This window comes from Coccinella septempunctata, chromosome 2 (assembly GCF_907165205.1).
Source record: "Coccinella septempunctata chromosome 2, icCocSept1.1, whole genome shotgun sequence".
Classification (NCBI taxonomy): Eukaryota; Metazoa; Arthropoda; class Insecta; order Coleoptera; family Coccinellidae; genus Coccinella; species Coccinella septempunctata.
The window spans coordinates 12,273,358-12,345,446 of record NC_058190.1 but is presented as its reverse complement, the minus strand read 5'-3'; the positions used below and the strand labels follow the sequence as shown (position 1 = coordinate 12,345,446).

General features: G+C 37.5%; 6 protein-coding genes across 6 annotated transcripts; 3 read left to right on the top strand and 3 right to left on the bottom strand.

The window, feature by feature from the left end:
* The first annotated feature begins 1,665 nt into the window (after positions 1–1,665).
* On the top strand, positions 1,666–4,244 carry LOC123307644. The gene is made up of 2 exons (XM_044890035.1): positions 1,666–2,045; positions 2,095–4,244. The coding sequence occupies exons 1-2, from the start codon at positions 1,682–1,684 to the stop codon at positions 3,861–3,863; spliced, it is 2,133 nt and encodes a 710-aa protein (XP_044745970.1). The 5' UTR covers positions 1,666–1,681; the 3' UTR covers positions 3,864–4,244.
* An 18,144-nt stretch (positions 4,245–22,388) lies between these two features.
* LOC123306989 lies at positions 22,389–25,541 on the bottom strand. Its single transcript, XM_044889190.1, has one exon. It carries the CDS (start codon positions 25,539–25,541, stop codon positions 22,389–22,391), a length of 3,153 nt encoding a protein of 1,050 aa, XP_044745125.1.
* A 7,329-nt stretch (positions 25,542–32,870) lies between these two features.
* On the top strand, positions 32,871–34,043 carry LOC123306988. Its single transcript, XM_044889189.1, has one exon. It carries the CDS (start codon positions 32,871–32,873, stop codon positions 34,041–34,043), a length of 1,173 nt encoding a protein of 390 aa, XP_044745124.1.
* Positions 34,044–48,985: 14,942 nt separating this feature from the next.
* On the top strand, positions 48,986–55,590 carry LOC123308210 (transmembrane reductase CYB561D2-like). Its single transcript, XM_044890786.1, has 3 exons — positions 48,986–49,262; positions 54,308–54,503; positions 54,654–55,590. Exons 1-3 carry the CDS (start codon positions 49,092–49,094, stop codon positions 54,956–54,958), a joined length of 672 nt encoding a protein of 223 aa, XP_044746721.1. The 5' UTR covers positions 48,986–49,091; the 3' UTR covers positions 54,959–55,590.
* An 8,944-nt stretch (positions 55,591–64,534) lies between these two features.
* LOC123306987 lies at positions 64,535–64,996 on the bottom strand. Its single transcript, XM_044889188.1, has one exon. It carries the CDS (start codon positions 64,994–64,996, stop codon positions 64,535–64,537), a length of 462 nt encoding a protein of 153 aa, XP_044745123.1.
* A 5,901-nt stretch (positions 64,997–70,897) lies between these two features.
* LOC123306984 lies at positions 70,898–71,751 on the bottom strand. The gene is made up of 2 exons (XM_044889185.1): positions 71,276–71,751; positions 70,898–71,094 (listed from the first exon to the last, which is right to left on the bottom strand). The coding sequence occupies exons 1-2, from the start codon at positions 71,749–71,751 to the stop codon at positions 71,064–71,066; spliced, it is 507 nt and encodes a 168-aa protein (XP_044745120.1). The 3' UTR covers positions 70,898–71,063.
* Positions 71,752–72,089: the final 338 nt, after the last annotated feature.

Here is a 72,089-nt window from a genome sequence, read left to right as displayed (position 1 = left end):
GCTTTACAGAGAAAAATAAGGACGATGCTGACTAAACACAATAAACATCACCCCAAAAGCTCAATAGAACGGACAGAGCTGCCACGACATCTTGAGGGTAGAGGAATTGTTGATTTGTCCAACCGTATGTCCCAGGAAATTGAAGGACTTCGAAAATATTTCTTGAGCAAGGCAGCTTCGTCAGAACTCCATCGAGTAGTTTGTGTTGCTGATAGTTCTACACCATTAAAGCTACAACAGGATCACTTGGAAACCGTCGAACACTCTGCAGAAAGTAAAATGCAGAAACTGATTGGCAAACCTTTGCATGGGAGGCACCAGAACGAGGTCAACCATGATTACGTCGACATATCTGCGTCGAACTACTGGTTGACTTCCGGAAGGTTGTTTCCTGAGACAGAGGGCTTCATGCTCGCCATCCAGGATCAGGTGATTCCAACAAGAAATTACATGAAGTACATCGCCAAGGATGCCTCAGTGGCGGACGATAGCTGTCGTTATGGCTGTGCGACACATGAAACTATCCAGCACATCACCGGCGGATGTCAGAAGTTGGCGGGCACGGAGTACAAAAATAGACATGATGCTGTTGCCAAGATTCTTCACCAAGAATTGGCACTAAAACACCAACTTCTAGCTTCGAAAAAGGTTCCTTATTACAATTACCATCCAGATGCTGTATTGGAAAATGAACATCACAAGCTCTACTGGGATCGCACGGTTCTCACAGACCGGAAAATAACCCACAATAAGGTAAATGTCCCGATTGCTGACACTGTCCCAATATCGGACAGAATTAATTCAAGTGAGCATAATAACGAATCAGTTCAAGGAAACGACAGAGTCTATGCATTAAAGACATCTACAGTCATAATCTGAAATCATCCACCAAAATCTTCAGTGGTACCAACTTTCCTATACTTCATGCGTCCATTGGAAAAGGCGGTTTGCGAGTGACAGTGATTTCAGTGTTTTATCTTATAGTGAATGAGGATTTGCAGACACTTTCCAGGTACGTTTCTTGTCATAATATATTTTATAATCGCATGTTCTAATGTTGCAATAAGTTTTTCGGTATCTGTATGGTATTTTCCGTTGAAAAACTAACGTTTGTATGTTATAACCTAGAATTTATAGAGGTGTCCGAATTAGGGACACTAAAAATTTTCAATATCTAATTCGGACATAGAGGGGTCCGAATTAGGTTTACATTGAAATTTTCTTATGTATATATATTCTACAATATTGACTAGTTCAAACACAGCAATCTCTTTGTTTGAAGAGTTTACTGCGAAACAGACATGGTAACCTAATTCGGACATGGGTGTCCGAATAAGGATATGATGTGTCACAATTAGGTTCACCTTCTCTAATACAGGCTTCTCCAACTTGAATGTTTCAGAATGCCCTCAAAAAAGAATAAAAACTACTCACTGGATACGCTCAAGTTGGCTTTGGAAGCTATAAGAAATGGAATGCCGGTTAAGAGAGCCAGCAGAGAATTCAATATTCCTAAAACAACGTTGCATTCAAAATTTCATGGAAAATATGCCATCAATTGTTCTGCTGGAGCCCCAACAATTTTGACCGCAGAAGAAGAGGGCACATTGGTCAAGTGGATTATTAGTGTAAGTCGAGTCGGTTTTCTGTAGACAGAAGTCAATTATTGGATAGTGTACGAATGTTGCTACTCAAGAAGAAAAGAGAGAATCCGTTCAAAGACAATCGTCCTGGAAGGCATTGGTATGAAGGTTTTCTTCGCCGACATCCGGAAATCACAAGAAGAATGACGCAAAACCTCGTTCATTCTAGAGCCACATTAACTGAAGTTCAAATCAGAAACTGGTTCAAGGAACTGGAACAATATTTCCATGATAATAATCTGACCGAAATTCTTTATGATCCACGAAGAATTTATAATGCTGATGAAAGTGCGTTCTTCCTTTGTCCAAAGGGAAAAAAAGTACTGGCAATGAAGGGCTGCAGAACAGTTTACAACCATACTGCCAATGATGAGAAAGAATGCATAACAACACTCATCACAGGTATAAGACCCTAATTGCTATTTATTATACTTATTTTATTATTTTACAGGAAACGCAGCTGGAGATTTGCCTCCTCCAATGGTCATGTTTGCCTATGAACGCATTCCTCAGAGCATAGTAGCACTAATGCCTGATAAATGGGGCTTAGGGAAATCTGAATCAGGCTGGATGACCGGCGAGAGTTTTTTTGAATACGTCTCCAATATATTCCATCCCTGGCTCATAAGGAACAATATACCATTACCAGTTATATTTTATGTGGATGGGCATAAATCACATTTGACGATGCATCTAAGTAATTTCTGCTCTGACAATGGAATAATTCTCATAAGCTTATTTCCAAATGCAACACATATGCTTCAGCCAATGGACGTAGGTGTTTTTCATCCATTGAAAAATGGCTGGAAAAATGCAGTCGCAAGATTCAGAGTGGAGAACAACAAGCAAAAAATCAGGAAAGAAAACTTCGCACCACTACTGGCGACTACCATTAAAGAAGTTCTCAATGTTAGGATATTACAGAATGCATTCCGAACATGTGGTTTGTTTCCATTCAATGCGAATGCTATAAATTATTCTAAATTGGTTTCTGCTGATGTAAGTCAACCTGAGCTAGCTGACAATGATAACTACCCTAGTAAAACCAACGAGATTATCGGCTTTACTGAACAACATCTGAAATTCATCGAAAGCTTCATAGAAAAACAAAAACTAGTGGAATTTGAAACTTGTCTATCCAAACAGGAAGAATGGACAGGCAACATTAAGGATGATAATCTCTACATTTTGTGGAAGAAACTGAAAAACACCGTTAATGGGAATTCTATAAATACTCACCAGGAAGAGCAAGAAATAGGTAACTTACCTGACAATACCCTTGTTTTAGAAGGAGATTGGATTGAAGAGATATTGAATGCTAGTAATCAAATTGAAGAAGTGGAAATGGAAATTGCCGAAACTTCCGTTACATCAGGAATTGACGAAAATGGATCAGTTTCACCAACAGAATATAATGCAGCAGTTAGCAATGCTGAAGGTCAAGAAAAAGCCAAGAGAGAGCAAGAGAGAGGAACCAGTATGCATGTTAACTCTTCCAATTTCGAAAGTGTGAATGAGTGCTCCGAAGAGCTGCCTATTACGAACCAGGCAGGAATGGCAGAACCTAGAAAACATGCAGATCCTGATCAAGGAATGGAAAAATCTCCAGAACAAATTGAAAAAACGTCTACCAGTAGCTTACCATTTCAGGTACCATCTCCGTTTAAATCTATTCTATTTTGGCCCGAAAATAAAAGAACTGAAAATAAGAAAACGACCATAGTAAAAGTTCCAAGTGTTGCGACTTCGGAACAATGGAAAGCCTATTATAAAAAGAAGCAAGAAGCTAAAGAAAAAAAGGAAGAAGAGAAAGAAAATCGTAAACGACAAAGACTAGAGAAGTTGAAGAATAAGCAAACGAAGACGAATAAAAGTTACTTAAATAAATATCACGATGGCAAAACCGAAGAAATAGCAACCAGTTCATCAGAAACTACAAATAATACTAAATCAAATAAAGATAGAAATTTCAAGGTTGGAGATTACGTGGTTGTGGATTATCTGGATATAAAATTTCCTGGGGTGATTGAGGAACTTCAAAAAGGAAAAGCATTTGTGAGCGTGATGACACAGAGTGGAAATAATTGGAAGTGGCCATTAAAAAAAGATATTTTGTGGTACGATTTTGATGAAATTTATGAAAAAATTGAGGAACCGGTTCTATGTAACAAACGTGGAATTTTCACTGTTGGAGAAATGAAAAAGTTCCAAAGTGTCTGAATTCAACGAATTATTCGTTTTTTTTTTCAATTTACGCTCATTGAAATATATTTTTCTCAAATTTATCTTAAATTATTGCTTTGTTCAGAATAAGGTGATGAAATTCAGCATTAGGGACCATGTCCAAATTATGGTCCCATGTGTGTCCGAATTAACTACTGAATATGGTTTACCCTGTCTGAATTAGATTCACAAACAGACAGGAATAATAAATATTTTCTATTAAATGTGTGTATTTTTATTACTTCCCAATATTGAGAATAATGTATGAAAAACATACGTGCATGTGTATATGAGGGATTTCGTAGTGAAATGTTTAGGATATAATTTCTGCACAATTTGTTAATCAAGATTTGTCTTAACCTGTCCGAATTTGGGACATTTACCTTAGACCAGACCTCATATTGCTCAATAAGGATGAGGACAGAGCACTATTCATCGATGTGGCGATTCCAAATAATAACAATCTTCTGGATAGGCACACTGAAAAAATTTCAAAGTACAGAGATCTCGAGGAACAAACCAGGAGACAGTGGAAGCTGAAAGATATCAAGACCATCCCTATTGTCATATCATCTACAGGCTTGATACCGAAGAAACTGCTAGAGAACTTGAGGAAGCTTCAGTTGGACGAAAATATCTATAAGGTCATGCAGAAGGCGGTACTGCTGGGAACGACGAGAACTGTACGCAAGTACATGGGAAATTCAGAGGAACATCGTCTGCTCCGACAGGAAGTGCGGGTGGAGCAGGAATCCAACCTACAGCAGGGAGGCGAGGAGCGACCCGGACCCGACCACCACCACGAGCCCGAAAACCTGGAAAGGGCTCCAACAGAGCTTAATCCTTCTGATATCTGAGATATCTGGGATAAGTGAATTTTTCTCTGGAGAGGAGTGTGAAAGCCGCAAGGCTAAAGTCATAATAATAATAATAAACTCTTCGCATCTACCAAAAAACAAATGCAACAGATGCTGAAAATGGTGGAAGGATTTTCGGAAGACATCAAAATGAAGTTTGGATTAGAAAAATGTCGACTGCTGAACATAACGAGAGGGAAAATAGAAGATGGTACGTTCAAACTCAAGGAAGGTGCAGAAATTGAAGCATTAAAGGAAGGAGACACATACAAGTATCTAGGCATAACACAGGCAAGAAAAATCAATCAGACCCAGATGAAGAAAGAATTAACGGAGGAGTTCACCCGAAGATTGAGAAGGATAATGAGAACTGGTCTTAACAGCAAAAATCTCATAAAAGCGATTAACACCTACGCTGGCTCGGCGCTGAGCTATTCATTTGGTATCATCTCTTGGACGACCACCGATTTAGCAGCCTTACAGAGAAAAATAAGGACGATGCTGACTAAACACAATAAACATCACCCCAAAAGCTCAATAGAAAGGACAGAGCTGCCACGACATCTTGGGGGTAGAGGAATTGTTGATTTGTCCAACCGTATGTCCCAGGAAATTGAAGGACTTCGAAAATATTTCCTGAGCAAGGCTGCTTCGTCAGAACTCCATCGAGTAGTTTGTGTTGCTGATAGTTCTACACCGTTAAAGCTACAACAGGATCACTTGGAAACCGTCGAACACTCTGCAGAAAGTAAAATGCAAAAACTGATTGGCAAACCTTTGCATGGAAGGCACCAGAACGAGGTCAACCATGATTACGTCGACATATCTGCGTCGAACTACTGGTTGACTTCCGGAAGGTTGTTTCCTGAGACAGAGGGCTTCATGCTCGCCATCCAGGATCAGGTGATTCCAACAAGAAATTACATGAAGTACATCGCCAAGGATGCCTCAGTGGCGGACGATAGCTGTCGTTATGGCTGTGCGACACATGAAACTATCCAGCACATCACCGGGGGATGTCAGAAGTTCGCGGGCACGGAGTACAAAAATAGACATGATGCTGTTGCCAAGATTCTTCACCAAGAATTGGCACTAAAACACCAACTTCTAACTTCGAAAAAGGTTCCTTATTACAACTACCATCCGGATGCTGTGCTGGAAAACGAACATCACAAGCTCTACTGGGATCGCACGGTTCTCACAGACCGAAAAATAACCCACAATAGACCAGACCTCATATTGCTCAATAAGGATGAGGACAGAGCACTATTTATCGACGTGGCAATTCCAAATAATAACAATCTTCTAGATAGGCACACTGAAAAAATTTCAAAATACAGAGATCTCGAGGAACAGACCAGAAGACAGTGGAAGCTGAAAGATATCAAGACCATCCCTATTGTCATTTCATCTACAGGCCTGATACCGAAGAAATTACTAGAGAACTTGAGGAAACTTCAGTTGGACGAAAATATCTATAGAGTCATGCAGAAGGCGGTACTGCTCGGAACGTCGAGAACTGTACGCAAGTACATGGGGAATGCAGAGGAACACCGTCTGCTCCGACAGGAAGTGCGGGTGGAGCAGGAATCCAACCTACAGCAGGGAGGCGAGGAGCGACCTGGACCCGACCACCACCACGAGCCCGAAAACCTGGAAAGGGCTCCAACAGAGCTTAATCCTTTTGATATCTGAGATATCTGGGATAAGTGAATTTTCCTCTGGAGAGGAGTGTGAAAGCCGCAAGGCTAAAGTCATATTATTATATAATTATATAAGCAACAACATCAACCAACGAGTCCAATTCAATTTCCGACTCGAACCGCTGAAGGTGCTGCGCAGGATATTCAGCCAGTGCTCACCCAAGCGGGGTTAGTTAGAAAGCGCATGAAGTGGACAACGTCTATGAATGAAACTATTGTGCGTATATATAACTCCATCACGGGACTAGGACAGAACACGAACAACTATAGGAAAAGGCTCCATGAGGAATTCTGCAACGCCTACCCAAATCTCAATGTCACTGAACAACGAGTGGCAGACCAGTACCGCGTAATTCTGAGAAATAAACTAATACCAACGGCCCGAATCGACGCAATTAAACGGGAATTTCAGCGTCCGCTAGCAATAGAGAATAACACCAACACCTCTGATGAAATTCACATGCCTGGGCAACAACACCTAGAAGACATTGATACTGAAAGTCCATCTTGCAACCCAAGTGAGCCTGAATTCCAGGACGATAGGGAAGAGCTCCACCGACAAGTTCACTCTGACATGAGGAGATACTTCGCCGAACTGGAAGGGACAGACCCTCTTCATCGAATAACACCTCCCCGACTCAATACATCCAAGAAGCTGTCACTTATAATCGACATCTTGAATAAGGACGTTTTACCTGAATACCTACAGAACGGAAGTTCATTGGAATATCTGCATCTAGTTTTTTACTGTGCAGCGCTGACGACAGCTAAAACCATAGGGGCAAAAATTCGCGGAACGAACAACAATGGTCCAAAATTACACAAATTTCACGCGCCAGCATGGCAGAAACGTCTTCAACACAAAACAGAAAGGCTAAGAAGAGACATTGGACGACTGACGGAGTACTTGAACGGGAATCGAGGAAGAAAGATTGTGAAAGCTGCCAAAGAGATCATGGATAGAAACAGGACACACACAGAACGAGAGACGGAGAATGGTAGAGCTCACCATTGCCTCGACACTCTGAAGCAAAAATTAAGTCTGTATGCAGAACGCCTGAGGAGATATAAAAGCAATTATAGCCGGAAAAGAGACAATAATTCATTCGAAAAGTCGGAAGAATCTTTCTACCGGTCACTCACATCGTCGGATGGAGAAAATGGAAAGTTACCACCAAAGGAAGCCATTGAACAATTCTGGACCGAACAATTTTCAACGAAACCTCACTTCAATGGAGATACCGGATGGATTGAAGATGAAAAATCTGAAGCTATAAAATATGAGCCGATGCAGCATGACATGATCACAATTGAAGAAGTAAAATCAGCTATCAGAGGACTGCACAACTGGAAATCACCTGGGCCTGATGGATTACAGAACTTCTGGATCAAGAAACTTTGGATCATGCATGACAAATTGACCTCCGCAATAAATGATGTCATTGAAAATCCTGAAAGAATGCCAGTATTCCTCACACATGGCACAACATACTTGTTACCTAAAGACCAAAGGAATACAGAAGACCCATCCAAGTACCGACCAATCACATGTCTTCCAACGATGTACGAATTAATCACATCGTGCATTTCGAACCGAATTTACAACCATTGCGAAAGGAATAACATCATCGCCATGCAACAGAAAGGATGCACCAAAGACAGCCGAGGGTGCAAAGAACAACTAATAATAGATTCAGTTATCTGCAATCAAGCGTTCTCCAAGCGAAGGAATCTTTACGCTGCGTACATAGACTACAAAAAAGCATTCGATTCTACACCTCACGAATGGCTCTTGACGATCTTGAAGATTTACAAGGTGGATCCCAATATTGTTAAGTTCCTGAAAAACGCCATGTCAACCTGGCGTACTAGTCTTCAAATGAAAGCAGCAGATTGCTCCATTACAACAGGACCTATTCCAATAAGACGCGGAATTTTCCAAGGAGACTCGCTGAGCCCTCTGTGGTTCTGCATGGCCCTGAATCCCTTGTCTCATAGATTGAATTCTACGGACTACGGATTTTCCATCAAGAACGGCAGTAGAACTATGATGAAACTGAATCATCTCCTTTACATGGACGACTTGAAACTCTTCGCATCTACCAAAAAACAAATGCAACTGATGCTGAAAATGGTGGAAGGATTTTCGGAAGACATCAAAATGAAGTTTGGATTAGAAAAATGTCGACTGCTGAACATAACGAGAGGGAAAATAGAAGATGGTACGTTCAAACTCAAGGAAGGTGCAGAAATTGAAGCATTAAAGGAAGGAGACACATACAAGTATCTAGGCATAAAACAGGCAAGAAAAATCAATCAGACCCAGATGAAGAAAGAATTAACGGAGGAGTTCACCCGAAGATTGAGGAGGATAATGAGAACTGGTCTTAACAGCAAGAATCTGATAAAAGCGATTAACACCTACGCTTGCTCGGCGCTGAGCTATTCATTTGGTATTATCTCTTGGACGACCACCGATTTAGCAGCTTTACAGAGAAAAATAAGGACGATGCTGACTAAACACAATAAACATCACCCCAAAAGCTCAATAGAACGGACAGAGCTGCCACGACATCTTGAGGGTAGAGGAATTGTTGATTTGTCCAACCGTATGTCCCAGGAAATTGAAGGACTTCGAAAATATTTCTTGAGCAAGGCAGCTTCGTCAGAACTCCATCGAGTAGTTTGTGTTGCTGATAGTTCTACACCATTAAAGCTACAACAGGATCACTTGGAAACCGTCGAACACTCTGCAGAAAGTAAAATGCAGAAACTGATTGGCAAACCTTTGCATGGGAGGCACCAGAACGAGGTCAACCATGATTACGTCGACATATCTGCGTCGAACTACTGGTTGACTTCCGGAAGGTTGTTTCCTGAGACAGAGGGCTTCATGCTCGCCATCCAGGATCAGGTGATTCCAACAAGAAATTACATGAAGTACATCGCCAAGGATGCCTCAGTGGCGGACGATAGCTGTCGTTATGGCTGTGCGACACATGAAACTATCCAGCACATCACCGGCGGATGTCAGAAGTTGGCGGGCACGGAGTACAAAAATAGACATGATGCTGTTGCCAAGATTCTTCACCAAGAATTGGCACTAAAACACCAACTTCTAGCTTCGAAAAAGGTTCCTTATTACAATTACCATCCAGATGCTGTATTGGAAAATGAACATCACAAGCTCTACTGGGATCGCACGGTTCTCACAGACCGGAAAATAACCCACAATAGACCAGACCTCATATTGCTCAATAAGGATGAGGACAGAGCACTATTCATCGATGTGGCGATTCCAAATAATAACAATCTTCTGGATAGGCACACTGAAAAAATTTCAAAGTACAGAGATCTCGAGGAACAAACCAGGAGACAGTGGAAGCTGAAAGATATCAAGACCATCCCTATTGTCATATCATCTACAGGCTTGATACCGAAGAAACTGCTAGAGAACTTGAGGAAGCTTCAGTTGGACGAAAATATCTATAAGGTCATGCAGAAGGCGGTACTGCTGGGAACGGCGAGAACTGTACGCAAGTACATGGGAAATTCAGAGGAACACCGTCTGCTCCGACAGGAAGTGCGGGTGGAGCAGGAATCCAACCTACAGCAGGGAGGCGAGGAGCGACCCGGACCCGACCACCACCACGAGCCCGAAAACCTGGAAAGGGCTCCAACAGAGCTTAATCCTTCTGATATCTGAGATATCTGGGATAAGTGAATTTTTCTCTGGAGAGGAGTGTGAAAGCCGCAAGGCTAAAGTCATAATAATAATAATAAACTCTTCGCATCTACCAAAAAACAAATGCAACAGATGCTGAAAATGGTGGAAGGATTTTCGGAAGACATCAAAATGAAGTTTGGATTAGAAAAATGTCGACTGCTGAACATAACGAGAGGGAAAATAGAAGATGGTACGTTCAAACTCAAGGAAGGTGCAGAAATTGAAGCATTAAAGGAAGGAGACACATACAAGTATCTAGGCATAAAACAGGCAAGAAAAATCAATCAGACCCAGATGAAGAAAGAATTAACGGAGGAGTTCACCCGAAGATTGAGAAGGATAATGAGAACTGGTCTTAACAGCAAAAATCTCATAAAAGCGATTAACACCTACGCTGGCTCGGCGCTGAGCTATTCATTTGGTATCATCTCTTGGACGACCACCGATTTAGCAGCCTTACAGAGAAAAATAAGGACGATGCTGACTAAACACAATAAACATCACCCCAAAAGCTCAATAGAAAGGACAGAGCTGCCACGACATCTTGGGGGTAGAGGAATTGTTGATTTGTCCAACCGTATGTCCCAGGAAATTGAAGGACTTCGAAAATATTTCCTGAGCAAGGCTGCTTCGTCAGAACTCCATCGAGTAGTTTGTGTTGCTGATAGTTCTACACCGTTAAAGCTACAACAGGATCACTTGGAAACCGTCGAACACTCTGCAGAAAGTAAAATGCAAAAACTGATTGGCAAACCTTTGCATGGAAGGCACCAGAACGAGGTCAACCATGATTACGTCGACATATCTGCGTCGAACTACTGGTTGACTTCCGGAAGGTTGTTTCCTGAGACAGAGGGCTTCATGCTCGCCATCCAGGATCAGGTGATTCCAACAAGAAATTACATGAAGTACATCGCCAAGGATGCCTCAGTGGCGGACGATAGCTGTCGTTATGGCTGTGCGACACATGAAACTATCCAGCACATCACCGGGGGATGTCAGAAGTTCGCGGGCACGGAGTACAAAAATAGACATGATGCTGTTGCCAAGATTCTTCACCAAGAATTGGCACTAAAACACCAACTTCTAACTTCGAAAAAGGTTCCTTATTACAACTACCATCCGGATGCTGTGCTGGAAAACGAACATCACAAGCTCTACTGGGATCGCACGGTTCTCACAGACCGAAAAATAACCCACAATAGACCAGACCTCATATTGCTCAATAAGGATGAGGACAGAGCACTATTTATCGACGTGGCAATTCCAAATAATAACAATCTTCTAGATAGGCACACTGAAAAAATTTCAAAATACAGAGATCTCGAGGAACAGACCAGAAGACAGTGGAAGCTGAAAGATATCAAGACCATCCCTATTGTCATTTCATCTACAGGCCTGATACCGAAGAAATTACTAGAGAACTTGAGGAAACTTCAGTTGGACGAAAATATCTATAGAGTCATGCAGAAGGCGGTACTGCTCGGAACGTCGAGAACTGTACGCAAGTACATGGGGAATGCAGAGGAACACCGTCTGCTCCGACAGGAAGTGCGGGTGGAGCAGGAATCCAACCTACAGCAGGGAGGCGAGGAGCGACCTGGACCCGACCACCACCACGAGCCCGAAAACCTGGAAAGGGCTCCAACAGAGCTTAATCCTTTTGATATCTGAGATATCTGGGATAAGTGAATTTTCCTCTGGAGAGGAGTGTGAAAGCCGCAAGGCTAAAGTCATATTATTATATAATTATATAAGCAACAACATCAACCAACGAGTCCAATTCAATTTCCGACTCGAACCGCTGAAGGTGCTGCGCAGGATATTCAGCCAGTGCTCACCCAAGCGGGGTTAGTTAGAAAGCGCATGAAGTGGACAACGTCTATGAATGAAACTATTGTGCGTATATATAACTCCATCACGGGACTAGGACAGAACACGAACAACTATAGGAAAAGGCTCCATGAGGAATTCTGCAACGCCTACCCAAATCTCAATGTCACTGAACAACGAGTGGCAGACCAGTACCGCGTAATTCTGAGAAATAAACTAATACCAACGGCCCGAATCGACGCAATTAAACGGGAATTTCAGCGTCCGCTAGCAATAGAGAATAACACCAACACCTCTGATGAAATTCACATGCCTGGGCAACAACACCTAGAAGACATTGATACTGAAAGTCCATCTTGCAACCCAAGTGAGCCTGAATTCCAGGACGATAGGGAAGAGCTCCACCGACAAGTTCACTCTGACATGAGGAGATACTTCGCCGAACTGGAAGGGACAGACCCTCTTCATCGAATAACACCTCCCCGACTCAATACATCCAAGAAGCTGTCACTTATAATCGACATCTTGAATAAGGACGTTTTACCTGAATACCTACAGAACGGAAGTTCATTGGAATATCTGCATCTAGTTTTTTACTGTGCAGCGCTGACGACAGCTAAAACCATAGGGGCAAAAATTCGCGGAACGAACAACAATGGTCCAAAATTACACAAATTTCACGCGCCAGCATGGCAGAAACGTCTTCAACACAAAACAGAAAGGCTAAGAAGAGACATTGGACGACTGACGGAGTACTTGAACGGGAATCGAGGAAGAAAGATTGTGAAAGCTGCCAAAGAGATCATGGATAGAAACAGGACACACACAGAACGAGAGACGGAGAATGCTTCAGCTCACCATTGCCTCGACACTCTGAAGCAAAAATTAAGCCTATATGCAGAACGCCTGAGGAGATATAAAAGCAATTATAGCCGGAAAAGAGACAATAATTCATTCGAAAAGTCGGAAGAAACTTTCTACCGGTCACTCACATCGTCGGATGGAGAAAATGGAAAGTTACCACCAAAAGAAACCATTGAACAATTCTGGACCGAACAATTATCAACGAAACCTCAGTTCAATGGAGTTACCGGATGGATTGATGATGAAAAATCTGAAGCTATAAAATATGAGCCGATGCAGCATGACATGATCACAATTGAAGAAGTAAAATCAGCTATCAGAGGACTACACAACTGGAAAACACCTGGGCCTGATGGATTACAGAACTTCTGGATCAAGAAACTTTGGATCATGCATGACAAATTGACCTCCGCAATAAATGATGTCATTCAAAATCCTGAGAGAATGCCAGTATTCCTTACACATGGCACAACATACCTGTTACCTAAAGACCAAAGGAATACAGAAGACCCATCCAAGTACCGACCAATCACATGTCTTCCAACGATATACAAATTAATCACATCGTGCATTTCAAACCGAATTTACAGCCATTGCGAAAGGAATAACATCATCGCCATGCAACAGAAAGGATGCACCAAAGACAGCCGAGGGTGCAAAGAACAACTAATAATAGATTCAGTTATCTGCAATCAAGCGTTCTCCAAGCGGAGGAATCTTTACGCTGCGTACATAGACTACAAAAAAGCATTCGATTCTATACCTCACGAATGGCTCTTGACGATCTTGAAGATTTACAAGGTGGATCCCAATATTGTTGAGTTCCTGAAAAACGCCATGTCAACCTGGCGTACTAGTCTTCAAATGAAAGCAGCAGATTGCTCTATTACAACAGGACCCATTCCAATAAGACGCGGAATTTTCCAAGGAGACTCGCTGAGCCCTCTGTGGTTCTGCATGGCCCTGAATCCCTTGTCTCATAGATTGAATTCTACGGACTACGGATTTCCCATCAAGAGCGGCAGTAGAACTATGATGAAACTGAATCATCTCCTTTACATGGACGATTTGAAACTCTTCGCATCTACCAAAAAACAAATGCAACAGATGCTGAAAATGGTGGAAGGATTCTCGGAAGACATCAAAATGAAGTTTGGACTAGAAAAATGTCGACTGCTGAACATAACGAGAGGGAAAATAGAAGATGGTACGTTCAAACTCAAGGAAGGTGCAGAAATTGAAGCATTAAAGGAAGGAGACACATACAAGTATCTGGGCATAAAACAGGCAAGAAAAATCAAACAGACTCAGATGAAGAAAGAATTAACGGAGGAGTTCACCCGAAGATTGAGGAGGGTAATGAGAACTGGTCTTAACGGCAAGAATCTGATAAAAGCGATTAACACCTACGCTTGCTCGGCACTGAGCTATTCATTTGGTATTATCTCTTGGACGACCACCGATTCAGCAGCCTTACAGAGAAAAATAAGGACGATGCTGACTAAACACAATAAACATCACCCCAAAAGCTCAATAGAACGGACAGAGCTGCCACGACATCTTGGGGGTAGAGGAATTGTTGATTTGTCCAACCGTATGTTCCAGGAAATTGAAGGACTTCGAAAATATTTCTTGAGCAAGGCAGCTTCGTCAGAACTCCATCGAGTAGTTTGTGTTGCTGATACTTCTACACCATTAAAGCTACAACAGGATCACTTGGAAACCGTCGAACACTCTGCAGAAAGTAAAATGCAGAAACTGATTGGCAAACCTTTGCATGGGAGGCACCAGAATGAGGTCAACCATGATTACGTCGATATATCTGCGTCGAACTACTGGTTGACTTCTGGAAGGTTGTTTCCTGAGACAGAGGGCTTCATGCTCGCCATCCAGGATCAGGTGATTCCAACAAGAAATTACATGAAATACATCGCCAAGGATGCCTCAGTGGCGGACGATAGCTGTCGTTATGGCTGTGCGACACATGAAACTATCCAGCACATCACCGGGGGATGTCAGAAGTTCGCGGGCACGGAGTACAAAAATAGACATGATGCTGTTGCCAAGATTCTTCATCAAGAATTGGCATTAAAACACCAACTTCTAACTTCGAAAAAGGTTCCGTATTACAATTACCATCCAGATGCTGTGCTGGAAAACGAACATCACAAGCTCTACTGGGATCGCACTGTTCTCACAGACCGGAAAATAACCCACAATAGACCAGACCTCATATTGCTCAATAAGGATGAGGACACAGCACTATTCATCGACGTGGCAATTCCAAATAATAACAATCTTCTAGATAGACACACTGAAAAAATTTCAAAATACAGAGATCTCGAGGAACAAACCAGAAAACAGTGGAAGCTGAAAGATATAAAGACCATCCCTATTGTCATTTCATCTACAGGCCTGATACCGAAGAGGCTACTAGAGAACTTGAGAAAACTTCAGTTGGACGAAAATATCTATAGAGTCATGCAGAGGGCGGTACTGCTCGGAACGGCGAGAACTGTACGCAAGTACATGGGGAATGCAGAGGAACACCGTCTGCTCCGACAGGAAGTGCGGGTGGAGCAGGAATCCAACCTACAGCAGGGAGGCGAGGAGCGACCCGGACCCGACCACCACCACGAGCCCGAAAACCTGGAAAGAGCTCCAACAGAGCTTAATCCTTTTGATATCTGAGATATCTGGGATAAGAGAATTTTCCTCTGGAGAGGAGTGTGAAAGCCGCAAGGCTAAAGTCATAATAATAATAATAATCTTTATTTCCAATGAAATCAGTAACAGCAAAGCAATACAGATATCAAATGAAATAACGTCAAAATAAATTTATTTTACAATTTATATCTGAAAAATTCATCTAGGTTATAAGGTTCCACCCTCATCAACAACTGTTTCACCTTAGCTTTAAATTGTCTGACATTATCTATGATTTTAATGTTATCAGGTAGATGATTGAAAACTCTAATACAATTGTAAGCTGGGTGCTTCTCACTTAATGTTAACCTATGAAAAGGGTAATTAATATTTAAAGTTCTTGTATTATGCTGATGATTGGTACAATCTTTCATGAACTTCTCTTTGTTTTTATGTAGGAACATCAGACACTCAAACAGATAGAGACCGCATACTGTAAATATATGGTTCTGCCTGAATAGATTTCTGCAGGATTCTTTATATTTCATGTTGAAAATTACCCTGAGAATTCTTTTCTGAATAATAAACATTTCTTCTAAATTTTGTGGGGTGCCCCAAAAAATTATTCCGTATCTTATTGCTGATTCGAAGTTTGCATGGTATAATGTTCTAATTGATTTCATGTTCAAGTATTTTTTTGTTATCCTAATAGCAAAGCTTATTCTATTTACTTTTTGACTGAGATATTCAATATGCTTCCTGAAATTTAGAAAAGAGTCAAGAAAAATCCCTAAAAATTTTGTATCATCTGTTATGCTAATGGTGTCATCATTTAATTTAATTTCCTTTGGCTTTATTTTATTACATCTGGCTGTACTAAATGTGATTAGCTTAGTTTTTTCAGTGTTCAAAACCAATTGATTTGAATCAAACCAGTTTTTAGCCCTAACGAAAAAATCAGAACCTGCCTCAATTAACTCCTTTTCTTCTTCAGCTCCTGTTAGTAAGTTTGTGTCATCTACGAAGTTGACCAACCATTCATATTCATCTTTCACAATATCCTCTAAGTCGTTCAGGTACACCAGAAATAACAGAGGTCCCAATACACTTCCTTGTACAATTCCTACTTTGTTTGTTAAAACTGATGATGTTATCGTTTTACCTCCCTTGGTTATTTTCACTTTATGTTTCCTATCGCATAAGTATGATCCTATCCAACTGAGAGTTTGATCCCTTATTCCATTATTTTGTAGTTTCTTCAATAATTGTTCCTGATTTATTGAGTCATATGCTTTAGAAAGGTCCAAAAAGATTGCTAAAGCTAGCTTGTTTTTCTCAATTAAATCTACTATTGCCTTTGTGAAATCGAATATCGCTGTTAGAACTGATCTACCTCTTAAATAGCCATGTTGTGTTTTTGAAAAGAAATTACATTCATTAAGGAAGGTAATGAGTCTCATGCTCATTGCAAGCTCAAAAATCTTTGAGAAACTTGGCAAAATACTGATCGGCCTATAATTTCCTAGTTCTTTTGGATCTCCTTTCTTAAATGCTGGCTTAATGATAGCTATCTTTAGCTGCTCTGGAAACATACCTTGTTTGAAAGATAAGTTGATGAGGTATGATAACTGGAGGTTTATGGATGGTATTGACATTTTAACAATGTTTATTGGTATCTCGTCAACTCCACTTGTGTACTTGTTTTTCAATAGTTTCCCAAGTTCCAATATTTCATTGGGAGTGGTTGGTCTTAGATACATCGATTTATTTCGGTTTCTTATTCTATCATTGGTGTTTCCTTGCAATGTGTCAGTTGGTTGGTTATTGAAATGATTATTGAATTTTTCTGCTATTTCCTTCGGTTCCCCTTCAATGTGACAATCCTCATGATGCACCTGATTACCTCTTAACTCCTTGCATATTTTCCACATTGTCTTGCTCTTATTATCAGAGTTTTCTATACGTCTTTCGAACATCTCCGACTTGCTTTTGATGATAAGGTTATCATATTCCTTTTTGGTGTCGTTATACATTTTTCTGTAGCTTGAATTGTGTGTGCATAATACTAACAAGGCGTCCAACCGCTTCTTACAACTTTGGTTATCATAGTTCTGTGGTATTTGTGTACTATTGCTCTCAATGATATGCTTTACAGGGAAACATTCATTGAATATTAACTGGAATATTGTCAAGAAGGCGGACCACTTCGCATTAATATCTTTACTTTCATTGTAAACGAATGACCAGTCTTGTTCTTGTATCCTCTGATTAAAGTCTGATTTTGCTTTTTCGGTAAAAAATCTACATTCTTTCTTGTTGGATTCAGGATGGTCCAAATTATCAATTGATATCATTTGAGCATTATGAATAGATATATGCATGTCTAGTGTTTCAGTTTCCCATGTTAATAAATTGGTGAAGATGTTATCAATGCATGATCTTGATTGGCTTGATATTCTGGTGTGCTCATTGATTGTTTGCACCAAATTGAAGGAATTCAGCAGAGTTATTAATTTTGCTTTGGTTCTATTGTCTTCTTTCATTTCAATGTTGAAATCACCAGCTATAATGATTGCTTTATTATCTTCAAATATTTTCAACAGCAATTCTTCCATTTTATCAAAAAATACATCCAACGAGCCTGCTGGGGGTCTGTATACGGAAACAACTATAATTTGTTTGGAACCCATCAAACATTCAACTGCCGCCGATTCAAAGTTGCCTTCTACAGGTAACTTGCTGACTTTATTTATTTGTTTTGTCTTTGTTTTTATGTCAACAAAGATTGCTGCTCCTCCATATCCATTTGGTCTACAATATTTGGCTACAAGTTTGAAGTTTTTTATAGAGATGGTTTCTAATTGGTCAAATGTTTGCCAATGCTCAGTCAGACATAGTATTTTAAAATTTTTGGTGGCAATACCTGTTTCTAGTCGATCTATAGCATTACGAATTGACTGTACGTTCTGGTGGATTAAGCATACTTTGTTTATGGTTCGACATGGTTTTTCCTTTGTTTTTTTGTTTATAAAAAATCATCACTATTTTGAAGCAGCTCTGTGTGTCTAGAGAAATCGAACCTTTTGATACCCACCCCTGATGGCCAGAAATTTGACTCATACATTTCTTCCTTCTTCTCAAAAGGTGCTGATACCACGAATCTTTTCAACCTTTTCTCTTCTGACGGGATTTCCTTTACTATAATGTTACATTTTTCAAAGCCATTTTTCTTCAATATGTACTCTTGGATCATTGTGTTTGTTGTACTTCTCTTAACTCGGTATATATACAGCCATACTCTTTTTTCGTGCCCAGAAAAACCATTCTCTTCTTTCCCTGTTTCTATGTTTTTTGTTTGAGGTTTTTTTCTTGTTTTACGCTTGTTTCCTACCTCAATGAAATCATTTTCGGTCTGTTCTTTTTCCTTAGTAGTGTTTGCTGTCGAAATGATTCTACTTCTCAATGTCATTTGATTGTTTTGATTCGTTTGCTTGTTTACTCTTGGTACTGCGCCATTTCGGTTTGACGTTTCTCCTGTTGCAGGAATTTGTTCCCTCTCTTGTGCTGCCATCTGACGTCCATTTGTTGAACTTGCTACGTTTGCATATGAACATGAAGTGATCGCTAATAAGTTATTTTGCTCCCTCTGCTCTGTTCCTGTTGAATTGTTCTTGTACTTCCTATCGTATTTGTCTGATTTGTTTACATGTTTTTTTTCATATTCTGTATTAATTTTACTGAGGTTTTCAATTTTGTCTGATAGGAGATCGTTGTTTTGTTTCAGAATGTTGTTTTTGTCTCTTGTTTCCTTTAATAATTCTTGGAGGTACCTTATTTGAATCCGCAGGTTTTCCATTTTCGCTTCGTCCACTTGTTTAGACAAATCTTCTTGTTGGTTAGTCGGATCACAACATATCACTTTGTTTCCACTTAGGAATTTTATGTTTGTAAACTTTTTGGCACACGTGATATGAAAAATCGCGAAGCACTTTACACAAACTTTCAACTTGTGCATTTTAGTGGAGCAGCATTTCATAAATTGCTGTTCATTCTCATTTTTATCGGATGCATCCGAACACACATCTTCCTCGCCGGCCATCTTGAATTTTTCTTATCTGTAATTGCCTTCATTTGTTCAACTAGTTGTAACTGTGGTGTGTCTGCAGTGACAATAAAGTCCAGCCTTTTTTGAATGTGTATTAATCTGGTGTAAATTCGCGGAAATTCGTTAGCCGCATTCTCATGATTGAAGTTCTGAAGGGATTCTACCAAAGTTTATTTTGGCAAATCTCAGTCTCCGAGGCGGGGTTCAATGATGTTGGGGGTAGTAGAGGTTCATTAGACTGAAGTACTTGTCGTAGCAGACTCCGTTTAGTCATCACAGTACCCGGTATCGATTGTCCCCTCAGTTGTAATTCGTATGTAAGTTCATCACTGAGTAACCGGTTCACATCCATGTTCGACATATTATATTCAACTAAGTCCGATTCAGAACGCACCAATATTTCACACTCGGTATGTCTTTCACAATCCGTTTAAGTTCCAAGTCCGACCCGGTAAGTCAATCGTTAGCCAACCTACTCACTTAAGTTCGAAGTGGGTATCGGTATACCCAAAAAAAAAATTAAAATAAGTCCCGGTATATCAGAAACAATCTAAGTCCCGATGTATCACGAAAAAGTCCAACGTTACTCGGAAAAATTTCAATTAGTCCCACTAAAGTCCGAAAGTATTCGAGAAATGCCGCACACAATCGCAAGTCGCTTCCTAGAGTCCGGAAAATTTATCGAAATTTGGACCGGACCAGAACGCACAGTTCAAACAGTTTTTTCAAGCTCAATCGTCAGAAAATAAATCACAGCAATCGAATAACAGCTTTCGGAAAAATCAGAAATAATCGGTATGTTTCAACAGTACAGGTCACAAGAAAATATAAAGCAGGTAGACAAGTTATCAACAGGGTAATAGGTGATTCACTATTAAACCGATAGATAAATCAAACCTATTAAATTTTACCAATTGCGACAATAAATTTTCAATGTTTGGAAATTCACTCACCTTCAATACGAAATTGAAACAGTTCAATTTAATAAATCAGAAGTAATGAGAAATCGGAAATAATTTTCACTGATATAACGGCGTAATAACAGTTCAGTTTTCAAAAACTCAATAAAGTAATCGGCAAAAAAAATAATCGCAAATTATTCTCAATGGGGTTCAACAATGGGAAAATTTCCAAAATATAGTCCAATTCAATTCACAGCAAAACAGTTCAATACAGAGTGGTAGGGAATAAAACACAGATCAAATTTATTTTTCACAGTTTTCTGTTCAAGAAATAGTTACTCACTGTTCTGAGGTTTTACTCACTGTTTCGGGAATTCACTCACTGTCCGGTTAATGTTTCTCACCTCTGTTGTTTCCTACTAGATTTTGAACGATCCTTGCTCGGGCGCCATTTTTTGTAACGTGGTTACCTCGGAGAAAACTTATCTCGAGCGCCAGCTATTCTTTTCACTAGGAAGAATGGCAAACCTACCAGAGTAGCTGTTAGTCGGTGACAGAGTTCGCTGTTATCTAGGGTGGTAGCGATAACGAAGTAGTCAAAATCAAATTATGTACTAGTTTATTGACACCTTCGGAAACTGATTATATGTACAAGGGAGATACGTGTAGGTTTGAAATATGAGCGAATCTATCAGCAAACATACATTCGGGAAATTCTATCCGGTCACGAGCACTTTATAAAGTTTATACCGGGTACAGTGAAAAATCAAAGATTGTTCAATAAAATGCGCCAACCAGAACTGACGAACTGAATACTAAGGATGACCTCGCGAAGTGAAATGACTTGGTATCGGAATGTAATTAATTGTATTTCTCCAATGAAAAGAAACACAACCAGGGTGGATCTATTCGACACTTGTATTCGCCACCCCAAGGGCTATAACGCTCCATGACTGATAGCGAAGAAAAGGTCTATTTTTAGCGCAACTACGGGATTTCACTGACGAAGAGCGGTATCTCTTAATCTCTACCCCAAGGGCTTACGAGCCATGACTGATAGAAAAGAAGAGATTTCGGATTCAACACGCGGAACGCGGACAGGGGGGTTAACGGGACTTTCCCTTCAGTACCCCAAGGGCTTACGCGCCATGACTGATAGCGAAGGGAAAAGTCAGATTCGCGAAGCAGGGTAAAGTACGATAAAATATAACAGCAAGCGATACAGTACAGCAGTGTCAAAGAAGTAACTGGTGTAGGTCTAATTAAGAAACTGAACGGTATAGACGGGGACCTGCCTCCTTTATTTCAGGCACTCGCGGAAAAGAAACGAAAAACTAAAAATTAATTCCTAATAGCACTAATACTCGCAACACAAAATTATTTTTAAAATTGTTCGCAGAAAGGTACGGAGCGTAAAAGAGTCAAAGTGAAAGAGCAGAAATAAAAAAAAAGAGGACTGAAGTAACAGAGAATCAAAGGTCAAAAGTGACCGTTGCGGGGAAAAACCTGCTTTTATAGGCAAATCCCCCCACACGCTGAAAATCTGAAAATTTCAGAATGCAACAAAAATGAAAAAAGTCGTCAGCTCCGGTCTATCGAAATCAGACATCAGAAAAACGTCGAAATCTTCAACGGCATGCAAGAAAAACAACGTTGAACACAGATAAACGGTTTTTTACATTTACTCTGTGTTAAGTCGTCTCACAGTAAATAAAATTCCGATGTATCTCAAACTTGTCTTTTTTTTATAGTCACTTCACATTGACATTAATTACAACTATTGTCATCAAGGGACCTACTATTATTTTTCAAACAAATTTCTAAGGGTGTGATAAATATATAAATTCAATAAAACATAACATTTCTCCCCGCCGTGGCAGAAGTATCATCTTTGTCCACTATCTTCGATATCTAATCTACATAACTTAGTAACAGGTCGTTTATAAGAACCATTCGCTGTTTTCACTTGAACGACTCTAATTTTTCCATCGGGGCCCGGAAAAATCTTCTCAATTAATCCGAGTTTCCAGGATTTTCTAGGAGCGGTATCATCTATAACTATAACTACATCATGTAGCTTCATAGGTCTGCCATCGTTCCTCCACTTCGTTCTTTTGGTCAAAGTCGGTAGATATTCCCTCGTCCATCTTTTCCAGAACGAGTTTCTTAATTCTTGAGCTCGTCTCCATTGTCCCCTTAAATTTCCATTTTCAGATTCGAAAGCTGTCGAATAATTTGTAGCATCCAAAAGAAAATGGTTTGGTGTTAAGGCCTCCAAGTCATCAGGATCAACAGATACTTTCGTGATTGGTCTAGAGTTCACAATTTTTTCGCATTCTGCAAATAAGGTAAGGAGTAGCTCGTCCTTCAATATCTGATTATTTAGAATAACATGAAATGTAGTTTTCACTGAACGCACTAGTCTCTCCCATGCACCGCCCATATGGGGAGAAGCAGGTGGAATGAATTTCCATTCAATATTTCTCACTAACATTTCTCGTTTCAAATTCTCCTTATCCATTTCTTTTACAGCTTTCTTCAGTTCCTCAGAGGATCCTCTAAAATTAGTTCCATTATCGGAATAAATTTGCAGAGGTTGTCCTCTTCTTGCTATCATTCGTCTCACTGCCATTAGCGTTGACTCCGTTGATAACGAGTGTGCTACTTCAAGATGTACAGCTCTTATCGATAAACAGGTGAAAATAACTCCCCATCTTTTCTCGCGTCGACGTCCAACTGTTACATACAGGGGTCCGAAATAATCAATTCCTGTGTATGTGAATGCATGAGCTGGTGGAGTCAATCTGAATGTCGGAAGTTGGCCCATTTGTGGAATTGCAGGTTTAGCTTTTAAAATTCGGCATTTTTTACATTCTGCAAATGTGGTCTTCACGGCTGATCTACCATCAATAATCCAAAATTTTTGTCTAGCAGTATTCAATACAGTTTCGATACCTTGATGAGCACATTGTTCATGGTAATGATGCAGTAGTAATTTAGTCAACCTATGTTTAGATGGCAATATTATGGGTCTTCTGGTTGTCATTTCCATTTGTGTGGCCAAGTCAGTCCGTCCACTCACTACCAAAACTCCATTTTTATCCATGACCGGTGAAAGTTGTTTTAGTCTACTCTGATTCTTCAAGCACATGCTTTTCTTTAAGAAAGAGATTTCTTCTGGAAAACTCTCCAGTTGGCATTGCTTGATTAATCTGATTTCAGCTTCTTCAAGGTCTGAAATGGTAATTTCTGCTATAATTTGACTATTTTTGGAACGAAGTTTTGAAATCAACAATTTAGCGACTACCAGCACCCAGGCCGTGGCTCTTATCAACCTCATCCATTTGGAAAAACGGTTTATATCCGGTAAACAGGAATCATTTTCTAGAATAGTGGCCAAAAATTCTATCGGTTGAATATCTTCTTCATCTTCAGAATTTTTCAAAATTCCCCCACAGTCAGTTTTCTTGATCGGCCATGTCATTTCATCGTGGAGTTGTAGAAATTCTGGTCCATTATGCCAACGATTGAAATCCAAATTATTTCCATCATCAAAATAGGTTCTTGTGGCATTGTCGGCAGCATTTGACTTGGATGGAACCCAATGCCAATCAAAACTGTCTGTTGACTCTTGAATTTCACCTACGCGATGAGATTCAAATTGTCCCAGTTTACTCCCATCGTTTTTGATCCAGTGAAGTACTGTTGTTGAATCAGTCCATAGGTACGTTTTGTCAATTTTGATTTCTAACGTTTTGATCAGCATTTTCTTGAGTCTTGCTCCCATTAGAGCGGCTTGAAGTTCGAGTCTCGGAATTGAAATCGGTTTGTTCGGTGCCACCCTAGCTCTAGCAAAAATTAAAGATACATCGATTGATGTCTGGGCGATCATTCGTAGGTAAGCTACAGAAGCGTACGCCCTTTTGCTCGCATCACAGAATATATGTAATTCTACTCTTTCAGCCTTAGAAATACTCGTTGAATAGCACCTAGGTATAGAAATATTTGTAATTTTTTGAAGATCCAAAAGCCATAATTTCCATGTCCTATATTGTTCATGTTCGACTGAATCATCCCAACCAATTCCGGATTTCCATATATCTTGAATGAGGATTCTTCCTCGTACTGTCAAATTAGCAATAAGTCCTAATGGGTCGAAAATGGACATCACTATTTTCAGAATTTGTCTTTTCGTTGTGCCATTTCTGGTTTCGACCTCAAAAATGTTGGATTTCAGTTTAAAACAGAAGCTATCTAATTTTGAATCCCAGGAAAGTCCTAAAATTCGTTGTATCGACCTATCAGAGTCCATGTCAAGATCTTTGCATATAAAATCTTCTTGTGTAGAAAGAGCATCCATAACATCTTTAGAGTTTGATGTCCAGTCAACTAATTCAAATCCACCCAAATTTTGAATACGTTTCACTTCAAAAATCTTTTCTAAGGCTTCGTCTACAGTGTCAGTGCAGTCTAAATAATCATCGACATAGTGTTTCATCTCAATAGCGTCCAAAATATCTTGTCTTTGGGTTAGTTGTCGGGCATTCAAATTCTTAACGAATTGTGCGCAAGTAGGAGAACAGGTAGCACCAAATGTCATGACTTGCATTTCGTAAACATCGTGTGGTTTTTGGGTATTTCCTTCTCTCCAGAGAAATCTTTGGGAGCATTGATCCGAAGTAATGATCTTGACTTGATGGAACATCTCACGAACATCACTGCAGAAGGCGATCTTTCGTTGTCTAAACTTTATCAATACTTCCACCAATGGTTGTAAGAGGTCTGGTCCAGCAAGTAAATTTTCATTTAGGGAAGTCCCACACGACTTTGAAGCAGCATCGAAAACAAGTCGTAGCTTGGCTGGTTTATTCGGATTTATTACTCCAAAATGAGGTAAGTACCAGCAACGAGGACCTTCTTCAGATGCTTCTTCAGCTGACAGCTTCCTGGCATATCCTTTCTTTAAGTAACTTTCAATTTTCTCACAGTATCTTCTCTTGAAATTTTCATCTTTGTGCATCTGTTTTTCCACACACATAAGTCTTCGAACGGCTACATTTTTACTTTCAGGCAAGTGAATATCGTTCTCCCTCCAGAGCAGTCCTATTTCAAATCGGTCACCGATTCGTTATGCAGTTTTTTGCATTATATCAAGCGCCCTGCTGTCTTTTTTGTTGGATTTTATAGCTACTTGAACTCCAAAGGCTTCAGTACTAAAAGAGTGTTTCACCATCTTGTGGAGCTCGTCGTCAGCAACAGTTTCACAATGACAAATATGAAAGGAATGAAAAATTCTCTTATTGCCATGATGATTGTCCACATCACCGTGTAAAATCCAACCGAGATTGGTTTTTGTTGCAAGTGGAGAATTTTCTGGACCCTGAATAACTCTTCTGGCCACTGTGAGTCGGATGTTATCTTGGCCTAAAAGAATCATCGGACGTCCTTGAATTTCATTGAAAGGAATGCCTTGTAAGTGAGGATATTTCTTCCAGTCTGTTTCCTTAATGACTTGAATAGGTAAAGATAGATTTTCCACAGACCTCACATTTTTCATGGTGAATCTCTTGGCATTTTCATGGATTCCCGATATATCAAGGTCTAGGCGATGAGAATCTTCGTAGCACGATGTCATATTATTCGTCCATTGTATACAAAGAGATTCCACATTCCCTTCTATTCTGATTCGACAAGATGTCGTCGAATAAGAAGGTTGTGTCGAGCGAGTCTCTTCATTTGTTAATTCCCGAATGTCCTACTTGCAAGAGAACAATTGTCAAAAGTTCTATAAAATGTAAAAATTGTAACAAATTCTACCATCCTGGATGTGCTAATAAAATTAAAAAGTGCTGTGATTGCGATTTACCATCTACCGCTGATTATAATGCCGGTAATATTTCACCGATGGCTGACATTGTGGATAAAAACAACATAATATCTAGTGAGTCTACCCAACAGGACCTCCTAATGAAGATTATCTACGAGTTAGAAGCAAAAAACGCATTGCTGATGGAGAATAATTCACTTCTGAGATTCAAAATTTCAACACTTGAAAGTGAAATTCTGAAGAAAAATGCCGAAATTGATAAATTTGTGGAAAAAACGGCGAATAAAAACATAAACAAGCCATCTCAGGCGAGGTGTGGTGAGTCAGGTTCCGATAATAATATGATAACCGATCGTCCTGGCTGTTCGAATGCTACCCCCCATTTATATGTTGCGGATGCGAAAACATCAACAAATATAAATATGATACCAATCATTAAAGATCCGAAATCAAAACAGAATGTTTCGAATAAATCGGTTGTGGCGGTGGACAATCAGATAGGGGATCATCGAAGCAAGCAAAATTTTGATACTCAGAAAACAAAACATAATGATGAGTGGAATGTCGTTTCTCATAAGAGATCGGTTAGAAAACGTAATAAAACGTTAGCTGTTGGAAGTTGTACAGAAAATGTGGCCGTTGAGGGCATAGGGAAGCTCAGCATATTCCACGTTTCGAATTTAAAACCTGAAACAACGGATAAAGATCTAAAAGAATTTCTAATTAAGAAGTTCTCTTCCGTGCAGTGTGAAAAAATTATCTCTAGATATCCTGAGAGTTATTCATCTTTTAAGGTTATTATTCCAAGTACCGAATATGAAAAAGCATTGGATGGATCAAATTGGCCAAATAACGCTAATATACACCGTTTTTTTCACCGCAGAACGAAGAACCGTCCAACGGACTAAATCCTAGTAAAGTTGATAAATTGCGACTTCTACAGCTAAACGCCCAATGTATATCAAATAAATTAGATAATATGGAATTACTTCTGGATGAGAATGATCCCGATGTATTGAGTGTTGTTGAACATTGGTGCAGTGCCGAGAGCGTGAAATCAATGACTCTACCTGGTTATATGTTAGCTGACTATTATTGCCGCCCTATTCGTGCACATGGGGGCTCGATGATATATCTTAAAGCTGGCATGAAATCGAAAAGTTTGTGCGTGTCTCAATTTTCCGAGGAGATGCATTGTGAAATGTGCGGAATTATTGTGGTGACCAGCGTGCTCCGAATAGGCATTATAGGTGTTTATCGGCCGTGCTCCGGTAATTTCAAAGTTTTTCTGGACAGACTATCAGATGCCCTCAGCTACTGTTCAAGTCTTGTTGAAGTTATCTTTGTTTGTGGTGATCTGAACGTTGATTTCCTGGATATTCAGAGTACTAGCCGTAAGCAATTTGTTGATTTGATGGATTGTTTTGATTTAAAGATTTCGTCGCAAGATCCTACGCGAGTATTCACTGACAACACTGGTCATACATCTATTTCAAAAGTAGACTATGTTTTAACAAGTGCAGACATATCTGGCTCCAATGTTAAAGTTTTTGAGCCTCTTTTGAGTGACCACCGTGCTATCTTGGTGGAATTTAATTGCATACTTCAAGTCAATACACAGGGTGGTTCGAAGATGATCAGAAACTTGAGTCAACAAAATCTCAACAATTTTGTATATCATATCTCAATTTATGATTTTCATGCCATTTATAACATCATTGATGTTGATGAATGTTTTCAAGCATTCGTTGATGCCATTCATAGTACTTTTGTGTCATGTTGTCCGATGGTAAAATTGCCCATTAACGCTCACAAATTAAATAGTTGGATCACTACGGAAGTGGTTCTAGCGAAACGTCAACTAATGGATTTGCATTGGTTACACTCAAATGTAAAGTGCCAGAACACATATTTTTTATACAAGAAGGCCAAATGCGAATATAATTCGTTAATCAAAAATACCAAATTAAAATTTCATAATGAGCTTATTAATAGATCGGATAATAAGAACAAAACGGTATGGTCCATAGTAAATAATTTGACTGGCCGAAAGGACAGAAATAATAAATGTATTGAGCTTCTTGTTGATGGTATCCTACACAGTGATACTGTGGAATTAACAAAAATTTTTGCCAACTTCTTTTCAACGGTAACAGAGAAAACCTTACATACCTACTATGAGAATTCTTTATCTCCCTTTTGCACTTTGTCACCAATGTTGAACCCAACTTTTTTTTTTCATCCTGTAATTGAGTGCGAGGTGGCTGATGTAATTCAGTTGTTGAAGAGTAATAAGTGCGCAGGAGCTGATTGTATATCTGCTAGGATTCTGAAGCTGATAAGCTCTGAGATTTGTAAACATTTTGCTCATTGTATTAATGTTTCTGTAAGTTCTGGAATCTTTCCCACTATTTTGAAAAAAGCTCTAGTTGTTCCAATATTCAAGAAAAACGATCCTCATAACATCACTAATTATAGACCGATATCTATCTTGAGCATATTTTCTAAAGTATTTGAGAGAGTCGTGTTCAACCGAATGGTTGGGTATCTTGATAGGTACAATATACTTGATGATGCTCAACACGGTTTTAGATCGGGTCGCTCAACAGAGACAGCTGCAGTTTCCTTTGTTGATTATGTTTATGAATGCCTCGACAATGGCCTACATGTAGCAGGTTTATTTTTTGACCTGTCGCGGGCATTCGATAGTTTATCACTTAAGTTCATACTCGACAAATGCTACAACTTGGGTTTTCGAGGTGTTTTTTCGGATTGGCTACGGAGCTATCTTGAGGGTAGATCAATTTTTGTTAGAGTTGGTAGCTGCGTATCTGACGAAAATTATCTGAGTCTTGGAGTACCACAAGGATCGGTCCTTGGGCCTCTTATTTTTCTGCTCTTCATCAATGATCTCCCCGTTAATTTAAGAGCAATGTTCCTGAATGTGCTCACGTGTAGAGGCTTTTCGTCGCTAATAAGGAACTTTATGATGAGTCTGTTTGCTGATGATGTTTCGGTAGTGGTTTCAGCCCTAACATTCGATGAGCTTCAGGCTCTATGTCAGCTATTAATAGAAAGTTTCGTAACCTGGTGTCATAAAAATAACTTAATGATAAACATAAATAAAACCGAATGTATTTACTTTACAATCGGGCAAAGTGATCGTATTCTGGTGCTTGACAAATTAAATAATGTTATTTTGTCTAAGAATGATACTAAATTTCTTGGCATTCACCTCGACAACCACTTGAAATGGGGCTTGCACGTAGAGTCCGTATGCAAAAAGTTGAACAGTTCGTACTATGCCATAAATAGGGTTAAAAACTTACTTCCGCTAGAGTCACTCATAAACATCTACTACAGTTTGGCTTATAGCCACTTATCGTACAACATTCTGCTATGGGGGAACTGTTCGGACGTTGGAAGAGCTTTTATATTACAGAAGCGTATCTTGCGATTGATATTCAGTATACCTTCACGTTCATCCTGTAGACCCATATTTACAGAGCATAGAATACTAACCTTACCTTCCATTTTTATTTTCAAATGTCTTCTGCACGTGAAAGAAAATGAGGAAAATATTGTTCGGTTGTCTAGTTTTCATAACTATGGTACCAGAGGTGAAAGAACTCTATTTGTCCCTAAGCATAGAACAACTAAGTTTGAGATGTCTCCTTCCTATCAATGTATTAGACTTTATAATCACTTGCCTCATAGTGTTCGATCTCTCGATTCCAGAAATTTTAGAAAAACTGTTAAGAACTTAATGCTGAACAAATGTTATTATACAGTAAATGAATACCTTAATGATGTTATATTGTAATGTATTGTAATTGCTAATGTAATTTCTATTTCCCACCTTATGACTTGTCCTATACATTATAAATGTCTCAAAGGATCAATAAACGTTATTATTATTATTATTATTATTATTATTTCCAGGTGGTCAACAATGGATTTGTCTATGAGAGTCACAGTCGAAGCTTCATCACAGAGTGCAATGGTTTCCAGAAAATCATTTTTTCCATACAATCTCACCTTGATCATCCGCAAAAGAATATTTGCCGCACCTTGTCCCACAGCAAGAACGTTTTCCTTTCTGAGATCTTCCGTCTGGGTAGACTGTGTGTATTCGAAATTTTGTTGTGATTGATCTTTATGAAGGAGCTTATGATGAGATCGTTTGCAGTTGTTGATACCACATTGACGTTTGGATCTGCATTTCATTGTCTGGTGATTGTTTTTCAGGCATGAGAAACATAATTTTCTTCTGGTCACAGTCTCCCATCTGGTCTCAACATCGTCTTGATTTATTTTTGAACAATTCTGGATATAATGTCCTTTTTCTCGACAATACGTACACAATTTGTCAGTTTTTTTGCTATCAGCTGTCGTCAGAGTAGTCTCATATCGTTTTGTCGAAGAATATACGAATGGCTTCGGTCTGGGCTCCGTTTTATTCATTGTTGAAGAACTCGGTCTACTCACGTAACATGCTGCTGCTGCTATGTCTGAAATCCAATCTGAGAGATCACTGAGGTCAACAGTACCATGTTTTTTCATAACTTCCTCCCCCCAGCGAAGTTTAATCATATCTGGAAGCTTTTGACTTAACATTGGTCCTTCGAGACGTTTGAATTAGTTCTTGGATAGATATAGACCCAAAGACAGTTATGGACAAAAATTCGGAAGAAAATAATACAACAAGACGTAATGCAGGTATCAACAGTAGACTTGCCGATTGTTACCTATGGCCACCAGAATTTGGTTCGTCAAAAAGGAAGTCCGTCAGTGGAATGTCAAAGATTTCAGAAGAGTGTCATTCAAAACTGAATCAAATGGAAGGAAAAGATGCAGTTCTAGAAGTAGATGAAGAGGACAACATAACCAAAAATCACTCGATTCATCGAGAAGTTCTTCCATCTGCGGACGACAAACAAGAGACTGCATCTGTTCGTTCAGTATGTTCTAGACAATCGAACTCAAGTAGTGTTGAATTACAAAGACGAAAGCATGCTGTTGAAGTTGCAAAAATCAAACAAGCTATAGAAATGAAGAAACTAGAAGATAAATTACAATTGTTAGAGCTAGAGCAGAAAGTGTTTCAGACCCAGGTTTCAGATGACGTGGAAAGATCTTCGGTTAGATCATTGCATAGTTCCAGAAGTCAAAGACAAAATGTTCCAGACAATACTCCCAGACGGAAAATGGATCTAGTAGAAGAAGCTCCAAGACTGACAATACCAGATAAGAGACCCACGCGTTCTCCAGAACCATCCGACATCGAACGATTATGCCATACCATAAGTGAAGCTGTGAAATCAGTAGGTAGTGCTCCAAGACGAGATCGATTTATTGCACGCCAAGTTGTGGAGAAAGACATTCTTCACTTTGACGGTAACCCTGAAGAGTGGCCAGTATTCATCACACAATTCAGAAAAATTGCCTCATTGTGTGAATATTATTCTGAGGAAATGATGATAAAATTGCACAAATGTTTAAAAGGTGAGGCCAAACTAGCCGTATCGGGCATGATGATTTCACCTGATAACGTTGATTCAGTGCTGAAGATATTAGAAATGAGGTTCGGACGTCCTGATCTGATAATCGATGGACTTATATCAAAGGTTAAAGCTGTGACACCGATCAGAGAACATAATATAGAGAGTTTGATCAAATTTTCAAATCATATATCTTGTTTAGTCGCAACAATCAAATCCTTGGGTTATAACGAACATCTTCAGAATCCTACCTTGGTTCGAGACATCGTACAAAAGCAATGTTAAGTCGTCTCACAGTAAATAAAATTCCGATGTATCTCAAACTTGTCTTTTTTTATAGTCACTTCACATTGACATTAATTACAACTATTGTCATCAAGGGACCTACTATTATTTTTCAAACAAATTTCTAAGGGTGTGATAAATATATAAATTCAATAAAACATAACACTCTGCCTATCGAGATGAATGTACTGAATATTTGAGAATTAAATATTTTCAAAGGCGGAAATATGAAATGAACGGAATGCACTAAAATGAACTCCAATTTTCCTCAGAAAACTGGGATTCACTACAAAATATTCATACAGATTCTCTTATAGGGGGGGGGGGAAGTTGGTCTTGTTCCAGTTTGTTTGGACTCAATTTTAATGTGCCTACATGTTTCGGCCCATGGCCATCATCAGAACACAATCTAAAAAATTCAACGATCAGTACATGTTAAAATAAATGTTGAGATGTGAAAATGAATTACTAACAGTTTATCAAGGAAACCGGTGTGCTGTCAAGGAAGGCTTCTATTATGGATAAATGAGTACGTTGTGGGTAGTTTTTCAAGACTGGGTCAAAAGTTATCATACGTAAATTTAGTTAGGAATACCCTCACAATGACAAACACACACCGAACCTAGAAAAACAAGAGGATGTAAAATGAGGAGTAACTCACAGTAAGTCCTAATTCATATTAAAAACAGTTCTTCATAAAAGCCATTCCTTCGGATGGTTAACATTCACATTCACTGTTAAAAGCAGTTTAAAAATGTCAAAACACAAGAACAAAACACGGAGAACTAACGAAAAACGCTTGGCCTACAGATTGTCTAGGGAGTTGAACAGCTTTTTGTCGGCTAACCTCAATTTCTCACCTGAATATAGTGTGAAGAACAACCTTGACCTAGTAGATAGAGTCAGAAATATAGTCCCAGTTGGCTCAATCTTGGTATCATTCGATGTCACGAATCTGTTCTTTTCGGTTCCTCAACAAACTCTCTTAATCTTGAAAGATCTTCTTTTTCGTTCTGATTTTTCTAACGAGGTGTGTGAGAGCGTTTATCAGCTCGTTTCTTTGGTGATGAGGCAGAATTTCTTCGAGTTTGATGGTCAATTTTATGAGCAACCTTACGGACTTAGTATGGGTGATTGCCTTTCGCCTCTTCTGGCTGAGATTTTCATGGCATTCTTCGAGAGAACTCTTGTCTTTACCGACGACAACTCTTTCAGACGTTATATTACGTTCTGGTATCGGTACGTTGATGACATTATTGTATGCTGGAGTGGCAACGCCCAACTTTTAGATGATTTTTTCCTCTGGCTTAACAATAGACATATCAACATCAATTTCACATTAGCATCAGAACAATATGGCCCGATCAATTTCCTTGACCTCAAATTAAAGAGAGTCGCGAACCGGATCGAATTTTCCGTATTCAGAAAAGAAACCACTACCAGTCATACCATACACGCAGATTCTTGCCATTTCACCGGGCACAAGTTGTCAGCCTTCAGAACTTACATTGACCGAGCCTTATCGTTACCATTGTCGAGAGAATGCTTCCTTGAAGAGATTGCAGTAATCAAATCCATCGCATCTGAAAACGGATTTGATCCCCACATTGTAGACCAGTTAATAAGGAAGAAAACCACCACCCCTCGTGACAACTTACCAACGAACCTGACGACACAACAAACAGACGTGAAGTATGCCAGTCTACCGTTCTTTGGACCCATATCCAACAAAGTGGCTATTGTATTGACTCGTCACGCTGACTTGAAAATAGCTTTCAAACCGACGAACACTTTAAGCCAGATTTTAATTCGGAATAAGACACCTATCCCCAAGCTTGAGAAGAGTGGAGATGAGCTGTCCCTCCGTGTACATTGGGCGAAGTGGAAGAGCAATAGGTACAAGAGATCGAGAACATCTACAAAGTAGTAAGTCTTCCTCTAATAATAAGTCGGTCTTCGGGGTACACTTGAGGGAAACCTCAAGTTTCAGTCCTGCTGATGACACGTAATTACTGCACACTTGCCCGTATGGGTTGAGACAATGTATAATGGAGGAGTTGGAAATATATAAACACTCGAGAAATGGGAGGTTCGACACGTTAAATGCTTCTTCAATAACATATTTCCCTCCTTTGTTTTCCTTGGTGGATATTTGAAAACATTGCTTCGATACATTTTGCTTTTGTTTTTCCGGCACCTCTTGTCTACATTCCGTGTCGTCGTTTTATTTTGGTGTAGTCCATTTATCCCAGATTTGTCAATTTCCCATGCGCATGCGTGCGTTTTTCGTTAGTTCTGCGTGTTTTGTTTTTGTGTTTTGACATTTTTAAACTGCTTTTAACAGTGAATGTGAATGTTAACCATCCCACAGGATGGCTTTTATGAAGAACTGTTTTTAATATGAATTAGGACTCACTGTGAGTTACTCCTCATTTTACATCCTTTTGTTTTTCTAGGTTCGGTGTGTGTTTGTCATTGTGAGGGTATTCCTAACTAAATTTACGTATGATAACTTTTCACCCAGTCTTGAAAAACTACCCACAACGTACTCATTTTTCCATAATAGAAGCCTTCCTTGACAGCACACCGGTTTCCTTGATAAACTGTTAGTAATTCATTTTTCCATCTCAACATTTATTTTAACATGTACTGATCATTGAATTTTCTAGATTGTGTTCTGATGATGGCCATGAGCCGAAACATGTAGGCACATTAAAATTGAGTCCAAACAAACTGGAATAAGACCCCCCTTCCCACCGTGATTATATCCAGTAGGATGAATTTCAGAGAATCTTAGATTCCCTTATATCTTTAATATTCTGCATGAGATAAATTGTGAAAAGAATGAAAATTATATCACATTCCCAATGAATAAGGATATAAATCTACTCGATTAGGAATATGGACAAAAAACTGTAGGTATATTTTTTGTTATAGATGACTGGTTGGAGAACTGGGGTGGATTAGGAAAACCCATTGAAAAGAAGAGGTCAAGGTATTATGGCATTCCTACAACCGAAATAATGCATATTCGAGAAGGAAAAAAAATTAAAATTCCACTTTTGAAAAATGGAAATCTACAAAAGTTTGCGGGCTTGGCGAACGGCAAAAAATACCGTGTCGTAAACACATGCCCTTTCGATGCTTTAACTCAGTGTTTCGCATCCGCACATTGTGACAGCGATCTATTTTCCTCAAACACTGAAAACTTGGAGTCCGATTGTAGTTTTTTCAAATTTCTAATTTTTTTTTGAAAAATGGGAGTAAACGGAGTACCTACAAACTCCGATGTGAGGTGCTTGAAGAAAGCAAAAAGGAAAATGAAATGATCAATGGAGTTGTTATGATTGATGTTAACTGCAACATCACTTACGTTGCCTCTCATATGGTGAAAAATTGTTCTTCTGCAATGGAGCAGTTTTTCTGCGGTTATTGTAGTATTACAATGAAAACAAAATATTCCAATTTGATCACAGTGTTTGTTGATCAACTCAAAAGGAAGGGATTTGGAATGCTCCAAGAATCAATCGATTTGATGCCTCCTTCAAATTTGAAATGTGCTAACTGTTTTACAACACTACAAATTCTAAAAATGTACGCTGATTTTTTATTAATCGATTGTGATGTTGGGAAATCGGTTCGTCTTAACGAAATCGAATTGATTTTAAAGGTTGAAAATAAAACTTATATATTACGAGGCTAATTTTGAAGCTCCCTGTGTAGCTACTGGAATCGGACACTATTATTCCTATTTTAGAAGAAATGATGGGCAATGGGAAGACTACAATGACCTGTCAAAAGAATTTAATGTAGTGAGGAATGATATAACTGTGAACCCACATTTACTTCTATACACCATTTGAATGAAGCTGATATATTTTATTGCCTACTTGAGAAGTTTATGTTATTTTGAAGTGTTATGTATCTGATTTATTGTTTATGTTGGATGTATAAAATACTACTATTATAAAGTATATTATAAAATTTTAAAAAGTTGATTTCTACGGTTCTGTGGGTGGACAAATGAAAAAATTGGGTGGACAAACATGGACCTACGATGGACAAACGACCCTGAAAGTTTGGTTCAAAAATTATCATTTGGGGGTGCCAACTTCACACTTTCCAAAATATTAAAAGGTTGATTTCTACGGTTCTGTGAGTGGACAAATGAAAAAATTGGGTGGACAAAAGTGGACTTACGTTGGACAAACGACCCTGAAATTATTGTTTCAAAATTCGCATTTGGGGGTGCCAGCTTCACATAGCTATTATAATTTATAATATATATTTATATAAAGATACCGTGTGTGGTTCTTATCGATAAGACGTGTTATTGTTGCTCTCTGATAATTTGCCTACAAAAGTGAAATTCGGCGAGAGGGAGTTTCTAAATTTGAGCCGGCGGTACTTGAGGGTGTTTTTGATACAAACTGCTCTAGATTTAAACAAAAACTGTCTGGAGGGATTTGTTTCGCGTAATTATAAACAACAATAAAATAAAAACATGCCGACAAATTGTATTAAATGTGAAAATCCGATAAGCCGTAGTAAGCCGGGAATTAAATGTTTACGGTGTGTATCAGAGATCCATTCCATATGTACCGGTTCTACGCCTGATACGGTCAGACTTGCGGAATCTGGCGGTTTCCGATGGATATGTACAGCATGTTCCGAGACGGCTGGGGATCCGGGGAGGAGCAGCATCGACCGAAAAATCGACCAAATTATGAATAATTTGGGAGTAATAAGCAAAAGACAAGAGGATTTTGTCGCTTCTTTAAACTTTTTAAAGAAGAACGTTTCGGATCTCAATGCGTCTGTAGAGTTTCTGAAGACCGAAAACATGAGCCTGAGGAGGGAACTCCATGAAGTGCAGCAGCAGGCGAAGATGAGAGATCTGGAAATAGTGGGAATACCTGAGGCAAAAAACGAGAATATTGCCAAGATCGTTCAGCAAGTTTCATCGAAGCTGAGTTTTCCTAACATCGATGCATGTCTGGAAAACGTTTACAGTTTACGTTTCATTCATCCCCAAAAGACAAAAAATCACGTCCGATAGTGGTTACTTTCAAAACGAAAACGTATAGGAACGAATTCTTGAAAGCCTATAAAAGCAATAAGAACTTGAAGACTACTGATTTCGGATTTGGCCAAGCGGAATCAAATGTTTATGTTAACGAGTCTCTTAGCACATTTAATCGGAGTCTCTTTTACACGGCCAGACAATTTGCGAGGTCCAATGGGTTTAAGTTTTGTTGGACTCAGGATTGCAGGATTTTGTTGAGAAGGGATGAAAAATCCAAAATATTTAATGTGACTTCTAGTGAACAGTTACAGAGCCTGAATTGAATATTTTCTCGTCAAACTTTCTGGAAGTAAGTAGATTCGATGGATTCTTCACTCAATATCTACTATCAGAACTGCCGTGGATTGAGAACAAAAACTCGTGATTTTTATTTGGCTTCTTTGAATGCTGACTACGATTTAATTTGTGTTACTGAATCCTGGCTCAAACCTCATGTATACAGTTCTGAAGTTGTTTGTGATAATTACAATGTATTTCGAAGAGACCGATGCGAGTCGAATAGTTCCAGAAGGGAAGGAGGTGGAGTTCTACTGGCTGTGTCGACAAGAATAAAGGCGGAAATGTTGAACGGTTTTTCTGGTGATTCTGCGATTGAGGATCTTTGGCTGAGGATAACTGTTGCTGAGGATGGTATTGACAAATTTGGCCCCCTATATTGACTTTATCACAAAAAATATGGACGATCGTATTCAAGTAGACTCGATATATGCGGACATGTCGAAGGCTTTCGATAGGGTACATCATCCTACTCTATTAGCTATTTTGGCGGATTATGGCGTGACGGGAAAATTTTTGGAGTGGATGGGGTCCTATCTCTCGGGTAGGCGGCAATTTGTAGTTGTGAATGGCGTTTCATCTGAGGATGCTGAGGTTACATCGGGGGTCATACAGGGTTCACACTTGGGTCCATACTTGTTTGAGGTGTACATAGATGGAATTTCGGATTGTTTTCTTTATGCTCTATTTGAAATGTATGCTGATGATCTCAAGATTTATAAGAATGTTCGAACTATACAAGATCTTTCACATTTACAAGAAGATTTGAATCGGCTGAGTGGGTTTTGTGCAGAAAGATATCTTGTTCTAAATCTGGAAAAATGTTTTCATATTGCGTTTACGCGAAACATCAACGTCATTAGATATCCGTTATCGCTTGAGGGGTGTACCTTAGGGACGGTTGACCATGTAAGGGATTTAGGTATTATTTTAGACTCTAAGCTTTCCTTCAGTCTCCACATTGATAATATAGTCACAAAAAGTTTCAGGATGCTTGGTTTCATCTTACGTGCAACGAAGGAATTCACAAGTATTTCAACATTGAAAACCTTATATTTTTCCCTTGTCAGAAGTAATTTAGAGTATACAACCCCTATCTGGTCACCCCATTATCACAAGTATATAGACAGGATCGAAAGAGTGCAGAAGAAGTTTGTCAAAAGTCTTGACTATAGATCCAGTCACCGCCAGCTATCGGTTCAGTATGGGGAGAATTTGAGGAAACATAATATTCTGAGTCTGCAGCAGAGAAGAGTACTTTTCGATTGTTTGTTTCTGTATCGGATTTTGAACAACTGTTTTGACTATCCTATGATAAATTTTATCACCTTCAATATTCCTCAATATTCGGATCGTCGGAAGGCGCTCTTTTATATAGCTAAGGCTTCTACAAATGGGAGATATCATTCAGTGTTTCTCAGGATCATGCGTTTCTATAATTGGCACATAAGTAACATAGACGTCTTCAACGTGAGCATGGGTTGTTTCAGAAAGTCGGTTATAGGATATCTGAAGTCATCATTTGATGAGAGTTCGCGGTGATGGGATGTTTCCTCCTTTTTCCTCTTTTTTTTTCTGGTTTCTTGGAAGTGAATAACGTATGTAGGCGAATATGTTTTCTTATTCTGAATATTTGTTCTGTTAGATGTTAAGAAACCACATACATGTTTTTTATTTATAATTAAGTTAAAAATTTGTGAACCTCTATTATTGGGTTTCCTGTTGGGGTTCCTGTTGAAATAAATAAATAAATAAATAAAAAATTTGTTATATACGTTTCGAGACATTTTTCTTTTCATACGTATATGTATACGTATACGTATAACCCTATATAAATATAAATTTTACTACTATATCTCCATTATATGTCTTATATTAGGAGTATAAATGGGTTAGAACGGTTATTTGTCGAAAATTGAAGCTTTATTGTGGAAAATTGGTTAATTTCATTTAGGGAAGTTGAGGGCAGTGGGTGAGTGAGCAGCAAATTTACGAAATAAAACAACAAAGTAATCAAAAATATGGTTTATAAATCAAATCACACAAAAATAATTCAGTTCGGAGGTAAAAATTACAAAAATCCCGAATCATAGCAGTGTCCAAATTAACGACTGCCTTCACTATATTTACTAAGAACCAGTTGATTAAACTCAGAATCATTGATATAAAAAATAGGGTCAAACTGATTTGATTTAGACATTAGTGCATGGCTAACCTTGGCTATGTCGAAAACAAGCCGTGATCCCCCTCACAGATGTCCACGGTGCCTCCCCCCCAGAAAAAAAAAGAGGAAAAGGTGGAGTAAAGATCAACTACAAAGAAAAAGGGAAGAGTAAGAGCTTTTTCGTTGTTTTTAGCTATTTCTAGATTTTTCGTATATCTTCTCCACTCAACATCTTTACCTGAGGTCACCTCAGACCTTCCCTAGGCGTCCCCCCCCCCAAAAAATGTTCATTTCCGCCTATGTATGGATCTGGAAAACCTTAATTCTAAGGAAATAAATAAAGTGCTTTACTACCCTGACCTTTCTCAGAGAATATGTTTCCTTTTTTATATATTTTATTCAAGAAATTGAAATTCATGAAAAATTATTCTTTCACCGATTTCCAAATCTACCGATTTTGCGCAGTCGTTTCTACCGAGTTCGGAGGTTTGACAACGCTGTTCTTAATATATATAGGTATACCTATTAAAAGATTGATATGTAGCATGAAATTACACACATTAATCATTTGGATGAAGCTGAAATTTTTGTAAACTGCTTTTCAAATGGATATGTGATTCTGCCTTCTCGTCATCAATTTTTTGTTGTATTACATATTGAAATTTGCGTTTTCTCGAGTTTGTTGTTGCATCGTTTATATTTGAGAATTTTTTTGTCAAAATATTGCTATTATGTTTCGTTATGTACCTACGTATTAAGACATTTTTATTTTCATATGTCTGGTTAGATATACAGGAAATAAAATTTTACTATTATCCCCATTATAGGGAATGATAGGATAATATGCCTATTTTCATAACACTATACATTTTTCTGTTAGAATTTTCGTACCTCCATATTGAAAAAGTAATACGGCTCTTCTGATATTTTTTTTTAAGTATATAATACATTCTATATTCTTTTTTCGTCTCGATGACCCAAAAAGTATTATTATTATTACAAAAGGAAAAAGAGTTTAGGCAGTATCTGAGAAAAAGAACCTTTACTTCATATAAACATTATCTGAATAATTCAGACAATAGTTTTGTGTCCCCTTAAATCAATAGTACAATTATTCTTCGATATCAAGATTAGCGCCCCAAGTCGCATATGTGTGAGCCGCTTTAGGTGATAATAAAATGACGCACTGACGACGAATCTATTGCAGAGAATGACTCGCATACCTCTCCATAGATGGCTACGCGGTATCAAAACAGATATTTTCGTGTAACTCAAAAACTACAATGGTGCTGTCAAAGATTTATACGGCACTAATTTGCACTGATGAGGCACTAAATATTTGACATAATTTCAGAATTAGTGCTTCCAACTGTTCGCTAACTTCACACTTGTTCGAAAAGCAACAGGCAGTTACTGTAAAACTGAAAATGATATCACACCGTTTTAAAAGCACTAATAGGCATTAATTAGGCACTAATTATTGCAACAAAAATTTTCACGAAATTCCAATATGTTGGTGCTGGGCGTGAAGTCAGCACCAAAGGAAATAATCTGTGATATTATGAAAACCGTTCATTTTTTTTCATTGGTTCCAAAAGCACTAATAGGCACTAATTAAGCACTAAATATAAGTATAATAATTTCATGGTAATTTGAAAATGTTGGTGTTGAACGTGAAGTCAGCACCAAGAAGTTGAATTATCAATTTCTCAAAAACTACAATGGTGCTGTCAAAGATTCATACGGCACTAATAGGCACTAAATATTTAACTTAGTTTCAGAATTAGTGCTTTCAACTTTTCGCTAACCTCACGCACCCGCATATTTGAACCTGGTAAGAATCTCGGAGAAATTATCAGTTTCTCAAAAACTACAATGTGGCTGTCAAAGATTTATACAGCACTAATAGGCACTAATTAGGCACTAAATATTTAACATAATTTCAGAATTAGTGCTTTCAACTTTTCGCTAACTTCACAGACCCCAAATATTTCCTTGCCTCATGTAATAGTAGGCGATGAGGCTTTCCGACTAGATAAACATGTAATGAAACCTCATTGTCGGAAACAAGATGTACTAGATGGTGACAAAAAGAGATTCAACTATCACCTATGTCGAGCAAGAAGGGTAACTGAAAACGTCTTCGGAGTAATGGGTTCTACATTTCGAATTTTTTCACACCCATAAATGTGAAAGCTGAGGTAGTTGACCTTATTATTTGAGTATGTTGTTGTTTACACAACTACTTGAGAGAAGAGTCATTGCGCCCTTGACTAAACTAGTAAAGCAGAAGTTACATGTGAAGTACCGGCGAATAATATGATACAATTGCCTGGAGTAGGAAGATTTGCTAATTCCGAAGGATTTTTGGTTAGAACCCAGCTCAAAGACTTCTTCAGAAATAGACGCAGGAATGAATAGGCGCCGTATTAAAATAACATTGTGCTCTGAAATCGCAAAAATAAATCGTAAAAAAATCACCTTGTTTGTTTAATATATTTGCCCATTTCCTTCCAGATTGTGTCCTTTTTCGCAACATTTTTGAACTCCTTCAGCTTCATGTCCCAAATAGTAGGGTAACGACTAACTATTTTAATCAATTTTTCGTCCTCACTTGCACTAAAACGTTTGGTTGTTTTTGCGAACTTATTTCACTACACATTATTCGCACTTTCTGTTCTCAATACGCCAGCGTACGAATGAATAGTCTGCTCTCCGAGCAGTCGTCCCGTTGCGCCGACCGTATTACGCAGCTGCAAGTTGTTATTGCGCTGTGTAGGAATACGACGCCATTTGACAGGGGCTTGACACTTCCTTACCCCCACCCCAAATACGGTTTTTAGTTCTGCAATCAAACGCTATGTGGCACTGCATACGAAAATATATATCATATTCTCCACAGAATACTGTATTCTGACATATTGGATTTGTGAACGCCAACAGTGTCAATGTCAATATGCTTTAATGCAAATTCTTGTTTACAAACGAGATCTTATACGAGAGTAAATTAAAAATACCCATTTATAGAACTCGACAGTTTTATCAGGAAATCAATTTTCTTGTAAGAAATATTTGATTCAAAGAACCACGTAATTATAACATTAATCGTTTATACTTAAACCAATCCAACCAAACCCTTTAAAAATTGTGTTAATGGAAATGAAAGTCAAACTGTGTAGTCAGTTATTAAGCCACTCCGTGGGGTCAATGATGAAGCTCATTTCTCAATGGGGTAAGTATTTTTTTCAAACATAATAATACAAAAATTTACTATTTTCCTTTTTAGAAATCAAGCATCCGCTTCAGCTTCACAGAGAGGCTATCGACACTGCTGACTTTATACTATTCTTGGATGAGTTATTTGATTCGTTGAATGTATCCAGAGCTTGGACATCCACTGCGAAACTCTTAAAGAAGACGGTTAGTATTCAAACAGAACACAATGTTGTTTGGGAGCAGGTGATACAAATTTTCAACAGTATTTCATCTTATTGCCCTCGAGAGAAAAGAACCATTGTGGTGCCCACTTTGAAGAATATAGTGACAACATTGAACGCATTCCTTTACCTTACTCAAAAACTGTTCAATGATTATCACTTTGAATATATTCTCACTGGGGCTTTCAATCAAGATTGTTTAGTAAACTTTTTTGGGTACATTAGAGCGCATGGAGTAAGGAATACTAACCCAAATGTTGAACACTTCATTTCATCATTCAAAACTTTAGTTATTAATAATTTCATGTCGGTGCATTCCTGGTGATCTAACTGTGAGGAAGATAAAACAGGGAGTCGTTGTTTAGAGACCTTGAAATCTTTCCTGCAGGAAAATATAAAATCAACATAGGTCTTTGGGCAACTAATTTTTTCTTTTCCAAATTATTCATGCATTCTAAGCTTTGGCATGCTGTTTTTGATTTCTATTGCCGACTCCCAACAAACATTGTGTCCTTTTTGGATAATGTTGAAGATTTCTGAACATATAATAATTTCAACCTCATTTCCTATGAACAATATTATTACTGTTTATTATAATTATTGTCTTACGAAGATATGTGACCCTATTGACATTTTACCTCTGCTCATATATTCATTGCCATAATTATAGCTTATGTATTTCCATATTTTTTTTTTCCTGTGCTGGGTATATCAATATATGTATATTTTTCATGACAAGTGTTATTTCTCCTTAAAATTGGCCCTAATAATCCATATTATACTATCGACGTCTAAAATACCAGTGAATGGGCTAATTTAAATTTCGCGCCATGCGATTGCAGTTTCCAGTTATACCGACATTTCTCCCGGTTAGTTGGGTGGCAACCGCATGGGGGCGCTGAAGGCGGGATAAACTGTATTTTGCATCGTAGAACGTGAGTGTCAGATCTATTCTATTCTGTAATCTGTGGCCATTTGATTGCCACTAGACCAGCCCTCAGCAATTACGTTCTACGCCGCGTAAAATGTGCGTTGCTTGGAAAACCTTGCTTAAGCGGCGGGGCTCGAGATTGTGTAGCACAAGACCCCTAGTGTTAATAATAATATATTTTAGAATAAACCTGCCACTGAGGCCATTACAAATAATTTCATTTGTGTTTATTTTATGTTGACGTTGTTAACAGTAGTGGAATCAGTGCGTGTCATTTTTTTTATGGTTAACAAGATGGTAGAAGCGAGAATGAGCGGCTGTTGCAAAAATTAGAAGTTAAAATAAAGAGAAAAGTACGAAAGTCTTTTGGATATAATCAGTAGGTTTTCCTAACACCTCCTCTGGAAGTGGTCCGTACCTAATGACTGCAAGTTTGGTTTTCTTGCGGTCATCTAACCTTGTTGTCTTCTTCTTCTCGTCTGGTCTCTTCTTGTCATCTATTTAATCTCTGCAATCTTCTTTTCGTCAGAACAATAATCTATGCCTAGCGCTCGCATCCCTCTAGATAACCGGCGGAATGTCGTGTTCGACCGTGTCCTTCTACCTGACACCTCATTATTAACGATCACCTGCCGTTCGTCTTCTGATATAACCAACATTTCTGGTGCATGTCCTCAAATCTTCCCTTTATGGAGGACATCCTATCCCGTAGATTAAATGAACAGAGAAAAGATAGCACACTCGAAAAACAAGCTTTAACGCCATTTGTTTTTACGGTTGTACAGGTATTAATTTGAAAAAAAAAATTGGAAAGGATTCTGTAGTGCACATTTCAAATTTCCTCCTAGTAATCCAGACAAACATCTGAAAAATTTCCAAAGGAAAATCAGAGAATGATTCGCATAAGCTGTTGATTGCGATATTATTTTCAATGAAAACTGAGAGCTAATACGGATCTTTTACCATTTTCAGTCTTCGTATTTTCTAGTATCTTAAAAGTAACTGCATTTTCTTGTAGTGTAGCATATGGAAGATATCTCTGAGCCCTTTTCTGTCACTTCACCCGATTATATTGAATCGAATCCTTTTCATTGCCACTATTTCACATAAAACTCGAAATGAATATTTTTCCAATGATTTTATCAGGGGGGTGAAACTCCCTCGGTAATGACGTGAACCGTGTGAACTGCTGCCATCTCTGAAAGGTCAGCGAATCAATATGAAAAAATGTTAGTTTCCTACGCTGATAATTCTGCACATAAACTTGAGTGACTTTCTAGCATAGACTAAGCTAATCTTTGATTCTGCGCTTTTGTGTGAAATTGATATGTCAAATGATCAACTTTCGATTCCAAATTTGTTTGTTCATATCATATTATTATAAGTTTTTGTTGTGAAGAAATATTGTTGTGTATCTAAATTCAGGAGCAACGAGAAAAAGTGAAAGAAGAGAGAAAAAATTGCCTGTTCTTATGGTTCCTTATAGAGTTATTGTTGGCATAATTCTTCAGAAACCGGACTAATAGGAATTCGAAGAATTAACCCTTTTTGATCACGTAAGATGTAGTACCGAAGAAGAGGTATGATTTTGTCATAAAGTGCTTGAAAGCTTTTCCAAGTTTGAGGTTTTTCAGCTCATAAAAGATGGATAAGTTTCATTTCACTGATTTTTGTTTGTTTGTCAATCTTATATTCTATAAGAACATTTCATCTAATAAATTGTATGTATGAACTCCGAGTATTATTTATTACATAGTTGTCTCCAAATAAAATAAAATAACTTTATCAAAGCGTAAAGAGCGCTCTGGACAAATTAATCGAGATTATAATGATAGTTTTTGTGTCTGAAAATATAATGTAACGATAGTTTTAGCGGCATGCAGACAGGAATTGAATTCTGATGATAATAACACGTGAATTCTGGTGATAGTGGTTTCCAGACAATGCAGATGGACGTCAGCCCGGGTAGCTCAGTTAGGAGAGTACCTGACCAGTACCTGAATCAATTCATCCAACAATAACACACAGGAAGAAATCGAAAAAATAGCTGAAAATTTCATTCTACAGAATTCACAAACCCCTAACTCAAAATTCCTCACGAACCCCTCCGAAATCAAAGCTGTAATTCATAAATTATCTAACAACAAAGCTCCTGGCATTGATCAAATCGACAACAGACTGATAAAAAATCTTTCCAAAAAAGCAATAGTACAAATAACATATATAATAAATGCCATCATTAAATTACAACATGGGCCAGAATCATGGAAGACGTCAATAGTTATTCCTGTACACAAACCAAATTAAAACAAAAAAGAACCCAATAGTTACAGACCGATCAGTCTGTTGTCGACAATAAGCAAAATAACGGAAAAAATTTTGGCAACAAGATTAACGAATATAATAGGAAAAGTGAAGATGAAGGATGATCATCAATTTGGATTCAAGGAAAAACACAGTGCAATCCAACAGATCTGCCGTATTGTTACAGATATAGTAAATAACTTCAATAAACAAAATCACACTGTCATGCTTCTCTTAGACATAGAAAAAGCATTTGACAAAGTCTGGGTTGCAGGTCTAATATACAAAATGATTAAATGGAAATTCCCCTCATTCATGATAAAAATTATCCACTCATATTTGAAAAACCGCAAAATCAAAATAAAAGTAAATGAAACTCTATCGAAAACTGTTGAATTAGAAGCGGGAATAGTTCAAGGATCCATTCTAGGACCCAAACTATTCAACATTTTCATACACGACCTCCCCGAATTTCCAGGCACACAACGTGCACTTTTCGCAGATGACACGGCCATTTACGCACATTCCGCTTGGGTGGCCGCAGCAAATGCCAAAATCCAATATCACGTAAATAAGTTATCTGAATATTACGAAAAGTGGAAAATTAAGATAAACGCAAATAAAACAGAACAAATCGTGTTTAGCAGGCGGACCACCGATAAAACTATATTTAAAAAATTAAAAATAAACGATCATCAGATACAACCCGTAAAAAGTGTGAAATATCTCGGAATTGAGTTAGATGAAAGATTGAACTTCCATAAACACATAAAGAACGTAGTAACTCGCGGTTTGATAGCTAAGCGTACTTTATACCCCCTTTTACGCAGAAACAGCCGTTTAAATGAGAAGAATGAAGCACTCTTATATACGTCAATAATAAGACCCCACATAACATACGCCGCCCCGGCCTTCTGTCACCTTCTACCAACACCACTACGCCCATTGCAAGTTTTCCAAAATAGATGCCTACGTTTAATCACAGGCCAGAATAGATACACCCGCATTAACGAACTCCATGCAATCACCGAAATTCCCACCATTCGTCAATTCATGGACCAAATTTCAATTAAATTTTACGAAAACCTGGGTCGTGTGAACGATGTCCTTAAAAAAATTACGAAAACGCGGATTAATAATATTAATCCACAGAGCACCCACCCCTTACCCTACCAATTCCTACCCATATTCCTTGAACCCAGTTGTACATTTTTATTTTTCCTGTAACAATTAAATTGTGACTTTATCAACCTTATGATACCATAAAAAAAGAAATATCACCAATTGTCAATAGAATTAGTTCACATATTTAATGAATTGTAGTGGATACATAAAGTAGGAACTACTGTTGTAAAAATGAATTGCTAGAATTGAATATCACAAATTGTACACATGAACATTCAATAAACTATTTTTGACTTTGACTTGACCAGTTATCAGGGGGTCGTAGGTTCGAATTCTGCTCTGGGTGGTACCTTTTTCAGAATTCAATTCCTGTCTGCATGCCGTTAATCGAGATTAGTTTGTGGACTTTAAAGAGATGGCGCTGTTCTTGGTAACAAAATTTTATCCGACAGTTTCCCATCTTTAGTATTTATCTATGGATTTTATTGAAGTTTGAAATTAGATTATGTTTCCATGGAAACGTTCTTGTCATAAGGTCATTTTTCGAATCTTTTCTGCAGCTTAGCCGCCAATATTTATTTGGAATTGGGGTTGGCGCAAACGAATTAGAATTAGGCTACCTCAGAAATCAATATTTGCTCAACTAAGCCTGAAAAATTAGGCGAAACGGGCATTAGTCGTGCCGAACATTGAGACTCTGTAATATATTACTATCATCATTGTATAAAGACCAGTGATCTTTATACAATGCTATCATTCACGAGTGATTACAATCCGCTTGTTTCGAATGCAACGACACCTAACCGTCAATTTTAGAATTATGTTTCGTGTTTAGTGTACCATCGCAATAGATGGCACTGGATACAAGAGTGATTCATCTATATTTTTAAGTTAATCTATGATCCCATCCCACACTTTTATATCCCATATAACCCTTATCGCCTTCCCAAACCTCTAACCATTCTTCCAACCTGCTTTGTCGGGCATGGTTTCTTAGAAATCGAGACGGAACTTTTCAATATACAACTTGGTAGTTCGGAAAAAAACTGAGTGTGAAAAACTAATGAAATATCAGTATAACAGACGAGAATTGAACGAAAACAGCCAAAACCAAAGTTCATGAAGTTGACCTAACTCTTCGACCAAAACAAAACGATTGAAATGAAATAAACCTCTAGTGCACCGGCTACGTATTGCAGTTTTGCTTACTCAAATTCTGAGAAATTGTCTGCTTTGATGCGAATTATAAGGTGGTTACTGATCCGCCATTCATGACATCATTTCATTGCGTCGAAAAAGATACCATAACAAAATCCTTTTCTTTCGTCTATTAGTTATTGCGATAACTTGAGTCAAAAATCGAAAATAAATCCAATCTTCGGTCCAGAGTTATGATCTAAAAGAAGTTGGTCTCGAGTAGACGGCAAATTGTTTCCATGTGCATCCAGCCTTAGGTCCGTCTCGGCAAGAAATAAATTCATAGGATTCCCCAGAATTACACATCATTAATCGACTGGCGGCCGGGAACGAAATTCCAGCGAATTGTATTGGAAAATCCTATCTGAGTTCAAGATCAATTTTGATTGAATTGAAATGATTTTCGATATTTTAGTATATTCAGTTTTAAGTGAGTTATTGAGCGGTACTGCATCATGACAGAGAACGAAAACAACGGATTCATAGTGACAGTGAAGATCATTCGATTTCTATTGAATCTACTGTCGAGAGCAGGCTTAGCAGGTGTTGTTACTTACTCGATTTGGCTTCCAATAGAACATTACCATTACTGGTTTTCTTGGCATGTTATTCTTTGTACACTAGGGGTGAGTATGTTTCATTGAATAATGTATAAAATTAAATGCACCTGCTGATGTTGGGGTGAAGGACGTACTTTACTCTACCTAGCGACGAGTGGCAGATCTACCTAATGGGGAGCCGCAAGCGCCAGGCAAATAAGGATTCCCTACTCCGTATAATAATATACAGGGTGGCCATTTGAAAACGAAACAGACGAGATTACAGACGAAATAAATTTTTTCGATAGAAATGCTCGGACAGGTCGATTTCTGTTTCGAGGGGGACAACTTATGATGTAGGTTACGGACGCATAGCGCTTCAACCCTTGCTACTACAACCCTCACCCCCAATTTTTGAATAGGGAAGATGGGGTGAGTGATACCTCATTTGAAAGGTATTTTTATACTGATTTCAGCACATTAATTGTTTTTTCATTTTATGCATGAGTTCTCGAAATATTCTTAACTAAGTATTTGAAAATGAAGTGGTGTTTTCATGGCACTTGTAGTGTTTTTTTGTGAGGAATCGACATTTTGAGCTTCAAAACAACCATGACTGTGGCTTCCTTCCTCCAATCCACTGACATAGAAATCTTCAATCAAGATGTCGAACAAACAAAGCGTATTGCGAAGGAGCCCAATCTTGCTGAAACTCAATCTAAATTATCTTCGATATAATTTGCAGTATTTCCAATAACATGCGGTAACACTTGATCGATAGAAATCTCCAAAAAGTCCAAATACGTACATATCTCTAATCAAATTACCAGGTAAGAAAATCAAATCATTAGTGATGCCACAGAAATATTCCAGTCCCAATTCGTGAAACGATTTCCGACTTAATTATGAAGTGTTTTCTCAGTTGGCTTCAATAATGTTTTCATTTTGTTGATTATTGAATTCATATCTTTTTCAAAAAAATGAGGATCGATAATTTTTTATTTATTACGAACACATCATTAAGTTGGCTTACTGGTTCTTTGACATGTGAATTATTCTTAGTTTTGAATCGAGACTTGTATGTGTTCTAATTCATTGTTCGACATGGTTTATTCAATCGCAGAGCTCAAAATGTCGATTTTTCACAAAAAAACACTACAAGTGCCATGAAAGCACCACTTCATTTTCAAATACTTAGTTAAGAATATTTCGAGAACTAATGCATAAAATGAAAAAACAATTACTGTGCTGAAATCAGTATAAAAATACCTTTCAAATGAGGTATCACTCACCCCATCTTCCCTATTCAAAAATTGGGGGTGAGGGTTGTAGTAGCAAGGGTTGAAGCGCTATGCGTCCGTAACCTACATTTTAAGTTGTCCCCCTCGAAACAGAAATCGACCTGTCCGAGCATTTCTATCGAAAAAATTCATTTCGTCTGTAATCTCGTCTGTTTAGTTTTCAAATGGCCACCCTGTATAACAATAAATGGCAAAGGCGTCCTTCTCAATTAGATGAACTGATTTATTTCATGCATACCTAAATAACAATGTGAATATAGTCAGTCAACATAAAATCAATTTCTGAAAAAAAAAAATGAACATATTTGAATAACTGAGAATAAATTACATAAATGAAAACCAATGAAACCATTTAGTAGTACACAATAATCATGACAGAGCTCAACAAAATGAAAAAATATCTCAAAAACGATATTAACAAAATACTAAATATGATCAAAAAAACACTTGAATAGTAATTCAATATTATCTCAGAAGTTTAAGTGTTATCTATAATGGATAAAACTATTCCCATTCGAAAATCATAAGGGATTTCTGTCTCCTGCAACTGAAAATCTCAATGTTATCCCCAATCGGAAAAAAAATACATACACTCCGGCGCAATAATCGACCCATTCAATGAATTTATTGAATTGTTCATTTTCATTCTAATCTCGAAACCACCTTTGGAGTTTCTCAGTTATTTCACCTTGCAATTTCTTCTTGCTTATAGCGAAAGATGCAGGGTTTTCAGAAAAACAAAATTTCTTCATTTCATTCAACGCTCTTAGGAATAGGAAGATTGGAGGAACGAGGCGAATCAAGGCTTTGTTTTTGAGCACCGGATGGTTGAAAACTTACCGGAGAACTGGTGAATATTTCATCTAAAACCATTTTTTGTCTAGAGTTCTGAAGTTTTGAAGCTCGGACGATTTGGAGTTGCTATCCCTGAAACGGGAGGAAACATTTCTCATTGAGTCTTTTATGTTGATCACTTGGTTTTCCGTTGTTTCCATTATAGTCTAAGATCCCAGAACGATCAGACATAACTTTTTTTCTCACAGATGAAACATTAGGATCACAGTAGAGTCTCATGTGCTTTGAATACCTGCGAACTTGTGGAGCTTGCCTAGTGACACCTAGGTAGGTACCTGGTGGAAAAGGTAACTAAAAATAAGCTTATCTAACTTTTTATTTATAAGAAATGGATCACGCCTTCATAGTAAGGCAGGTGTTTGCTTTTTATTTATGTTCTACAGCACATACATATACGCAATTGACTAAAACAGATGGTCAGCTTAAGGAAAGAAACCGAGTTACTATACATGTCTCACTCACCCTGAAACTTATGCATAGTGCTATCGCGCTAATACTCCAGACTGAATAATTTTTATGTTTAGGGGATGTTTGGTCACCACTTTCTGTCTGACTGATGGAATATAACTTTGTTATAGTTACCTTGATAATATATTTCAATATCTTACATGCAAAAATGAGTAAAGTTATTTTTTTTGAAGCTTCAAAGCGTCTTTCAAGAGTGTTAATCAATGGCAAGTATCTGACACTCAAAATATCAATTCAGAATAATATTCTACAAAACATATATAGAAATCAGCTATTTGAATTCAAGTTAAGTGAAGATTATAACCCACCTGATACCTGTTAGTGACACCTGGTGTCACTAGGCAAGCTTCACAAGTTCGCAGATATTCAAAGCACATGAGACTCTACTGTGATCCTAAAGATAAAGTTTCATCTGTGTGATCATAAGTTATGTCTGATCGCTCTGGGATCTTCTTCTTTTATGTTCGGATTCGAATTTTTAGGAAAACATGTGTCTTGATGATAATTTATTGAATTCTAAAAAAAGTAACCCTCTGGGAAGGACTCGAATACGCAACCTTTTGTTAACCGGTCACGTGCTCTCACCACTGAGGTACCAGAGGAAACGACAAACTAGAAGAACTGCTTCTCAAGAATTCAATGTTTGTAAGATCACCACAAGAACGTTTGATGTTCGCGTGGTGTTCTAAGACAGTTTGAAGAGGAAGGGAACAACATTCACTCATGATCATCCAGATTCTAAATGCCTATAACCCTTCGGATCTTCAACATCTGCAAGTATATTTTTCATATTATATTGACGGTGTTCTGCTGAATTTCGCACTGATGAGTTGAGAGGGGTCTACACCGTTTCAGTGGTTAGTTCAAGTAGCGTAAATGTATATGTTACGTCGGCAATCACTAATTTTTATGAAGTAGAACAACCCCTTGTCCCGTGAGTGTGAAGGATTGTACAAAAAATGAAGCTGTTCACGAAATAACCTGAAAAATTTTATATTGAAGCTTAAATTGATCCTTCGTTCGAAAATTCTATCCTTAACAGAAAGAAAACTAAAGCAGAAAAAGGGGCTGTAATAAAATTGAATTAATTATGTCGAATTGACCTTAACTGCACAACCCCGTTCAAAAAAGATTCGGAAACTGCAAGTATAGCCCTAAAACCATCCTGAAATTCATAAATGGGAGTTTGATTAACCAGATGATTTATCGTTTCTTCTGGTTCCCCGCATTCACAACTGAATTCCATATACAAGGTGCGGCACGGAGGGCGGACGTTTTTCAGATGGGCATAACTTTCCCCCACTGAGGACGAGAGAAGTGGGAAAGGTGCCGTCAGACTCGTGTGTTCCTAGCATTTATGAAAATCCACACATGAAAATCCACACATGAAAATCCACAACACTTACACGAAAGACCGCTGCACAGCCCAAAAGTTACGGTTTGGTGCGCTGTATCGCAAACTCGCATCATTGGCCCTTACTTCTTCGAAGACGTTAATGGTCGTGCTGTTACCGTGAACTCAGAGCGGTACGTCGAAATGATCAACAACTTCTTTATCCCCGAATTACGACGGCAACGTGTTCCAATCCGACGTGTGTGGTTCCAACAGGATGGGGCGACCGCCCACACAGCCAGAGCGCCTCCAGCACTGCATCACCGATTTCAGCCACCACATGCCTGATGTGATTTTCCACACTTGACTGTCTCAAATGCTATTTCCTGGAGAATCTGATTCCGTCAATAAAGCGTAAAAATTAACGCGTTTATTATTTTTTTAAAACCATCCATCCTCCGTGCCGCACCCTGTAGAATACACCATGTTTTCCTGGGAAGATCTAAACCAGGAACTCTATTCAGTGATCACTAAATACTTCTTGGTTGGAAATAGTGCACGTATACGTCAGACTGCCAAATATCCTTGTCCATTACATTCGAATTGAGAAGAGAGTTGGACCATGAAGGTTTACACGACTTCAGTCTTGAAATCGTATTTGTTGGAACATAGGACAAAATTGGAAATTAATCGTGGAATAATTGAAATTTATTCCAAGAATTCTTAACTGCAGTCTGTCAACGAATATGGGACGGTAGAATGTTTAAAAGAACTGGTAACCATTGAATAGGCTAAGATAGCTCCGGTTATAATTCTCGTATCCTGATTGTATGATAAGGGCATCCCAACGAACGGATAGTTCACAATTACTCCGGGAGCTATGATGTATTTGGGGCATTGAATTCAATGGTTTGGCACTTGGGGTAGCAACTGACTGAGTCAACCACATTGAGGGACGCTTCATTATTCTTGAAATGGTATGAACTCACCCACCATCATATTTTACGCTAACTTTCTAGTACTAATTTCGTAAATATTGATTCGAATCCATTGAATTTCGCTCGATGAAAATTATATGCTATAGAATACTTCCATTTGTTCTGGTGAATTTCCACGGAACAGTATTTTGTCAATAATGAAATTTCACGAAATTCAGCAATTATTTTTATTTTCAGTATGTCCCGATCATGACAGAATCTCTACTACTCTTCAATGGGGATGATGGCTGGTCTGAACTCGTTACAAAAAGAACAAAGTATATCATACATGGAGTTCTCATAACCTCAGGAACTGTTTGTTTTACAGCAGGAAACATCACTTTGATGTATTTCACCAAATCTAAACATTTCTCTACTGTTCATGGAATCACAGGTCAGTTGTTCATGATGAAGCTCCAATGAAATAATGACAGACGGAAAACATATATTAATTGAGCAAAATTGATGAAATTAAGAACTTTTCGACAATCATTATTTTATAAGAAACATTCATTTTTCGATATAATTATTCATTTTGTTTCAGGTTTGATTTCCATGATTCTTTGTCTTTTGTCACTTCTTCTTGGTCTGGCAACTTATAACTCAACAAAGCTCAGGAAATGCGTCAGACCTGTGTTACTGAAATTCATTCACAACCTAGTCGGTATAATAGGATACATCATTGGTATTATCAGCCTATGCTATGCTTTTTATACTAGATGGTGGATTTTCTATACCGAGGAAAATTCAAGATTAGCAGCAGTTATAGTTACAGTTATAACAACATTATGGACTCTGAATGGAAGTATTTGTTCTGGATATAATCAAATCAACTCCCTACTAAGATGAAAGTTCCAGCAAAATTTCGTTATTATGATCAATGCCAGAAATTTAGTGGACGACTTTCTATTATCTGATCGAGAACACTCAATTTCCGATCATAACATTTCATTCCTATCGAATCAACATTTGTGTAAATTATGGCTGTTTGCACCGTTTGTCTAAACAACGATTATATTCTTAAACAACGTTTAATTCCTTAACCGGATTGCACCGTTCCTAAACGTTGATTATAAGGCCCTTAAACGTTGTTTAAACTAAACGCAGAAATTTGCTCGATTAAAACTTTGATTGAAGTAATACTTCAAATTCGATTGACAACTGTGTTTTCTATTTGTGTTGATATGAAATTCGAATTAATAATGGATGATTTGGAATATGAGATATTATTTGATGATGTTCTTGATGCACTTGGCAATATCGAATTTAGATTTCCCAGATGTTTTACCCGTAGAAGAAATTATTTCGAACGAATGGACCTCACTTTTTTCAGAAGATTTCGTTTAACGAAAGAAACCGTGCCGTGTTATTTTTTTTTGCTATATATTGAGAATGATTTGAAATCTAATAATTAGATATATTATACAAATATAGATAATTCAGGAATAATAGTGTTGACCCAATAAATCAATTGCTAGCTACATTGAAGTTTTATGCTAGTGCTGGTCAGCATAGGCGCCCGCAGGGGGGGGCCAGGGGGAGCCATGGCCATGCCCCCCCCTGAGATTCTGATCGCCTTATTTTTTTTCAGCACAACACCTTCAATATTATCCTTTGTTTTGTGAAACTCATTGGTCAGCTAGATATAAATCTTTGCGAGTTTCCGCTGAAAAACTTTGAAACTATAATCAATTAATTCTTCAACAACAAAAAGAGCTGCTCAGTTATGGGCTGCAATAAACTCTTTCACTTTTGTGGTTTGTTCAACGGTAGCATGTAAATATTCAAATATATTGGAACCAACACCAAATACAGTACAAGGTGTTTTTATCAATTTTGTAGATGTTCAACGTCACATAAATTTTATTACAGATATATGTGGAAATATCGTTCCGATGATGCATGCTTCATGCTCCACAGAAATTTTTTCCAAAGCATCATCTATTGCTCAGAGTCTCGAATATAGAGATTGGAAAACCACGAATTTGCGGTAGACAAATGTACATAGGCTTGTTCCTATCGGTTGTAAACTGTACAGAGCAAGCGCAAATGGATTTTCGTCCCCCTAAAATGGAATTGCGCTTGCTCTGTACAGTTCACAACCGTTGTGAACCACTCTACGAACAAACCTTATATCTAATTATGAAGCATCTTCAGCTGAAGATTACTTCAAAAAATCTATATTCATCCAATATTTAGATCATCTGATTTCAGCCCTTGAAACGTGATTCTCGAAAGAACATGAAATGCTTTTTTCTTTGTTCAATATTTTGCCCAAGAATTCAAAATTCTTGGAGCAATTTTATGGAGCTTGATACAGCTGTTCGGTCTTGACGATCATTTAATTTATCACATCTTTCTGGAAATTTTTCGATAGTCACCGTTATATTTAGTAGTAGTATTTTTTCTCTCAATAAATCTAACCGTAGATGGAAATGTGATACATATTCTGGAAGAGCAACTCCTTTAGTTGAAAATCTGAAGATTTTATGGTGCTCAATGCAGACGGTTCGGTCTTGACGATCTTTTGTTTATTCCATCTTCTTGGAAATTTTTCGATAGTCACCGTTAGAGTAATTTTTCTTTCAATTAAACTTACCGTAGATGGAAATGTGATAGGTACATATTCTGAAATAGCAACTCCTCTAGTGAAAGATCTGAAGATTTTATGGAGCTCGATGCAGACGGTTCGGTCTTGACGATCATTTAATTGATTCCATCTTTTCGGAAATTTTTCTATAGTTACCGTTAGGGTAATTTTTCTTTCAATAAAACTAGCCGTAGATGGAAATGTGATACATATTCTGAAAGAGCAACTCCTCTAGTTAAAGATCTGAAGATTTTATGGAGCTCGATGCAACCGTTCGGTCTTGACGATCATTTAATTTATTCCATCTTTTTGGAAATTTTACGATAGTCACCGTTAGAGTAATTTTTCTTTAAATAAAACTAACCGTAGATGGAAATGTGATACATGTTCTGAAAGAGCAACTCGTCTAGTTAAAGATCCGAAGATTTTATGGAGTTCGATGCAGCCGTTCGATCTTGACGGTCATTTAATCGATTCCATCTTTTTGGAAATTTTTCAATACACACCGTTAGAGAAATTTTTCTTTCAGTTTTCAGTCAAACTAATCGTAGATGATATTTTGCCGTCCCTGAGAAAAATTTCTGCGGGCGCCCATGCTGGTCAGTTGGCTACTGTTGATAATTTCATAAATGTAGATGTATCGAAAGGATGAATAATTATTGCTGCAGTTTCATTAGCAATTGGTAAATTATATTCCGAATTCCTTAAAGTGACCAAAGATGAGGATATAGTGCAAATTCAACAGTCCTTTCACAAGAAGGCTTCTTTTCCTAGAGTAATAGGATGTGTTGATGTTACCCATGTTCGCACTTCAAATTCAAAACATAACACCGAATCTCCAAAAGAGATGTTCAAATTTCCCACCTTGACAACAGAAGTTTAGTCAAAAAACCTTGACTTCTTTTTCTTTTTAATTTATCTTCTATGATGTGCTTGGCTGAAATTTTGAATTTTTTATGCTATGAGTGGTGTTGCCAAACCTATCGATGATTGAAGTAAACAACGATTATGATTCCACGGTGCAAACCGTCAACCCCTGAGCAACGTTTAAATATTAAACATCGATTAGTTTAACCATGGTTACCAGCGAAACGGTGCAAACCGTTTTATTCAGACAAGGATATAAACCGAGATTAGACGTGACTGGCGTTGAAGAAAAAAACAATTTATATCGATGACGCATCCTTATATCAGTTAAAATGGAGTGTCTCTGCATTGTGTGATTTTTTTATCCTCCTTACTTCACTTCATAGACAAAACATATGTCAATATATTTCCTACCACTCTGCCATAATCCATTTTGATATTAAAATATAATGAGAAATGAATGGTTGTACTAAAATGACCTTTTATTTATTTAAAATCCGCTCTACATGTTTCGCCTTACGGCATCCTCAGGAGCTCTAAAAGACAAAATTCACAACCTACATTAAAACGATCTTTTCTCTGCAATGTTAACTTACTTGTCATGAGGTTTAGGGTTACATGTCAGAACTAATCTCATGAATAAAATTTTGGAAATCCAAGTTGCAATCAAATTGCCCAACAAACTAAATTCACAAATTTAAACCTTTTTTTTTAGAAAATTCACTAAATTGGAAACCACTACTTAATTTTTTTTTTGTCAAGATGTTAGATGACAGCAGAATGACATTGACGATTGACTTGTGTTATCCGAAGACGGATGCGTTCCATATTGGCTGCGTTCTTATATCAGACATTCAAATATGGGGTGATAGCTCAAATGGACCTCCACTTGAGTATTTAAACAGTTATCTGGGTTACGTTTCAAATGTCTTATTATTTCATATATTTCTGTCAAATCTAATATATTGCCTTTGTCCAAATTGTGAAGTTTTTGCACGTTGTCATCTTTATTGAAATCATGTCGGTTAATCTTTGAATGTCGTCCAAAGTTTGTTTGAATTTTAATCTGAGTGTAAGTTAAGCGGATTTAATCACAGTTTGGTGAAATTGGCCCTTACAGGTCCTAAGGAAGGCAACCGTTTTTTTCTGTTTTTAGAAAGGATAAATTTCATTATATTATTTCTATATAAGTCTAAAATTTTCCCATCGATTATCTTGTTCACAATGTGCTTCACAATTATTCAATATTCAAATATAATGTATCTAAGGCCCGTTTGCACCAGTACCCCTCAAAAGGAGTACTTAACTAAGCGTCATTTAAAGTTAATGGATGCTTAATTTTATTCCCAATTGCATGACTGTGGCTTAACAGAATCTTAAGTAAGGGGCCCTTAAAGATTTCCATCTAGTGATATTTCAGTTTTTCATTTGGATCAACCCTTATTGGGAATTCAAAACAAGCGATACGCCGCCTGGTTTCAATTTTTGTTAATAAAAAGTTATGCACTTTTGTTTGTTTACATCGAGAAACGGAGAATATTTTGGGGTTTCAATGAGATCTTTCATAAAAAATATACCTTAATCTGTTGAAAATATCTTTAGCTATCTCGTGATAATGGGAAAGCTTAGTGAAGATTTCATAATTTTTATCCTTGGAATTCTTTGATTACGATTTCTTGTGAAGATGTCAGTTTTTACTATTTTTCACGATGAAATGAACTTTTAGTCAATGTTTAAGGACATATGTAACTCGTCCTTTTATAGCATAATGAAGGTTTTGTACATTTCAAATCAGTTACGAAGAATAGGAGGTGAATTAAATAACCTGGATATATAACCTCAAAATGAAAGGATTTACACCAAAAAACAAATCTGTTTCCCTCAGACAGGACTTTTTTCATCTAGTAAGTGGATATACATATGAATTTCGATAACATTCACACAAAATTCATTCAGAAAATCATTTCTGATTTCCAGTTCAACTTGGACAAGTTTTTTTTAGCATCAATGTTGCAATTTTAGCTATTGTATATAATGGAGAAGGTAAGATATCATAATTGTGGCTAGCATAAATCAATTTCCTTCTTTTTGATCGTGCAAAGAGCCAAGAAGTTTGGATTAAAAAATATTGCTCTTATTTATCAGCTGATTCAGAACATACTAGGAATTTTTTTATGAATACTTATACTTCATGACATTTATTGACCTAAAATTGATAATAATTAACACACTTGAATCCAGATTGGAAAACCAATCTTAAAAATTGAGAGAAAACAACTATCAACTGAGAAAAAAGGATTTTTTGCACGAAAATCTCAAAATCCCCTTCAAAAATGACAATTACTGCATTAACTTTTTATTTCGAACTGTCAACACCATGTCGCTGCCATCTACATTTGAATTCCCAATCCTATTCAAATACAGCAATTTCATTGTCTGGCTGGTTGCCGATGATCGTTGACAGTTCATTAACCTAAATTTACTGTCGTGTCAGTCAGTTTCAAGTAAATTATTATATTTCTATCAAAGAGTTATTGAATTAGCATTATTATTGATAATGACAAGGAGTGTCAAATAAAAGTTAGATACCTGAGTTTATACATATAAGTACAACACTTTTTTGTAAGGTCTTATGCGAATTTGTATGATTAAATTTGAAGAAAACGTGAAGAAAATGTCTTTGTTAGTACGAATACGGTAAATGACTGCCAAGCAGGTGGTGGTAATCTACAAAGTGCACCCAACTTCTCAACAGGAGAAAAAAGTTTTTTGCTAACTATAGTATGATTTGAGACACAAAATTGAAAATAAAAAGACTGATGGCATTTCAATGAAGGCAAAAGAAAAGGCTTGGTATTCAGTAATGAATTCATTCAATTCTCAAAATCTATCAAAAATGAAAAGTTCTGCAGCCAGTACAACAAATTGTTTTAGGTTAGAATCCCGCCCTCAAATATTTGAGTGGTCATTAGAGGAGCACTTAAATTTAAAGTTGTTACAGTTCGATTTTTTATTCTATAAAATATCGTATTTGGTTTATTATTACGTCAATTTATTCATTTATAAATTCAATTTTAGACAGGTCATTTCAAAATTATGCTTTCTATTTTCGTATATTATCATTGTGAGAATACAGTTTTTAATTTCAAATTTCAATTCTGTTTATTATATTGTATCTGATTGTAGCATTCAAGCATTCTTCTGATGCTAATATAAATGTGTATTGTAGTTTAGATCCATGTCATATGGAGAAGCTTGCCCGGAACACTTTTGCGGAGAAGAATTTGCATTCTCCGAAAGGTAATATTTCTTGAGAATATATAGAAGAATTAGAAAAGTTACAGAGCAGTGAAGGTCTGAAGCTAGCTAATTCCCTTTCTTCACAGCATGTGAATTATAAAAATAAAGTCATGAATGTAAAACTAGCGACACAAACTATGAACGGTGTAGTAGCAGATGCTATAGAATTTTTAGATAGCAAATGTAAAGTGTCTCAATTTAAAGATAGTTCTACTACGGTTCAATTCATCCGAACTATTAATAGAATATTGGATAAATACTAAATGCAAGGAATCCATTCGAGTGAGGTTATAAAGCTGCTATCAGACCAACTTCACTTAGATATTTTGAGGAAGTTTCCGAAGAGAGCATTGACGATAGTCAAGTTTTCAGATATGAAAACTTTGATGGCATAGATGTAATTCATCATAGTAGAAAGACATTTTGTCTAGGTTTTATTGTATCAATGAAGAGCACTATTAGCTTGGCCAAAGAGCTGTTGAACAGTATTGAATCTAGTCAGAATGAACAAATTTCTGTTCTCTTCGTACAAAGAAGAGACCCATTAAATTCCTTTGCACTGCTCTGAAAAATATGATCAACATCGAATAATTAACTCAGAAAACGTCCTGAATTGATGAAAAATATGGTTCCAATCATCACAGCTCGAGGAACGAGCATATAGGTAAGTTATCTTTGATCGCATAATCAACTCAGAAAACGTCCTGATTTTTAGAAATGCGATTTCCATCAGAAAAACGAAACGTCAAAAATTTAAATTCAAACTATAATAGGTTATCTCTCCTTGCGCAAGTACAGAGTGAGATAGATATACAGCCAATTGTCTATTTCAGTCGGCCTCACATTTGCTGACCCTAGAGTCCCTTCCATTTCTTTCTTTAGTTCAATGACTCCAGCTGAACTTGTGTACCACCGTACCGATTTCTACCGAGAGGTGGACTTGCTGGCCAGACTTTTAAATTTTGACTTCTCTTAATTCCGTTTATTTTCCGATACCGTTAACTTTTTTCCGAACATTATTAAATTGTGACTTGACTTAATTCAGTTTATTTTCCGATATCGTTTGTTTTTTTCCGAACCTTATTAAGGGGTGACTTGCCTTAATTCCATGTTTTTTCCGAAACCGTTTGTATTTTTCGGAACTTGTTTCCTCGAAGTGACCGTACTGAATTAACTTGAAATTATTTTTATTTATTTCTCATTTGTAAACGTCAGTTTCCAAAAACACAATATTAATCAAGAAAGTTTATTTTATCAAGTCACTAACTTGTAAAACTGACAGTTAACTTGCAAAATTTTCACAAGTTAGTAGTATTATTTACATTAGAAAATTTTGTTTTATCGTCATATATGTTGAGAATCATGGTACAATTGTTATTTCCAATAACACAGATTTTTGATGATGAAAGAGTTGATACTGATGATGATGAACCATCTGTTGACTCAGAAACTGCTGAACTCGAGGACTACAGAACATTTGTACTCTCCTTACTACCAAATAATTTGCTAGACATTTCGATTTTTTTGTTGACCGAATCATCGACATAACTCATCGCAATTTCGGTGTCTTCCACCCTCCTGCACGCTTTAGTGCTAAAATATCTCCACCCGAACCCGCAACCAGAGTGGCTCCAGTTCTGCTAAAAGAGTGGCCGGTGTATAACACTGGGTCTTTTAAACCTAAATATTTCGCTATTTCCTTTGGGACACCACCAATAGTGTGCTGGCCAGCATTAAGGGAAATGCACTTTCCATGTCGGTGTGTCAGAAAAAATCTTAGGCTTTCTGTTCCAGGAGGCCGAAGATTTACATATTTTCTGTATCACATGCAAGGCTTGAAGCTGCAGTCATCATCGGTTATGGTGAATCTTCTTGTTGTTAAATTTTTTGTTTGCCGCAATGTCACAATAACGTATTTTCCCATATTTTCTACATCATGCATGTTTAAGGAGAGAATTTCGTCACATCGACAACATTCAAAAATCCCAAATGTTAAAATTTTCGCCAGCATCCACTGGTCATCAGGAGCATGTGAAAGAAATTGTTCAGCCTTTTCTTTACTTAATACCTTGGCCTTTTTTGGCGTATAACGCTCATTTTTTCGTTTCAGAAATGCTATCATTTTTTGAAATCTGCAAATGACAATATTTTTCAATAAATTTTTTAAGGAAAACAAACCTGCGAACAGGGGCATTTTCTTTCATTTCCAAGCAGCTTTTCAGCATAGACCATTTCGCCCATAAAGTATGTTAGCAATGGACTTTATTTATTATCCATTTTCAGAGAGAAGTGGACTGTATAAGTTGTTTATTAGATCGTAATTTCTTGGAAAGTAGGAAGAAAGACTTTTTAATTAATAATGATATTTATTCGTTTGTCAAAGTCGAATACAATCTGCCTAATTCACATTATCTCAATCTCCCTCAACATATGTCGAGATTCTTTCGCTGCATGCGTGATGGAAATATAAAATAAATGCATTTTTACAGTGACGGATCTGTGGATGCGAATATAATAATTATTGATCCTTAACATTCCACCCACTTCATTTTATATGTGTAAAATGACAAAGCTATACTAATACTAATACACACAGCATATCAGACAAATCGAAAATAAATGAGAATAAGGGCATGAGAGGCAAAAAGAAATTGTAGTCAACACAAATATCCAAATGAAAATAGCTGTGAATACAAAGATTCATCAAAAAGTCAATGTACTAAGAGGCATCGCTTTCAGGCACTGCTTATGATAACAAAATCAACTTATGAACAGGACGTTCTAAGACGGTGGTAGCGGTTCGTAATTTTACTACGCGAACCAAGTCATCTTTACCACGAAATACTTCTACAACTCGTGCCAAAGGCCACTTGGCGGGGGGAGTATTTTCAGCTGTAATCAAAACGAGGTCATTCGATTGAAGAGAAGGTTGATTGAACTGCCATTTATTTCTAACTTGAAGTGACTGCAGATATTCTCGCGACCATTGTTTCCACCAATGAGCAAGCATTTGCTGAACTATTTTCCATCTCTCAGAAGGAGAAATTTAGAAATCTGAACAAGAAGATTCAGGAACGATGAAAGAAGGTGAATTAATCAAAAAATGTGCCGGAGTAAGCGGCTGTATGTCACTAATATCATCGTGCAAGCTCGTTAAAGGTCTAGAGTTCAAGCAGGCTTCTACCTGCGTCAGCAGTGTGTAAAATTCTTCGAATGTATAGTCCATTCAAGAATGATTGACATCTCGGGTGGCTGTGGAAAATCGAATTTAAGTTGGTAATAGCCCATAAGTTCAGATTTTGTGTTGCCGAATTCAGGTTGGTATTGTGAATAAACATCGATCTATAGACTTATTATAAATGAATCTATGCACCTACCGACGTTTATTTGAATTTTGTACAGTTGTTTATGCTCTTAATTTAATCGTACGAATTGGAAACATGGTTGTGTCAATTTTGAATGCTGATAAATATGCTGCGAATTTGAATATTTCCCATTTCATATACTTTTCTAGGTTATATTAATATATTCCAGTTCTGTGACTGAAAGTACAGAAATTTTTAGAGATCTTTTGTGACCAAATATTAAGCTGCGCCTGGACTTTCAAGACCTACTGGGATGTCAATCATTCTTGAATGGACTATAAGAGCATGCGAGGCTACGACTCGTCACAGATGGTGTTTGGCAGACTTGACTGCAGCCTCCCATATTCCTCCAAAATGGGGAGCAGCGGGCGGATTGAAATGCCAGTTGGTCCCTTCAGCAACAAGAGTTCTAAAAACAGTATCTATGAAGGCAGTAGATTTCTCAAATAATTCCCTAAGTTCTTTATCCGCTCCAACAAAGGTTGTCCCACGATCACTATAAATATCGGAGCAAAATCCACGCCTAGAAGTGAACCTTCTGAAGGCAGCAATGAATTCTTTGGATGAGTAACCAGAGACCAACTCTAGATGTACAGAATGTGTGCTTAAGCAAATGAATAAGGCAATATAACCTTTATAGGTTTTTTGGCCTCGACCAGGAGAAGCTCTAATGTTGTAAGGCCCGGCATAATCCACACCAGCCTTGAGAAAAGGACGGCTAGGTCGAGTTCGAAACTCGGGTAAATTGCCCAACTTCTGATACATGGCGCTTCTTCTGTATCTCAAGCAAGAATGACATTTGTGAATTATGCTTTTCACCAGCTGTCGCCCACGAACTATCCAAAAGTCTCTTCTTTGTGTGGCAAGTGTTAATGTAACACCACCATGCAAAGTTTTAGAATGGTAAAATTTAACAAGAAGTGATGATAATGGCGATTCAAATGGTAAAATCATAGGATGCATTTCTTCAAATTCCAGAAATGAGTCCTGCAGTCGACCACCCACTCTGATCAAACTATCACTCAGTACCAACCTCAAAATTTTGCTATTTTTTTGTATTGGGCAACTTTCTCTCAGCAATTTGATCTCTTTCGAATAATAAGATTGTTGTACTAAATAAACCCATGCTAGACGAGACCTGTTCAATTCATGAGTGTTCAATTCTAAGTTATAAGAAGTCTGAACGTTTTTGAACCAACTGAATGAAAACATTGTGCACTTGTGAGACAAGTTGACTTTGTCCACCAATTTACTGAGAAATCGTAAAATATGAGCTGTAACTCTCAAGAGTTTCTGTACACTTGAAAATCTCTCAAGTAGATCCCAAACTGGTTTAGGATGATATGATACCAAAGTAGAGGTGAAGTTTTGATTATTAATTAGCGATGAGCGGGGACTCTCAACTGAATTTTGAGAGGTGGTTGCAAATGGTTCATTATCTCTAGACAGCCATTTAGGACCTTGCCACCATAACTGATAGTTAAGCAAGTCACTTGGCTTCAGACCTCGAGAAATACAATCAGCTGGATTTTCAATTCCTCTGACATGTCTCCAAGAAGCATCAGGAACCAAAGTATGTATTTTGGAGCACCGATTCGCAATGAATATAGGCCAACGTGAAGGATGATCATTCAGCCAAAACAAGAAGTGGAATCGGACCACAGATGAACGTTGCAGTTTTTTATGTGTAAAGCATCAACAACTCTTCGAGAAAGTTTAGCTAGAAGAATAGCTGCACACAATTCCAACCTGGGGATAGTAAGTAAGGGTTTTATAGGAGACACTTTTGTTTTAGCTTGAAGTAAGTTCACTACAACCTCATTTCCACTGATAATACGAAGATACACTACAGCTCCATAAGCAAGTTTTGAAGAATCGGCAAAACCGTGGATCTCGCAGAGGTTAGCATCAGGATTATAACCCAACCAGCGATTTACCATTTAGAACACAGAGATCTCGGTACCAACACAGCCATTGTCTGGTAATGTCAGTATCCAACTTGTCATCCCAATCGATTTTATTAATCCAAAGCTGTTGCATGAAAATCTTTGCTGTGACAATCACAGGGGAAAGCCAACCAAGAGGATCAAATAGTTTGGCTATTTTAGAAAGAATAATAATAATAATAATAATATAGCTTTATTTCTAATAAAGGCATACATGAATTGATACATTGTAAAACCTTGAAGAGAAATAGTGTCAGTACGGAAGAGGAAACTCTATACATGATATTCCAAAAATTCTTTGACAGAGTAAGGTTCAATATCCAACAATATCTTAAAAACTTGTTTCTTGAAGTACCGCAGGTTTGTTATGGTTCTTATATATGCTGGAAGTTTGTTGTAATATTTTATACAACAATACTCAGCGTTTTTCTCACTGACGGTTAATCTATGCTTGGGATATCCAAGTTGGGTTGTTCTTGTGTTATAGGCTCCTGTGGAAAGATCTGTGAACATTTCCCTATTCTTGAAAAGAAAAAGCAGGCATTCTTGTATATGTATGGCAGCAGCTGTTAGAATACCATTCTGTTTGAATTTATTCCTGCATGATTCCCCAACTTCTAGGCCTAGAATTCTCCTTAGAGCTCTTTTCTGCAATTTAGTTACTGACTCTAGCCCAGATGAACTGCCGTAGAACATAGCACCGTACCTAATCCTTGCTTCGAAGAAGGCTTGATAAATAGACTTAAGTGAATTAGTCTCTAGGTAATTACTGAGAACGTAAAGAGAATAACATATATTTGTAAGTTTCTTACATAGCTCGGTGATATGGCCATCCCAGTTCAATGATTGATCTACAATCATTCCTAAAATCTTTACTGAAGGGGAGTATGAGATGTTCCCTGATTCCAATCTGAGCTCCTGTGGGGTATCAAAACCAGCGTGACTACACTGAAAAAAAAATATAATAACAGTAGTGAGAAAATTCATATACTATATGCCTCAACAGAACTTTTTACTTCCCATAATTCGTCTTGGTTTACAACGATTTGGTTCATTATGGCTGTATGATATATCTCTTTATAACAGAAATAAAACCGTGTTACAAAAACTATCCTAGTGATTAGACTATAAGAGTCTTTCAAGATTTATAACCGTTATTGAATTATTTGTCTACAGTTGTAAACTTCTTAATTGCTCCAGTATCTCAGTAAAAGAACCGCAGTAATACAGTATAACTTTCGTTGGTAGCACGGTCTCACTACCTTAGTAAACTTTTATAACTGACTTTGAATCTTTTTTCAACTCCCTTACATTACTTCATTTCATTGCCGTAATAAGCTTCTATAACTACGTTTGCAATTCCGTTTTACTATATTAGTAAACTTATCTAGCCGCACTAGTAAACCCATATGATTATCTTTTTCAAGCTCTTTGACCAGACTAATTGAATTATTTTATAACCACACTACAAAATGGGCCAACGTTGCTATATATTTCCGGCCAGAAGAATGGACGAATTAATTACTACATTTTTGATATGTTGCACTCAGATGAGCGTGTAACTTAACAAAAATAAATAGCAACGAATTGGTTCATTTTTTCTGACATGTTGGTTAAGTCTGTATTATAGCAGTAGGAAAAATCAATATAACTTACAAATCATGGTATCTTTTAAATGGATTCAGACAACCATATAATTGAAATGCTCATGAACACTCATTTACCTACACCAACAGGTGTATTGATTTCTTTAGTAAATTGTAACGCACTGAATTCACAATGTCATATAAGATTAAAAATGATTCAACTGTATCATTTTGAAATTAAGACATGAAATGGTCTGGTATTTGGGTAAATATATATATATATATATATATAAACAATAGTATCACATTATAGCACTTTATTGTTCATAATTATAATTTTGTTTTGAACTGTCACATACACATCAGTCCTAAAGTCAAAGCCAATACTTAAAATCCATCAAAGACAAAAAACATGTTCTTCATGAAAAAATAAAAAATATCCATAAACATATAATAAAAATGAGATCGTAATGATTTATATAACATAAAAAATAAATATTTATCCAGGAACTTTTGTACCTACTGTTAATAAGAAATGAAAATAAAACTTCCACCCTTTAGAAATTATGAATCAATAATATACGCATTCGTTCAAGAAGTTATACGAGTCGCAAAATTATCACCATTAGACTCGCCATTAGATTAACTTCATTTGAACATGAACGTTGAATTTCATTTTCTAATCGCAGATTTCGTAACATTTTTTTGAAAACCATTCTTGGTCCAATTTTTGGGAAGATTTCTTTGAGGGTATCATCATCATCATACATCAACTGGATATTTGAATAATCGATAACTTCATCTGAAACGAAAAATGAATGTAGTCGAAAAAGTTTGCCTTCTGCCGCCATATCCGCCATATTGGAAAAAGTGCTTCACGGATTTACGCGTTTTGCAAACACTTTTCACACGACCAATATATTTCTGCAACGAGTTATCAGATTCTAAAAATTACATTCAAGTTGATATCTAATCTGTTATTCGCGAGAAAATCCAAAACCAGGACGAAAAATTATATATGATTCTATAAGTCAATTGAGTCTACAAGAAATGGATAAAATAAAAAATAAAATCATCGTAAACGTAAACTCAAAAGAAAAAGTTGAAAAACATATATTGGCCATCATTTTTCCAAAATGGCGCCCTGAAAGCGCGAATCGAAAAAATTACGGAGTCACAAAGTTTTGAGCATTGGATAGCATAGATAACTCCATATTTCAACCAAAAAGGTTAATCTAAGAGCCCATGTTCTGATGTACTGAATAAGGGTTAAATGGGTGATGCTATAAATAATTTACAAAAATGTAACTTACCACTCAATTTTTGTATGTAGTCCCCTAAACCCCAACTTTGAATAAATTTACAAAGCGTGCTGGACTCTCCATTGAGACACTATACGATCTATGATTGGAAATTTCACTTTTTCACTTTCAATTTTAATCCACCTTCAATTTTAATATTTACTCTAACGACGCGTAACCAATACCTAACTATCGCCGAATGAACACCTGCTACCCGGCAGATATAACCCGGGAAGACAGGGGATCCCCGTCATTCGGAGGATTCGGATATATTCGCTTATATTTCGGTTTCGTAATGCATCAACATGTAACTGCAGTAGTAAACGTTTTTTAAATTTCGAGAATTAGAATATATCGTATAGTAACATTAAATTGTTAAGGCTATATGACACCGACTAGAGAACTTTGGTTTTCTGTGGGAATTCCTCATTCTAATATGGTAATGAAATATATCCATTGGTGTTATAAGGAAATGGTAATAAAATCGATTTAACAATCGTAGTTACTCAATTTATAAAGCAAGTACAGTTGTTTTGATCGGGGAGTGATAAATATATCAATACTAATTAAAATATTTTTGGTAAACCTTTCTCATTGAATCTTTTCTTTCGGTGTAGTTTTAAAGAGGGTTACCTTTGTCTTGTCGGCATTTACTGAAAGTCCATTTTCAGCAAACCAATTTAAAACCTCCACCATGACCTCATTGACCAACCGTACGATCTCAGGATACCTCAAAGCTTTTATAAGGAGATTAGTGTCATCAGCATAATTAATCATGAAGATGTTATGTTTCATGATAACACATTCAAGGTCGATCATAAAAATAATGAACAGCACAGGACCTAAAATGCTGCCTTGGGGTACTCCAGAATGAATCTTAGCTGTGTCTGATTTAATTTCGTGAGTCAGGTCAGATATCACAACTCTCTGTGAACGATTCAAAAGGAAAGATTCAAACCATTTCAGAGCATTACCTTTTACACCATAGTTATAAAGTTTTTTCAGCAAGAATTCATGGTCGAGGCTATCAAAAGCCTTACTTAAATCAACAAAAAGGCCAAGAATCATTTCAGAGGATTCAAGTGCGTCAATAATAACCTTGACGAAATCGTAAATTGCAGTCTGTGTCGAACGACCCCTCATGTAACCATGTTGTGAAGAGGCAAATAAACTGCACTTGTGAAAGAAATCTGTTAATTGTTTGCACACTGCCATCTCAAAAATTTTGGAGAACGTGCTCAGTATACTAATAGGCCTGTAATTAGCCAAATCATTGACATCACCCTTCTTATGTAAAGGTTTCACCACCGCCTCCTTCAAAGAGTCAGAAAAAATACCATTTTTCAAAGAATTATTGATGATGTGAGCGAGAGGCTTACATATTTCATCCATGCAGTGTTTAACCACAGTGGCAGGAATACCATCAGGACCAGCACTCTTCTTGTTCTTCATTTTTTTACAGATCTCCAAAACACCCAACTCAGTGACCTCATCAAACAGAAAATTTTCTTCAATTTCCAGAACATGATGAGTATAATCACCACGGACTGTAGACACGCGAGAAACCAATGTAAATGGTTCCTTCCCTTTGATATCCCTAACGGCAGCCCAGAGACTTTTAATTTTGTTGTCCGACTGCAAAATCTGATCCTTGTATATTTTTGTTCTCAGACCATTAAGTATACCATCATACTCCTTCTTTATCTTCTTATAAGCATCCTTAAAAATTGGATTTCTGAGTTGACAGGTGTACAGAATGTCCAGCCTCGACCTGCAATTTTCAAGTGCATTATCAGCAAAATAGGCTGCTCTTTTTGGACCGAGTCCAGTAGATACTCTTTGTAAGGGACAAATTCTATTAAATTCAGAGGTGAATAACTTCAGAAAAGCCTCCCACTGTAAATTTACTTCATGATCATCCAATTCATAAACCGGGCCCCAGTCCATAAACTTTAATTTATGCTTCAATTCATCCAATCTATGAGCTTGCAACATTCTTTTATAAGACTGACTTGTCTTCGACACTCCACCTGAAACACTGAGGCTTATTAATTGTGCGGTATTATGGTCATATGTTTATCAATTATTCTGGTTTGATAATCCACCTGATTTGTGAGTACATTGTCAATACATGCAGATGACCTAGTAGGTTGAGAAAAGGTGTAACATAGTCCATATGAGAGCAATAGGTCAATAAATCTTTGTTTGTACCTATTCGTAGGGCTGAGCAGGTCGATATTGAAATCTCCTCCAATGACTATCATTCTGTCAGAGCTTGAAACCATCTCAAGTATTTTCTCAAACTCCCCGAGAAATCGAGCAGACTCCCCCGAAGCAGCGTAGACCGACACCACCAGGAGATCCCTGTCAGAGCATCTCACATCTACGGCTGCAATCTCCATCACATTCTTGACAGACAGATTTAGCAAATCCACCCTTTCACTAAACTTCAAACCCTCCTTGACATAGATGGCAGCTCCTCCGTGTTCATTATAATCCCGACAGAAAGCACTAGCCAAAATAAAACCATCAATACCAAAATTAGAAATTTGCTCCTTTGTCTTCCAGTGTTCAGTAATGCATACAGCACAGAGATCATCATTCTTCAGAGTTTCTGAAACAACCATATTTAGTTGATTGATCGAGTTACCGATCGACTGGACGTTCTGATGAACTACAGATAACATATTGCTCTCTTGATGACCACTTACTGCAGCGGGGTTTGCCTCATGACTTCTAACCTTTCGACTGAAACTTTGGGCCTCTCTGGAAAGTATTCCGAAATGAATACTCTCTAACAAGAATTTCCTCTGGCCAGAAGTCCTGATGGAAAATTATGTTATAAGCCTCTTCAGAAGCGATACCTATGCTGAAAGCTGAATTTGTTCCCTTTGTTTCCAGTTTCTTTACAACAATCTCATCAGCTCCATCGACAGATTTGAAATATTCTCTAATATCAGCTTCCTCAATATCCTTACCCCTGATCCTTCCAACATAAATCCAACGTCTTCTCTTTGCTCCGTTT

Excerpts from the sequence above, each read along its gene's own strand:
- LOC123307644 (XM_044890035.1), top strand. The coding sequence starts at position 1,682 with ATGTTGCTACTCAAGAAGAAAAGAGAGAATCCGTTCAAAGACAATCGT. Across the intron at positions 2,046-2,094 it reads CATAACAACACTCATCACAG|GAAACGCAGCTGGAGATTTG; the intron begins GTATAAGACCCT and ends ATTATTTTACAG.
- LOC123306989 (XM_044889190.1), bottom strand. The coding sequence starts at position 25,541 with ATGTGTGTGGAAAAACAGATGCACAAAGATGAAAATTTCAAGAGAAGA.
- LOC123306988 (XM_044889189.1), top strand. The coding sequence starts at position 32,871 with ATGTCAAAACACAAGAACAAAACACGGAGAACTAACGAAAAACGCTTG.
- LOC123308210 (XM_044890786.1), top strand. The coding sequence starts at position 49,092 with ATGACAGAGAACGAAAACAACGGATTCATAGTGACAGTGAAGATCATT. Across the intron at positions 49,263-54,307 it reads TTATTCTTTGTACACTAGGG|TATGTCCCGATCATGACAGA; the intron begins GTGAGTATGTTT and ends TTTTATTTTCAG. Across the intron at positions 54,504-54,653 it reads TACTGTTCATGGAATCACAG|GTTTGATTTCCATGATTCTT; the intron begins GTCAGTTGTTCA and ends ATTTTGTTTCAG.
- LOC123306987 (XM_044889188.1), bottom strand. The coding sequence starts at position 64,996 with ATGTATCAGAAGTTGGGCAATTTACCCGAGTTTCGAACTCGACCTAGC.
- LOC123306984 (XM_044889185.1), bottom strand. The coding sequence starts at position 71,751 with ATGTTATCTGTAGTTCATCAGAACGTCCAGTCGATCGGTAACTCGATC. Across the intron at positions 71,095-71,275 it reads CTGCTCAGCCCTACGAATAG|GTGGAGTGTCGAAGACAAGT; the intron begins GTACAAACAAAG and ends TCAGTGTTTCAG.